General features: G+C 49.0%; 1 protein-coding gene across 7 annotated transcripts; it reads left to right on the top strand.

Moving 5' to 3' along the window:
- Positions 1–8050: 8050 nt before the first annotated feature.
- On the top strand, positions 8051–55885 carry CDK20 (cyclin dependent kinase 20). Of its 7 annotated transcripts, none has more exons than XR_003523868.2 (16): positions 8051–8378; positions 8830–8943; positions 10961–11149; positions 11371–11492; positions 11673–11735; positions 12690–12813; positions 13166–13321; positions 19747–19784; positions 27087–27250; positions 27662–27780; positions 31416–31625; positions 50630–50788; positions 51254–51464; positions 52622–52678; positions 52760–52887; positions 55527–55662. XR_003523868.2 is itself a non-coding variant. In XM_027616776.2 (16 exons), exons 1-16 carry the CDS (start codon positions 8304–8306, stop codon positions 55651–55653), a joined length of 2178 nt encoding a protein of 725 aa, XP_027472577.1. In that variant the 5' UTR covers positions 8051–8303; the 3' UTR covers positions 55654–55885. The 7 variants fall into 7 exon arrangements, 5 of the variants coding, with proteins under 5 accessions (XP_027472577.1, XP_027472578.1, XP_027472579.1 ...); XM_027616776.2 differs by having other exon boundaries at positions 52500–52678; positions 55527–55885; XR_003523870.2 differs by lacking the exon at positions 52622–52678.
- The last annotated feature ends 955 nt before the right edge of the window (positions 55886–56840 follow it).

Consider the following 56840-nt stretch of genomic DNA (forward strand, 5'->3'; position numbering starts at 1 on the left):
CACGTGAAAATGGTAAAAGCTAATAAAAGAATTTAGCAATGTTGCACTGACAATGACAAAACATCATTGAAGGAATTAAAGAAGATCTAAATAAGTAGAAAGGCATCCTATCTTCATGGATTAGAAGATTTAATATCTTTAAGATGGCAAAACTCCACAAATTATGTACAGATACACTACAATCCCTACAAAATCTAGTTCACATTTTTGTAGAAATTAATAAGCTGATCCTAAAATTCACATGAAAATGCAAGGGACCCAGAATAGCCAAAACAATCCTGAAAAATAAGGACAAAATTAAAAGATTCACATTTCCTTATTTCAAAATTTATGGCAAAGTTGCAATAATCCAGACTGGGTGATACTGGCATAAGGATAGAAAAACTAGTGGAATAGAATTGATAGTCAAGAAAAAAACCCTATATATTATGGTCAACTGATTTTTGACAAAGGTTCCAAGACAATGCAAAAAGAAAGAAATAGTCCTTTCAACAGATACTGCTAAGACAACTGTATATCCACATTAAAAATAATGAAGTTGGACCTCTGTCTCAAACCACATCAAAAGATGAACTCGAAATGTGTCAAAGACCTAAATGTAAGAGCTAACTCTATGAAACTCTTAGAAGAAAATGTAAGTCTTTGTGGTCTTGGATTAGTCAATGGTTTCTTAAATATGATGCCTATAGCAAAAGCATCATATCTTTTTTTCATTTATGCTTGAAATTTGAAATGAAATTTGTGCTTCAAAGAACACTATCAAGAAAGTGAAAAAGATGAAATTTGTGCTTCAAAGAATACTATCAAGAAAGTTAAAAAGATAACTCCCAGAATAGGAGAAAATATTTGCAAATCATATATTTGGTAAGAATGTAGCATCCAGAACACATAAAGAACTCTTTCAAGTCAACAATATAAAGACAAATATCCCAATAGATAATGGGGAAAGGACTTGAATAGACATTTCTCCAGAGAAAATATACAAGTGGCCTATAAGCACATAAATATATGCTCAACAGTATTAGTTATTGGGCGCCTGGGTGGCTCAGATGGTTAAGCGTCTGCCTTCGGCTCAGGTCATGATCCCAGGGTCCTGGGATCGAGTCCCGCATCAGGCTCCCTGCTAGGCGAGGAGCCTGCTTCTCCCTCTGCCTCTGCCTCTCTCCCTCTCTCTCTCTCTCTCTCTCTGACTTTCATGAATAAATAAATAAAACATTTAAAAAAAACAGTGTTAGTTATTAGGGAAATACAAATCAAACCACTTTAGGCTTACTAGGGTGACTGAAATAAAAAAGATGGTCAACGTGTTGACAAGGATGTGGGAAATAAGAACTCTCATACACCTCTGGTGGGAATGTAAACAGGTGCAGCCACTTTGGACAGCCATGTGGCAGCGACTCAAAGAGTTAAACATAGTTACCATATGGCCAGGCAATTCTACCCCTACATATACACCCAAGAGAACCGAAAACATAATTTCACACAAAAACTTGTACACAAATGTTCACAGCAGCACTATTTAACAAAGCCAAAAAGTGGAGCCAACCTAAATGTCCATCACCTAAGGAATGGATAAACAAAATGAGGTATGCCCATTTGATGGATATGATTTATTCATAAAAAAGGAATGAAATCCTGATACATGTTACAACATGGATGAACCTTGAAAACATGCTAAGTGAAGGAAGTCAGACACAAAATGTCACATATCATATGATTATAAGAAATGTCCAGACTAGGCAAATTCATAGAGCTAGAAAGTGGATTAGTGGTTGTCCAGGATTGGGAGAAGAGGAGAAGGGGGAATGACTGCTAATGGGGAAGGGGGTCTTTTTGGAGGGTGATGAAAATATATTCTGGTTTAGGTGGTGGTGATGGTTGCAATCTTGTGAATATTTAAAAATCTTGTGAATATATCAAACATCACCTAAGCGTACAATTTAAAGGGGGGAATTTTATGGTATGTGAATTATATTTCAATTTAGAAAACAAAACAAAACAAAAAATTTGACCATACTTTTTAGCTCTATCCCTGGACTCTCTATTCTGTTCCATCGATTTATGTATCTCTTTGCCTGCCATTACCACACTGTCTTGATTACTGTGGCTATATACAACTCCTTAAAATTGGGAAGGGTGGTTCCTCCCTCCAACTTTATTCTTCCTTTTCAACACTTTCGAAAATAGCTATTCTAGGGGCACCTGCTGGCTCAGTCAGAAGGGCATGTGACTCTTGATCTCCAGGTTGTGAGCTCAAGCCCCACACGGGTGTAGACATTGCTCAAAAACAAATAAATAAACTTTAAAAATAGCTATTCTAGTTTCTTTGCCTTCCCATATAAACCTTATAATCAGCTTGTCTACATCTACACACTCTTGGGGGTACTTGGTTGATAGTTTTGCTCAGTTCTTCTATGTCTTTGCTGATTTTCTGTCTGGTGGTTCTATCAATTACTGTGATAGAAAAGTGTTAAAAGGGCGCCTGGGTGGCTCAGATGGTTAAGCGTCTGCCTTCACCTCAGGTCATGATCCCAGCTTCCTGGGATCGAGCCCCGCATCGGGCTCCCTGCTCAGCGAGGAGCCTGCTTCTCCCTCTGCCTCTCTCTCTCTGTCTCTTCTGAATAAATAAATACAATCTTTAAAAAAAAAAAAAAAGAAAAGTGTTAAAGTCCCAAACTATAACTGAAGATACGTCCATTTCTCTTTTCAGTTCTATCAATTTTATTGCTTGGTGCATACACATTTTAGATTATATCTCAATGAATTGACACTTTTTAATCATTATAATGTTTCTCTTTGACATTGGTAGTTTTCTTTGTTCTGAAGTGGACTTTGCCTTATTTTAATATAACCACTCTGGCTGTCTTGGATTAGTGTTTATATATATATATTTTTTAAAGGAAACTTGAAAATTTTAGAATAGTTTTAGGTTTACCAAAAAACTGCAAAGATAATACATAGTTTGCATATGCCTAAAGCCCAGTTTCTCCTATTAACATTTTATATTAATATGGTACATCAATCACAATTAATAAACAATATTGAGATATTGTTATTAGCTAAAGTCCATATTTTATTCAGATTTCCTTAGTTTTAACCTAATGTGTTTTTTCTCTTCCAGGTTTCCATCCAAGATACCAAGTCACTTTTAGTTGTTACATATCCTTAGCCTCTTCTCAGCTGTGACAGTTTCTCAGACTTTCCTTGCTTTTGATGACCTTGATAGTTTCGAGGAGTACTAGTCAAGTATTTTTGTAGATTGCCCCCTAGTTGAGATTTTCCTGATGTTTTTCTCATGGTTACATGGAAGTTATGGGGTTGCTGGGGGGGTTGGTGGGAGGAGACCACAGAGGTAAGTTTCTATTCTCTATCAGTGATACGTACCATCAGCATCTATCAGTGATACGTGCCATCAGCACAACTTATGTCCTCTTTGCCAGGAAGACAAAATGTACCACCCGCTAAGGAGCGGGGAGTCATGCCGCACCTCCGAGATCAGAGTATCTACCTAAATTATTTCTCCTGCGTAAGGTACTTTCCATTATCCTCCATCTGTTTATTTATTCAATCATTTATTTATATTACTATGGACCCATGGACATTTACTTTATATTTGGGGCTATAATCCAATACCACATTATTTATTTCGTTGGTCAAACAGTTACAGCGTTGGCCTTTGGGAGCTCTTCCGGTTGGCTCCTGTGAACTATTTTTTTTTTAAGCATTTTTTCCTTTTCATTTTCAATATTGTCTGTGACTACTTTGAGAACCACTTCAAGCAATGCTATAATTTTTGCTTTCAAATATCAATTTTTAAAACCCAAGTGGAGAAGAATCTACCATATTCACCAAATATTAACCCATTCTACTCTTCTTTTTCACTCCCAACATTCCCTGCTTTCTTCTGTTACCATTTCCCTTCTGTCTCAAGGACTTCCTTTAGCAGTTCCTCTAGGTGAGGTCTGCTAACCACAAAAATCTCTGTTTTCCTTCCTTTGAGAACATCTTCATTTCCCTTTCATTTCTGATGGATTTTCTCACTGGATATGGAATTCACCTGAAAAACATGGTGCCACTTCTCTGGCCTCTGTGGCTTCTGGTGAGAAATCACAGCCACTGGGGACATTGTACTCTGGGTGGGCAATGTATCATCTCTCTGTGGATACTTTCAAGTGTTCTTTTCCCTTTAGTGTCCAGAAATTTGACTATGATGCTTCTGGGCATGGATCTCTTTGAGTTTATTCTGTTTGGGGTTCACTCAGCTTCTAAAATCTCTACATTATCTTCCCCCCAAATTTGTGAAGCTTTCTGTCATTTATTCTGCTTTTTCAGCCCTGTGCTCTTTCTCCTCTCCTAAATGTTAGAAGCACTATTATTGTCCTACAGGTCCCTCATACTCTATTTTTTTTTTTTTAAGATTTTATTTATTTGAGAGAGAAAGGGAGCATGAGGGGGGAGGCAGAGGGAGAGACAGGAGCGGACTCCCCACTGAGCAGGGAGCCCAATGTGGGGCTCGATCCCAGGACCCTGGGACCAGGACCTGAGCCGAAGGTAGATGCATAACCGACTGAGCCACCCAGGCACCCCACTCCATTCATTTCTTTTTAGATTTTTAATTTAAAAAATTTCATTGTGGAGAAAAAACAAATATACAATTTGCCATCTGAATAATTTCTTTTGTTTTTTGAACCACTTTTAAGTGTAAAGTTCAGTAGTATTAAGTATATTTATATCGCTGGGCAACCAATATCCAGAACTTTTCATTTGGCAAAATTGAAACACTATACCCGTTAAACAATAACTCCCTATTTTCCTCACCCCACTCCCTTCCAGCCCCTAGCACTGACCAGTCTACTTTCTATTTCTATGAATTCCACTATGAATATAAGTGGAATCCTACAGTATTTGTCTTTTTGTGACTGGCTTATTTCACTTAGCATAATGTCCTCAAGGTCCATCCATGCTGTAACATGTTTCAGAATTTCCTCCCTTTTTAAGGATAAATAATATTCTATTGTATATATATACCACATTTTAAAATCTATTCATCTGTTGCCATCAACACCTGGGTTGCTTCCTCCTCTTGGCTGTTGTAAATAATGCTGATATAAAAATAGGTGTACAAATATCTCTTCAAGATCCCACTTTCAATTCTTTTGGATAGATACCCAAAAGTAGATTTGCTAGATCATATGGCAATTCTATTTTTAATTTTTGAGGAACCACCGTGCTGTTTTCCACAGTGGCTACACCATTTTACATTCTTTTGTGTCTAGCTTCTTCCCTCAACATTGTGTTTATGATTCATCCATGTTGTTGCCAGTGGTGATGCTTTCTTCATTCTTATTACTGTGTAGTACTCCACTGGGGACATATTTCAGTTTATTTATCCATTCTACTGTAGACATTTGGGTTGTTTCCAGGTTAGTCTATTAACGAGTGCTGCTATGAACCTGTATGTCCTTCGGGAACACACTTATATGCACTTCTGCCAAGTTAAATTCCTAGGAATGGAATTACTAGATTATATATATATATGTGTGTGTGTATCTATCTATCATCTATCTATAAATATGTAAAATTTCCACATGAGTTTGAAAAGATAGTATCAAACAGTGTTCAAAGTGGTTGTCTGAACTTGCTCTCACATCAGCAGTGTATGAGAATTCTGGCTGCTCTACATCTTTGCCAGCATTTGGTATTGTCTATCTTTTTCATCTAAATGATTCTGGGTGGTTACAGTAAAATTATGAGTTTTTTAAAGATTTTACTTATTTATTTTTGAGAGACAGCATGAGTGGAGGGAAGGAGAGGGACAAGCAGACTCCTTGTAGAGCATGGAGTCTGATGCTGGGCTCAATCCCATGGCCTTGAGATCATGACCTGAACTGAAACTAAGAGTCAGATGTTCAACCGACTGAGCCACCCAGGCGCCCCAGTAAAATTATGGTTTTAATCTGAAATTTCCTGATGACCAGTGAAGTTAGCACAGACCTTGTCAAACATTTATTGGCTATTTGGGTATTGCCTTTTGTGAAGTGCCTACTCCAGGTTTTGCCCATTTTTCTGGTAAGGTTGTCTGCTTCTTAATTATTTTATAAAAGTTCTTTATTAGTTTTAGATAGGAGCCTTAGTCATATATATGTATTTCGGTATCTTCTCCCTTTCTGTGGCTTTCCTTTTCACTTTCTAGTGGTGTCTTTTGAAGGATAGATGTTCTTACTATATTGATAAAGTCCAATTTCTCATTTTAGTGCTTTCAGTTTCCCTTTAGTGCTTTCCATAATCTCTTTAAGAAAAATCTTACCTAACCCAAAGTCATTAAGATTCTCTGTTTTCTTCTAAAACTTCATTGTTTATCTTCCATATTTAGTTTTGCACTCCATCTGGAATCAGTTTTTGTGTATGGTGTGAGGTTTGGGTCAATACACATTTTTTCTTCATATGACCTTTCAAGTGACCCAGTACTGTTTTTTGAAGACCATCCTTTTCCCATGCCACATCCTTTTCCTCACCATTTGTAATAGCTATAAAATATTCCATTCTAAGGCACTCCCATAACTTATCTACCCATTCTTCCATGGGATATTTGGGTTATTTTCCGGCCTCTGCTATCATCAAACAGGGTGAACATCTTTGTATGGACATCAAGGCATTCTTCTGCAATTTTTTAAAACAAAGGTGGAACCTCGGTTGCCTGGGTGGCTCAGTCATTAAACGTCTGCCTTCGGCTCAGGTCATGATCCCAGGGTCCTGGGATCCAGCCCCGCATCGGGCTCCCTGCTCAGAGGGAAGCCTGCTTCTCCCTCTCCCACTCCCCCTGCTTGTGTTCCCTCTCTCGCTGTCTCTCTCTCTGTCAAATAAATAAATAAAATATTTAAAAAAACAAAGGTGGAACTTCTGAGCTAGAAAATATTTACCTTTTTGAAAAATTAATAAATGATATGATTCAAAACTCAAAGAATACAAAGGTCCGGTGAAAAGTTTACTTCCTACCCTGTCCCCAGTCATTCCAGTCCCTCATCAGGTAACTGCAATTATGAAATCTTGAGTATCTTTGCAGATATATAGTAATGGATGAATAGACATTAGATTTTTTTCTTTTCTTTACACAGCTAGGCGCACACTGTATGCTCTGTTCTGCGTCTTGCCTTTTGAACTAAACATATCTTAGAAGTCTTATTACTGCACATAAAAGAGCAGCAGTTCACATATTCCACTGGATGGGTGTACCACCATTTAGGCAGTCTTCTACTGATGGACATCTGTGGTGTTTTCAATTTTTTGCTGTTCACACAAGGCTGCAATGAGTAACTTTGCACAGGTCATCTCACATGTGTGCCATATATCTGTTGGGGTATTTCTAGAAGTGGACTTGCTGAGTCCAGGGATATGCATCTGTAACGTGTCAGCATTGCCAAGTTACACTCCCACCAGCAATGTATAAAAGCTCCTTTTTCCCCATAGCCTGGCTAATGGACTTAGATGTGGGATCGTTAGTCATTTCATAGGCGGAAAATTGTAGATTATTTTGCATTTATCTTGTGTATAAGATTGAGCATCTTTTCAGGGGTTTAAGAGCAACTTGTGTTTTTTGTCAACATCCTTTGATGGTATGCAGTTCTTCAGAATCACTCATGCAAATTCCTCCAAATGTTACCTCAAGAGAAGCCTTAGACATGCACTTCTGGTCAGAGTTTGAACTTTTTAAAAAAATGTCTCTATGTGTTGCCAACTGACCTTCCAGAAGGGAGGCCCCACTGACGCTCCCTCCACAACCTGGCCCTGGACCGGGGTCCCATCATCATTGGCTCCAGAGTGTCCTTGAAGCTGGCATGACCAGCTACAGGCGGGGAGCCTGGCCTGCTGGGACGGAGCTGCCCTCGCCTCTACAGGAGGCCCCGCCCAGACACGCAGCCCCGCCCTCCCCCCTGCGAGGCCCGCCTATCCCGGCCCCGCCCCTCCCCGCCCACCTGGCCGCGAAGCCTTACCCCAGGAAGCGCGGCCACGCCCCCCCGCTGCGTGCCCCGGCGTCGCTGGTCACGTGACGCCTGGGAGGTGCGGGGAGGGGGCACCGGGCGCCATTGTTGCGCCGCCCCGGTGCCGGCGCCCTGCGCGCACGATGGCTTCCCCCGAATGGCGTGGGCTGCGGCCTGGCCGCGGGGAACCGGCGAAGGCGTAGACGAGGCCCGGACGCTGTCCGCAGCTGCTGCCGGCCGCTCGGCCGGGCGCTGGGAGGCAGCCCGTTGCTAGGCAGCCGCGTCGGGCCGGCGGGGAGGGGCGGGGCCTGCGGCGCCGCGGGCATGGACCAGTACAGCATCCTGGGCCGCATCGGGGAGGGCGCGCACGGTATCGTCTTTAAGGCCAAGCACGTGGAGGTGAGCCCGGATGCGGGGCGGCGCGCAGGCCTGCCTTCGCTTCCAGCCGTTCCTGGTCGAGGGAAAGACCCCCCCAGCCCCGTTTTCCGTGCCCACGTCTGCATCGCCGCGCCCGCCTCCCCGCCCCGCTTCGTGGTGTGCGCCCACCACTTTGGCCCCCTTCAATGGGGGTCGTCCGGGTTGCGGTCAGATGCCCACCCACCCGCGATGCCACCGCAGTCGTCCCGCCAGTGTCCCAAGGAGCGTGGCGTCAGAGTCTCGGAGCTGTTCGCGCAGCTCTGCAACAGCTGGGTCCCAGGCTGAACCTGATTTCCCTCCAGAACGGGGTGGGGGCGCTTCCCACCCCCAAGAGGACCTCGGGCCTCTGCGTCCCCCCGATGGCGCCTGCCCCGTCGGCGCACCCCCTTCCCCAGCCCTGGACGGGTGGCAGTGTCTGAGTTCTGTCCCGCAGACTGGAGAGATCGTGGCGCTCAAGAAGGTGGCTCTGCGGCGGCTGGAGGATGGCATCCCCAACCAGGCCCTGCGGGAGATCAAGGCCCTGCAGGAGATCGAGGACAATCAGCACGTGAGTGGGGTTGGGCTCTGGGGGCCCCTTTTGGCAGCCTCCCTGTGATCCTCCGGCACGCCTCCCTTACTCCCTGTCTCCTCCACCTAGTCCCCCACTTACGTCACTCTGCACTCATTCCCTCTTATTCACCCATTTGTTTCTTCCTGTACTCATAATTCATTCATTGATTCACTGACTTCTTTTCATAAAACACTTGGTGATTTGTAATGATAATGGTAACTGCCTCTGTTGAGCTTCTGTTCTGTTCCTCAGGCTAGGTTAACTGTTGGGTTCGTTTTCATTCTGAGTTTGCTTCTCTGCAAGGGTGATTTCAGGATCTCCCCTTCTCAGGCCAGGGTGGGGAGGCTCATCCACCAGCTGTGGGCTCGCAGCTGGTCCGTGGAGGCTTTGGCTGGGGTCTGATTGAGGAGTCCAGATGTTCTAACCTGGGGTCCACCCGTAGGCCCTACCGTGGGCTGGGCATGGGCCCAGATTGGGCTTCTGATAACTTAAGTGCAGTAGGGGAGATGCACAGAGACAGCAGGGCCCACGTGGCCCTGTTCTGCTGTGATGGGGCTGGAGGCGCTGTGGGCACACGGGGAGGGACACATTCACCCTCAGCCTCAGTGCTCTTCACTGGGCTTTCTCTCATCCCCGGGGAGTGGCAGTCCTGTTGTGCTCCTGCTTGTTTGTTATCCTCTGGAGATGGCCATGATATATTGGATATATGACAAAAAAGCATGTGGTAAAACTGCTTATAAAACACGTCTAAAAATATGTCATCCTAGTTTTGTGTGCAAATGTGTGTGTGTATATATATACGATATATGTTAGTACATGCTATATCTGTTGTAAAGTCTGATAGAATGTACTCTGAGGTTGATTGTAGTTGATAGGATTTTTCTTTTGTTGATTTTTTTCTTTATAATTCTGTGTATTATCTGAATGGATGTGTGTGATCTGTGAAATGATTCTGTGCTGCTTTCAAAGTCTGAAAACCAGCAGTAAGGCTATTCACGTTTTTTTGAGGACAGTCCAGGGGCATGCAGACAGCCCACGTGTGGGAGAGGTGGAGGCCCTGTAAGAAGGCTGGTGACAGGGGCCTCAACTCGAGTCAGCAGCCCGGAAGTTTCTACCGTAAAACCCTCCAGAGTTGAGCCCCGGCCACCTTCAGCTCCGAGCAGAGCCAGTGCAGCTGCTTCCTGCCTGTGCTTCTCCCCCCACCGTCAGCCAGTGTCGATGGAATCCACTTCCCTGCTTGAAAAGCCCACTGGCTTTGCTTCACTCAGAGAATGCCAGCCCCTCTCTTTATTCATTTCACACATCTTCTGAAGTGTCTCCTGTGATACCGTCCAGGTCACAGCACAGAACCGAGCAAAGGTCCCTTCCCTAGAGGATCCTACATGCCAGTGACCAGCCTCCTTCCTGTTCCCACCGCGGGCCTTTGTGCTTGTCGCTCTGCCCTCAGCTCCTTCCCACATCCCTGCGTTTCTGACCCCACCCGTTCTATTTCCGTCCTCTTCAGAACCTGGACACGGCGGGCGGCGGGGGGCTTGCCTGCTCGTGTGTCAGGTGTGTGTGTCCCTGTGAGCTCCTTAAGGTCGTCAGGACCTGCCAGGCCTTGCTCCTGCTCATTGCTGTGCCGCCCAGTCCCTGTGACCTGTGGGCCCTCAGGAAGCATATGTGATGTGTCTCCTGATACTGGGATTTCATGGCCCCAGAGAAGACCTGTGCCGTGTGTGTGTGTGTGTGTATGAGAGTGAGAGAGAGACCCCCCCCCCCCGGTGGTTTTCCAGTTCCTGGGCTGGGTGGATGACCAGACACTGCCCTAGGTGACCTTCCTTAGATCTCCTTTTCCCTGAGTGTGAAGGCAGCGTTAGATGGGGACCTGCAAGTAGGGAACTCTGAACTCCCTTCCCAGCTCAGATCACATATCACCTTTGCCTGCCTTGTTCTTGGTCAGGGCAAGGGTTGGGGGTCCCAGAGAGGCTCTGAGCACTGTGGGTCCAGGGCTGACAGGATGCCTGCCCTGCAGGTGGTGCAGCTGAAGGCGGTGTTCCCACACGGTGCAGGCTTTGTACTGGCCTTCGAGTTTATGCTGTCAGATCTCGCTGAGGTGGTGCGCCACGCCCAGAGGCCACTGGTCCAGGCACAGGTCAAGAGCTACCTGCAGATGCTGCTCAAGGGTGTCGCATTCTGCCATGCCAACAACATCGTGCATCGGGTCAGTCTTGGCATGGGCTGCGGCGGGACCTGTGGGGCCAGCCCTTGAAGAAGGTGGGGTCTCGGAGGGGACAGGACCTATGGTGTGGCCACACCGCAGGGTGAGTGGCCCCAGAGACGGTGGGGGCCTGGGCTGACCCATGCACTTAGCCTGCCAAGCTCTCCTGTCCCAAGGTCCTCTGGGGGATCTGGAGGAACTGATGCCTCCTTTGGTGTGCTCAGGACCTGAAACCGGCCAACCTGCTCATCAGTGCCTCAGGCCAGCTCAAGATAGCGGACTTTGGCCTGGCCCGGGTCTTTTCCCCAGATGGCAGCCGCCTCTACACACACCAGGTGGCCACCAGGTAGGGAAGGCCAGTTCCCAGGCAGGGCTTGGCGATGGACAGGCCTCAACCTTCTCACTGGGGATGAGATGCTTCTGGACCTTCAGTTCAGACATAGCTTGTGGGGCTGGGGTGACCTCTCCGGGCAGCCTTCTGGCAGACCAGCGACCTGGTTGTGACTGCCCGCCCTCCTCCTCACAGGTGGTACCGAGCCCCTGAGCTCCTGTATGGCGCCCGCCAATATGACCAGGGCGTGGACCTGTGGTGAGGCCCCTGTGGGCTGGGCGTGGGGGAGTGTGGGTTATGGAGTCACCTTTTTCTCCTGGGCTTTGGGGTTGCTAAGCCATTTGTGGGGGCTGTCTTCCTGCTGTGAACTATAGGTTGCCTTGGGGGTGTCTTCCCTGGTTGGGGTATCTCTGAGGAGTTTGGAGTCAGTTTTCCTCTCTGTGACATTTTTGAGCTGAGTGGGGATTAGGTAATCAGAGTGGGAAGCTTCTGGGCTGGAGTGGGGGAGGTGGTCTGAGGCTCAAGGCATATGGGTCATCTTCATTCGTGGACAGGGGGTTGCGTATATCCCACGAGGTGAGCTGTCTAGAGGCCTGGGTCCCTGAGTGTGAAGGCTCTGAGCCTTTATTTGGGGTAGGATGGTTTGTTTGTACATGCCTAAGAGCTTGAGATGTAGGGGCTGTTTTGGATGTCTGCCCCAGAAGGTGAGGAGTGTGAGGTGGTGGTTGTGTGTCCCAGAAACTGAGACTCTGAGAAGTCTCAGAACTATTGAGGATGTTGCTTTGTTTTCTAGGGTTGAGGCCAATGAGCTCTTTGGTAGGGGAATATGTTCTATGTTCTAGGCTTGTGGTCTTTATTTACGAATCTGTATTCCTAGATATGAAACATCTGTGCTCTTTTGTGGTTCCTTGGCCCCAGTATGGGGTGTGGGTCTATGTGGGAAGATCTGTGTCCTTAGTGGGAGGTGACGGAGCTGGGAGTGGGCAGATCTGTGTCCTGGTGTGAGGCAACGGAGCTGGGGGGTGGGTGGAGATCTGTGTCCTGGTGTGAAGTGCCAGAGCTGGTATGGGGAGATCTGTGTCTTGGATGTGAAGTGACGGAGCTGGTGTGGGCAGATCTGTGTCCTGGTGTGAGGTGACGGAGCTGGGGGGTGGGGTGGAGATCTGTGTCCTGGTGTGAGATCTCTTGAGTTCTTTGCGTCTGTATCCACAGGGCTGTGGGCTGCATCCTGGGGGAATTGCTGAACGGATCCCCTCTCTTTCCTGGGGAGAACGATATTGAACAGCTTTGCTGTGTGCTTCGAATCTTGGGCACCCCCAGTCCTCAAGTCTGGCCGGTTTGTAGGGCTTCCCAGTGAGGCGGGGGTGGGGGCAGGTACCCTCCCTTCCCCCCAGTAGCCAGGACCGCCCTTTCCTGCACCTTTTCCTTGTGGCCCTACACCTCCTTGTCCTCCCAGACCACTGTCCTGGCCTCCCTCCGGGGCTTCTCCCTTTCTGCCCTGCTGGGTGCCTGAGGCCAGGTCCTGTCCCTTCCCAGCACACTTGCACTTCTCACCAAGCTGGGTATGGCGCAGGTGCCTGAGTTGGGGAGGGGATGTGGGATTTCAGGAGTGACAGCGGGAGCGGGAGCCGTGGATGAGAGTGAGCAGGTGGGTAATAGCGAGCAAGAACTGATGACAGTGGTTCTAGGAGATCACGGAGCTGCCCGACTACAACAAGATTTCCTTCAAGGAGCAGGCGCCCGTGCCCCTGGAGGAGGTGCTGCCTGACGCGTCTCCTCAAGCCTTGGACCTGCTGGGGCAGTTCCTTCTCTACCCTCCACGCCAGCGCATCTCAGCCTCCCAGGTAGCTACGGTTGACCCGCTTTCCCTGACCCTCCTCGGGCCCTGCACCCCCGAGGTTGAGGCCCCTCAGGATCTGTGGTGGGCTGGAACCAGAGCCTGGGGGGTCACGGGCAGGTCAGGGGGCCCATACCCACCTTGCAGAAGAGCACATCTGGGTTTTCAGTGACTGGCTCCTTCATCCCTTCAGCAGATATTTACTCTGCATCGGCACATGCCCAGTATCATCCTGGGCCCTGGGGGTGAGGGGGTTGGGACTGACTGTGGGGAAGTGGGGGTTTAAGCATGGGAGAAATGATGAGCAGAGGTCTGGCAGGGGGGACCTGGAAGGGTGGGTTGTGTGGCCAGGAAGGAGGAGGGAGGACCATGGGCTGCTAGCCAGTGGTGCCAGGGCCTCTATCTTGGGTGTCCCTGTGTCCCCAGCCTCACGGCCACTGTCCCCTCCCCACTCTCATCACTGGCATGCCCCCTGGGGAGTTCTTACATCATCGGCACCTCTAAAGTGGGCTGAGGTCATCTGACTGCTTCCCTCAGTCTGAGCCCCTGCACACTATCCCCCTCCACCCCCCCCCCCCGCCACTGCCTGCTTCTGCCCATTCAGTGTGTCCTCCGCCTGGCAGGCTGGCTCATACCCGCCGCAGGGCTCTCCTGTGACCCCCTCTCAGAGCAGAAGCCCAGGTCCTAGGGGCCCACGGGTATCACACACTTGGAGCCATCACCTCTGGGGCCCTGTCAGCGCCTGCCCCTTTGCTCATTCTCCCCTGGGCTCCAGGTGCATTCTGTCCTCGGGCCTCACCCCTGCACCTCTCAGCTCTCTGCTGGAGCACCGCTCTGCAGGCCTGCAGTTTCTCCAGCATCCCTCACCCCCTGTTGTCTCTGCACCCTGTATCTTCTTTATCCGGGTCACTCGCACCCCTGACTCGTGGAAGACTTCACGAGGGCAGGTTCTTTGGTCTGCCGGCCTCTGGAACAGTGCTCAGATGGTGAGCACTCAGAGATGCTGTGGGGGTGAGCCTTGGGAGGGCAGTGTTCAGATCCCCCCTCAGAGGGAAGTGAGCTGAGGTGGGGGTGGGGAGGTGACCGATTTCCTTCTGCTGTCCCTTGCTGCCCCCAGGCCCTCCTGCACCAGTACTTCTTCACGGCTCCCCTGCCTGCCCACCCCTCAGAGCTGCCGATTCCCCAGCGCCCAGGGGGACCTGCCCCCAAGGCCCACCCAGGGCCCCCCCACGTCCATGACTTCCATGTGGACCGGCCTCTCGAAGAGTCACTGTTGAACCCGGAGCTGATTCGGCCCTTCATCCCAGAGGGCTGAGACGCTGGGCCAGCCCTGCTGTCCCGCTCCCCAGAGCGCCCCAGGCTTCTTGTACTTCTGCTTAGCCTGACTCAACCGCCCATGGCCTCTACCCAGCCACACTTGTTCCACTCCATGCCTGGTCCTGCTCCCAGCCAGGTGATGAGGACGTCCAGCTCCAGCAGAGGAAACCTGCAGCTTGCTCTGTCGGCTTCCCATCTGTGTGTTGCTGACTTACCCATCAGAGCGAGACAGTGGGCTCCAGGGCTGTGCCTGCCATGGTCCTGGTTCTCCAGGCCCTGCCTTCCTGGTCAGGGATGGTCCTGGTAGAGCCATCTAGGGGAGTGCAGAGTGTAAGATGTCCACACGTTGAAACACAAGTGGGAGGGCAGGTTTGTTTTGGTTTTGTTTTCAGAGGCATTAAAAGCTAGTTCAGTTTCGAGATTTATTATGAAAAGCCCGGGTAGTCCTGCCTGGTGTCTGCCCCTCTTCCATTCCTGTTGAGGGAAATGGCATTGATTCCTGGCTTCTGCTTCTCTGTGGTCACCAGGGAAGTGGCCCCAGTCGTGGCTACTCTGGTCCTGGGGGCTTCAGACAGTGAGGTGGCAGAAGTCAAGCCCAGGGCTGGCTCAGGTTGGGGGTCTATCAGGTTTAAGTCGGTTTACCAACATCTCTACCCTCAGGATAAGGGTGAGCCAGGACCAGATGTGTCACCTCCTTACTCAGATACAGAGCAAGTGAGGAGACAGGCATTCCTGGAACTCGTGTCTTAATTTAGTAAATCCAAATACAAGCCAAAGCAGCCCTTGTTTGTTGTTTAATAAGATTTGATAAGCCTTTTCTACAGCATGTATGGAAATAAAAGGGTTAAGAGAAGGCAGCCGAAGAGGAGAAAAAGGAGGGAAGGGCTCACTCTGTTAGACCTAAGACTTACCGTAGGGCTCAGTAATTGGGACAGTGCAGCCTTAGTTCAGGAAGAATTAAAAACAGAGCAAACTTGGCAATCTTTTGTTCTTCGTGTGGATAAACTTCAGTGAGCACTGAGGACAGGTCATTTCCTTCCAAGCTCCTAGGCACATGCAAAACGAGGCAGACTCATTTGTTGCTTTCAGGGAGAAGCTGAGGTTTGAGGGATGTGTGCCTGTTTCTCCAGCTACATCTTCTGTCAGCTCGAAGCTGCAGTCTGGTTACCCTCTGGGAGCTCTGAGCTCCGAATAAATTGGAGCTTGTACCCACAGGTCTACCGCCGACTGCGGCCTTGCATGTCAAGGTCACAGTGAGGCTGGGCGTCACGGCCAGGGTGAGGTTCACTGTGAGGGTTACGGTGCCAGGGTCCGGTGAAGGTAGGGCTTCGGCTAGGGTAGATGGCAGATGCTAGCAGGGCGGAGGGGAGGGGTCAGGCCCAGGGACAGCCCGACCCTGGTAAAGGAGAGGACCTTGGCAAAGGACAGGTTGAGAGGGTAAGGGGCGGGCTGGAATGCGGGACAGGGCACGTTTACTGGCAAGGGTGAGGGCAACGGCCAGGGCTGGGGAGGTGCCCGCCCGAGGTCCCTGTCGTGAGGGTCCGTGCAGGGGTGAGGGGCAGGGGCAGGTGGAAGGTTGGGGAGAAGCGGGGCGGACTGGCTGCTGCATAAGGCGGAGAGCTGGCTGGACAGGTTGGACTCCGAACAGCGGGAACCTTGCGGGCTGGGCGTAGTCTGCGGGGCTAGGCCTGCGGGGTGGAAGCGCCGCGAGATGGGCGGGGCTTGGTTGAGTGGAGCGGAAGTGCGGCGGGCTGGGCGGGGCTTGGCCTGCGGGCCGGAAGGCCTGGAGACGGGAGGGGTTGGGCCTACGGGGCGGAAGTGAGGTGGGCGGAGCGGGGTTTGGTTGAGTGGAGCGGAAGCGCGGGGGGGCGGGCGGGGCTCGGCCTGAGGGGCGGAAGTGCTGTGGGGTGGGCGGGGTTTAGCTTTCGGGGCGGAAGCGCGGCGGAGTGGGCGGAGTTTGGCTGAGTGGAGCGGAAGCACCGTGGGATGGGTGGGGTTTAGCTGAGTGGGACGGAAGTGCGGTGGGGTAGGCAGGGTTTGGCTGAGCAGAGCGGAAGCGCGGTGGGATGGGCGGGGTTTGGCCTGCGGGGCGGAAGCGCGGTGGGATGGGCGGGGTTTGGTCTGCGGGGCGGAAGCGCGGTGGGGTGGGCGGGGTTTGGCCTGCGGGGCGGAAGCGCGGTTAGGTGGGCGGGGTTTGGGCCGCCAGGCGGGCACGCGGTAGGATCGGTGGGGGATTGGCCCGCCGGGCGGAAGCGCGGTGAGGTGGGCGGGGTTTGGCTGAGACGCGCGGAAGCGTGTGGAGAGAGCGGCCGAGGCGGCGGCGAGAGATGGAGCCGCAGCTTGGACTCCACGAGTTGCTGCACGTTTTCTCCTTCCTGGAGGCCCGAGACCTGCTCTGCGCCGCCCAGGTGGACAAGGTAGCGCGCTCTGTCCGGGGCGGAGGCAGGGCCGGCTTTTTGGCCCCTGAGTGTTCACGGCTGGCTCTGCTTTGGGTTGGGTTCCCCCTTTGGGAGGCGGCGTCAGGCGGCCCTGATGCCGTGGTTGGCGGAGCGCTCTTGGCCCCCGGGGTGGTGACCTGGGCGGCTTTTGTGGGGGCAGAGCCCAGAACCCTGCTCGGTTCGCCTGCCGCGGGCGCCCTGCCATCATCAGGCTTCAGAGTTAAGATGGGCTTGGGCACCGGTTTCCTTGCCCCTCCCACTTCGGGAATATTCTGGAACTTTCCTCTTGGGGCCTGCCTGGGAAGCCAAGATTCTCCTGTGAGTGGCACGTCTCCTGCGCTCAGGCCTCGCCACACCTGGAGCTTGGCTGTGCTTGCCCTGCGCCTGCGGAGCGCATCCGCCTGCGCCTGCGCCCCCGTATGCGCCTGCGCTGAGCTCGTCCCAGAGCTGCGCACAGCTTCACTGAGGGTAGAGCGTATTTAGTTAACGTCTGCTTTTCTCATTACCGAGAGCAAGGATTTCTGTGGTTTGCGTCATGTTGTCTCTAGCACCGGTGAATTTGTTGGCACTGAGGCTAACCTCTGTAAATACTTGCTGAGTAAATGAGTTTCGTTAAGGAACCTGAAATACGTTTGTTAACCTTGGAAATGAAACTGCCAGTTATTTTACCAGCAAAAATGTGTTTATTTGGGAATAGCAGAGAATTGCAATTTGGGACAAGCAACTTAAGAGTAAAATCATAGGTAGTCCAGAAAACAAAGGCCAGGAGGCTTTTTTATAGAGGAAGGTGGGGAAGGCTGTTGTAAACTAAACGTCCACTGGACTAAGCTGCGAGCTGGAAGTGTAGTGGCCTCTCGTTCGCTGGGCTGCTGCTGGGGCAGGAAATCTTCCCCTGGGATGGTAATGTAGTAGCTGAACTAGTGTCAGTTTGCAATGTGCATCTCTTCCTGTGGGGTCTGCCCTTGTCAAGTGCCGTGGCCTGAAGAGTTTCCCCCCTGCTGGTCTCCTAAGGTTTTCCTTATTAATTTTAACACATTATCACACCATTTTACAGAAAGGTCAATAAGCAGATTTCTTTTTAGCAGATTTTTTTTTTTTAAAGATTTTATTTATTTATTCATGAAAGACAGAGAGAGAGAGAGAGGCAGAGGGAGAAGCAGGCTCCCGCTGAGCAGGGAGCCCGATGCGGGACTCGACCCCAGGACCCTGGGATCATGACCTGAGCCGAAGGCAGACGCTTAACCATCTGAGCCACCCAGGCGCCTTCTTTTTAGCAGATTTTTACTTGAATTCTATAACTCATTTAAAATGTGTCGCGTAAAATACTGGGTTTTCATCCCTTTTTTACCAATAAGGAAACTGAGTATCACCCAGGTAATCCCATACAGGCCTGGGTTTTCCCGGCAGCAGGCTAGGCATAGTACAGGGGCAGAGGTTGAAAGGAGGGTGACTTAAAACGTTGGAAAGCACCAGCTTCGCTGGGAGATAGTTTCCCCCTTAGGAAAGATGAGGTCAGTAATTTTTGCCTCACCGTGTCATCCTGAAGGCCAGGATCTAACAGGGAGCCTCGAAGGTGGGGGAGGGGGGCATTTATCAGGTTATATTACACATTATACTTCTGTATTTGGAAAATAAGGTCTCAGTTGGGTTTTGAACCGGGAGATACAGAAAAGGAAAATGTGTAAATCTTCTTGCCTGACTTGGCTTGATTTTTGCAAAATACAAATTTTACTTTCCTTCCAAAAATACTGAAACTTTGATCTAGCAGGTGACCAAGGGCTGTGGAAGTGGGGGCCTGGGCTCAGGGGAAGGTGGTTCCTTCTGTCACGGATCAGAAAGCCAGTTTCTGGGATGGGGCCTTCAGTGGAGCTGGACCACAGACAACTCCAGAGTGGTTCCCACTGAAGCTGTGTGGGCTTCAGAATCCAGGCTGGCCTAGGCTGGAGAGGCCAGGGAGTCCCAGGATGCAGCTGTGGGCCTGATGGAGGGCAGGCATGGCACTCTGGTCCCCTCCCGGGACTGACGCTGCGCCTCTCCCAAATGCAGGGGGCAGTTTGTGAAGCAGGGCTGACTGTGTGTCGTGTCCCCCCGCCCCCAGGTGGCTGTCGGTTCCACCATCTCGGCGTCTCTGGGACATCCTCTAGGCCAGTGTAGCAGCCATTCTGGGGCCTGTTGCTTTGCCCTTGTTTCCAGTTCTGATGGCAGCTAATGATCCTCCCCCTAAAACAAGTGTAACCCTGCCACTCCTCCAGCCACAGTCCCCGAATGGCTTCACACAGTTTTTTGCCGGTAGGACTTTGGCGTTTGCATCTAAGCAGATCTCCAGCTCCTTTCCCCAGAACATTATACTCCAATTATGGCAGAATACTCATGTTTTCACACTTCAGAATCTTTGCTCAAGTAGTCTTATCTCTCCCTAGAGTGCTTCAGACACTGGGGACTTGATCAGTAGTCACCTCTGAGCCCCTTGGCTCCACTGAGTTGGGCATTCTCTCCTTTCTCACTCATTTGGTTGTTTTTATTGCCCTGTCCAAATAGGTCTCATTCCCCAGGGTGAATCTTCTTTCCTGCTGGCACCAAGTCTGATTTAGCTCTTTGCCCCTTCTATAGTGTCCGGCAAGCTAGGTGCCAACTGCACGTTGACTGACCAGACATTGTTTTCTCTGCCCTCTTCTAGGTCTGGAATGAAGTTTCAAGGACCAAGGAGCTGTGGAGGTGAGTGAAGGAAAAGCCAAGCATGGTCGGGAGAGTGTCCCATGAAGGTGAGGGGTGCACTGGATAAGTGGTCTGAGCACTGTGTTTCTGGCTTTGATGCATACACAAGAAAGGACAATCCACAGAACTTATCAGCAGGAAACCCCCCTCCCCGTTAGGCGTGTAATACTCTTTTTTTAATAGTGTATTGAAATATAAGAGTTTTATTAATTGAGTGGGAGATTGATAAACATCAGGAGTACCAAACTCAGGGGCAGATGCATACAGCTGGCTGACAAGATAAATCAACAAACTACTTTTATTTGAACTCATCTTTGGTGTAACAACATAGCTGTATAAGCACATACGATATTAAAAAAAAAAAATAACATCGGGGCACCTGTGTGGCTCAGTCAGTTAAGTGTCTACCTTTGGCTCAGGTCCTGACCTCAGAGTCGCGGAAGGGGCTGGGGCTCGGGCTCCCTGCTCCGTGGGAAGTCTGCTTCTCCCTCTCCCTCTGTCCCTCCCCCCTGCTCGTGCTGTCTCTTGTGTACGTGCTCACTCTCTCTCTCAAATGAATAAAATCTTTAAAAAAATAAAATAAAATTTGAAAATAAAAAATATTTTAATCATTAATTACATTTTTCTTTCTTATTCATTTTTCCTTTGGAACCTGACTTCTTTTGTCCCAAGAAAGGAGTGTCATCGTCTGTCTCTTGCTGAATGTAAGACAGACTGTAGCCTTGACTGTCAGCGGAGCTGTATTTAGTTTTAGCCACTACAGCTGTGCACACGTGAAGGGGCTGCCAAACATGGAGGGAATCTCTGCTTGATAGGTTTCGTTTTCAGGATAACTGTGCATTGAGATATTTGAGAATTCTAGAATGCCAGTGTTGCTGTATTTAGTGTTCAGTGTCTTATAGTATCTGTTGCTTTTCATTCACTTGTTATTGCTAATGATACTAGTTAGAAAAATTATATTATAATTAACATAATTTATAATATATATTTTAATATTAATTTTAATATTAACTAATATTAAATTCTTAATGTAAATATAAATTACATTAATTCCTGTAGTTTTGAAGAGAACTTTTGTTGGCTTTCTGTCTTTATCTATAGTTTGGGGGAATATACTCCAGATAGAACATTCAGTTCTGGAAATTGATTTCTCTTTAGGGAGTGGACAAGATTATGTCTTGCCAAATATGATGCTCAGTGACTTTGTGTCGTGGGAAATAAATGAACTGACTCATGGGTTGGTGCGAGTATTTGTGGGAAGACCTAGCAGAGCAATATTCACGTGTTGGAATAGAGAGGTAGGATGCCAGCCGCAACCCTGGTCTTCATAGCTGATAGGCTAGGAGAGGAATTTTTGTTTGAGTGACAGGAGTAAGTTTCTTTCAGCCGTTCAAAAAATACCTTCAGTGGCTTATCACCTAACCTCCACACAGATGTCACATGTTACCACGTGGTGCTTCTGATTCCCCAGGTAGTTGGTTTGGCTTCTACAAGCCAGGTCACGAACGGGTTTCAGTTCATTACTATTTCATACTGTTTGGTGCTAAATGTTTTTAGCATAAAGTCATTCCTCAGCATTGTATCCTTGAACTGTGTTTTTATAAAAACAGTGGGTTTGTTTCTGGAGCTGGGACAACAGCATTTCAGGAGCATCGTCATCTGTGGTCAGATGCATGTATCATTTCTGATGCTGTGTCTGTCATGGGTACCAGGCCCCAAAGTTCTCCGGGCCCACTAGAAATTCTTATGGACACAGCAAATGAATGTAGTTAATTGGTCATATATTTTTAATGTATACTGTATAATTTTAATTGAGAATGCTGCAAGTTCCTTTTTTTAATGCCTCATGACCTTTTAATTTCTACCTTCAACACACTAAACATTAACTTTTGGTTAGAAGTAAAGTTGCAAATATTTGCTTTTGTTTAAGGTACATAATTTCTATTGTGTACTGCAGATCATTTGTTATTAATTGCTATCTGAAAAGTTTTGGTATCACAGTATTTTTTCACTTGATACATTGAAATTCAGAGGCATATCACATACTTTATTCATAGTCATACTTAAACCTTTTTGATGGTCTGCCTTTGTTTGTTTGTTTTTAAAGTAGGCTCCACATCCGGCGTGGAGCCTAACGTGGGGCTTGAACTCACGATCCTGAGATCAAGACCTGAGCTGAGATCAAGAGTCAGCTGCTTGACTGACTGAGCCACCAGGGGCCCCAGTCTGCCTTTGTTTTTGTCAAATCATTTGTTTTTTCATTTCTTCTAAATATTGGTCATGGGTCCTACTTAAGGTTTGTATAATGATGTGTAATGGCCTTAAATACTAGACTTTACTTCCACTAAGAAATGTGCCTTCTCTTATTCTTAAGCCACATTATCTTCTTGGTCTAGCTTTCATTTTCACACTCTTCAGATTGAGATATGGGTACAAGAAATTTCTCTTCTTATTTCAACTGAAAACCAACAACATAAGGAATGGTGATATGAGGTAATTGACACTCGGTCTCACCATCCAGAAGATAAAAAAAAAGAGATGGTGAAGCTGAGAGCTCGTTCTTATCTAAAGGGTACAGGCTTATGCAGCTCCAGACAGATTTTGTCAGGTGGGAATTTGGGTTCAGTATAGCCAGACCACTTGCCTTTTCCTGACTTTTATGTGAAAACTTAAGATTTTTAAGTGTGGCAGCTAGTCCATGTAGGCTAATCCTATGCAAGCCAAGCAAAATAATCTGGGGGTCCGTTTGGTGCATAGGCATCCAGTATACTGCTTTTTTTTTTTAAGTTGATTTTTTTTTTTTTTTTAAGATTTTATTTATTATTTGAGAGAGGTTGAGAGCATGAGTGGGAGGAGGGGAAGAAGGAGAAGCAGACTCCCGTGGAGCAGGGAGCCCCATGTGGGACTGGATCCCAGGACCCTGGGATCATGACCTGAGCCACCCAGGCTCCCCAGTATACTACACAGAAGGACCAGAGTTCCAGTAAGCACAGTAAAACCTTCATCCAGCATGGGTGCTGGATCTTTCGCAGTGTGTTAGAAGGTTCCTAGAGCCTAGAGCCAGGGACTGACATGGAGGTGCTCAGTGAATGGAGAAGCTATGATGACTGTGTTGTACTCGTTGAGGCCATGGGCTGTGAGCCACGTATTTCCCACCTAACCTCATCTGTGTTCTCTGTGAGTTAGGAGTGCTAGGCTGGAGCCACACAATGCCACATCAGCTCTGTGGACTGTAAAATGCTGGTAGCCTCTGCCCATGAAGCCTCCCTAGCCCTCTCCCAGCCAGAAGTCCACTCTCTTTGTGCTCAGGTCCCATATCACATGTTGCCTCTTCTGAAATGTCACGTTTCTCCCATGAACTTTTATTTTGCTTATTCTCCTAACCACTGGCTGAGAGTGCCCTGTGGTAAGAGCCATGTCTCACTCACTCTGGTGCCCAAAGACTAGATGAAGAGTCCGTAGTTCTCTACAGTATGGATGAGCTAACATTTTTATTCTCAAAAACTCGATGAGAGAGGTGCTATCAGAATTGAGAGCAGTCACATGGAAGCTCAGAATGCAGGATCTTGGAAAATGGTGGATTTGAAAATTTTCTCCTCTATAAAAGCAATGAGAAAACTGACACAAATTGTCAAAATCAACTTTTTCAGAACTCTGGAAATTAACCAGAGACTTATAGTAGTCTAGGAAGTGTTCGTTCAAGAAAAAATACTTGAATCTTAGAACAGCAAGTTTTCTTGCCCTGTTCCTATAAACCTCTCCAGTTCTGTGTTAGCCTTGAATATCAGCAGCTCACGATCACAGTGAAACCAGGAGCCTGGCAGTCACTGGAGGGGGAAGAATGGGATTGGAGTCTCATTACCAGAGAATTGTCATTATTTGACCTGCTGGTATTTCTTGGGAGACCCCATGGGCATACTGTTTTTATTTGGTCTGACTTGGAGTTCAGTCAGTGTGAAAGTTTTTACTTTGGGACCTTTGTCAAAACAGTAACTGACAGTTGATTAACTTTGTGGCCTGTCAGAGCTGATGGACAGCAATTGAGCAAATAGTAGGCTAACCAAAAAGCTTGAAAACCTGAGAATGTGATGTCTTTAGGGGCTTGAGCTTTGAAAAGCCCAGACACTTTCCTAGGAATGTAAAAGCCCAGGCACATGTAACACATGTTGTGTGTGCACAAAATCAGGGAAGACCTAGGAAGGCTCTAAACTCACTTGTTTGGCTAACCCTGAGGTTCTATGCAAGTAGGAAGCGAAGGCTTGGGTATAGTTGTCAACTGCCTTACTGAGTGTCGAATGCATTCCCCTGACATGCACAGGAGCCTTTTGGTGATGACCAGAAGACTTAGTAGTTCCAGGTATTTGGGATATCCATGGCCAGTCTTAGTAAGCTCTAGTTTAAGCAGAGACTTCAGTGGCCATATGTAATAAAGAATGCAGGCTTTTCAGAATTTGTTCATAAATGTTACTAAACAAACAATAACAGTAAACAGCTGAAACAACAAACCCGGGGGGCGGTTCAGATTTCCAGAACTCCACATTATTTAAAATGTTCAGTTTTCAACAGAAGTTATGAGTCATGCAAAGGAATAAGAAATGTGTAGCTTATACGCAGGAAATAAAGCAAACAACAGAAACTTTGAGAAAGCCCAGGCATTGGACTGACTTGGTAAAAAATTCAAATTAGCTATTTTCATTATGTGCAAACAACTACAGGAAACCATGTGCAAAGAACTAAAGGGAAGGAGGACAGTGTCTCATCCAATAGATAATATCAGTAAAGAGTATTTATAAGAATAACTAAATAGAAGTTACAGAGTAGAAAATTATACTGTCAAATTAAAAACTCAAGATTTGAGCACAGACGGTAGAATTGGTGAATTTGAAGATAAGCCAAGGGAGATTATCCAGTCTGAAGAATAGAGTGAATATGAAGGAAGAAAAATCAACAGTGCCTAAGAGACCTGTGGGACACCATCAAGCCTGCCAACATTGCATAACCGGAGTCCCAGAATGAGAAGGGAAAGGGAGAAGGAACAAAATATTTAAAGAAATAAGGGCTGGAAACTTGCCAAATTTGATAAAGGATGTTCATTTACACATGCAAAAGCTCAACGAACTGCAAGTAGGATAAATTCAGAGAGTTCCACATCACCAGTGTCATCTTAGTGCGCTAGGCAGCACGTCAGTCTCACAGAGAGTTCCACATCACCAGTGTCATCTTAGTGCGCTAGGCAGCACGTCAGTCTCACAGAGAGTTCCACATCACCAGTGTCATCTTAGTGCGCTAGGCAGCACGTCAGTCTCACAGAGAGTTCCACATCACCAGTGTCACCTTAGTGCGCTAGGCAGCACGTCAGTCTCACAGAGAGTTCCACATCACCAGTGTCACCTTAGTGCACTAGGCAGCACGTCAGTCTCACAGAGAGTTCCACATCACCAGTGTCATCTTAGTGCACTAGGCAGCACGTCAGTCTCACAGAGAGTTCCACATCAGGACACATTGTAGGGACACCTGGCCGGCTCAGTCGGTAGAGCATGCAACTCTTGATCTTGGGGTCATGAGTTCAAGCCCCACATTGGGTGTAGAGATTACTTAAATAAAATATTTAAGAAGACCATTTTAATCAAACTTGAAAGCTGAAGATAGAGAATCTTGAAAGCAGTAAGAAACAACTCCTCATATACGAGGAAACCCTGATGAAATTTAACAGTTGATTTCTCACTAAAAAACATGGAACCCAGAAGGTAGTGGGATGACATTGGAAATGTTGAAAGAAAAGATTATTAAGAGTTGAATGTCTAGAAAAATAAAGGAGAAAATGAAGACCTTTTAAGATTAGCAAAAGCTGAGAGGGTTTGTTGCTATACACTTGCCCTACAAGAAACCCTAAGGGAGTCTTTCAGGTTGAAGTGAAAGGACACTAGGTAGTAAGTTGAATCCACATGAAAATAACACTAGGGAAGTAACTCTATAGGTGTATATAAAAGGCAGTATATATTTATTTGTAAGTTTTTTCTCTTTAAAGATTTAAATGACAGCTGCATAAAACAATATAGCTCTCTGTTGATGCATATATAATGTATAAAACGTAATTTGTAGGTGTAGCAGCACAATTGGAGAGGGGCAGGAAATGGTGCTACATAGGAGCAAAGTTTTTGAATACTGTTGAAATTAAGTTGATATTAATCAAAACTAGATTAATCCCCAAGGCAACCATTTAAGAACTCAAAAAATATGGCAGAAGAAACGACAAGGGAATTAGTACATTGGAAATTATTCAACACAAAAGAAGACAGTAACAGAAGACTAGAGGGGAAAAAGCTTAAAACCTAGAAATAAGTAGCAAGATGACATGTAAATCATGCCTTGTCATTAATTATGTGAAATGTATTAAGTGTACACTTCAATAAAAAAGAGGTTGTCAGAAGGGATAAACAATATCCAAGTTTCTCCTGTCTACAGGAGACATACTTTAGATTCAAAGACTTAGATAAGTTGAAATTTGAAGAATGCAAACAGATATACCATGCAAACAGTAACCAAAGGAAAGGTGAAACGGCCATGCTAATATCAAAGTCGACTGTAAGACAAAAAGCATTACTAGAGACAAAGAAGGCTATTTTATGATAACTGAATCCATGAAGATCTAAAAATTATAAATACATATGCACCTAATAACAGCAAAATACATGAACGGTTGACAGAACTAAAGGGAGAAATAGACAATTCAGCAATAAGAGTTGGAGACTTCAAGAAATACTTTTTTTTTTTTTTTTTTTAAGATTTTATTTGTCAGAGAGAGTGAGCACAAACGGGGAGTGGCAGGCAGAGGGAGAAGCAGGCTCCCCGCTGAGCAGGGAGCCCCATGTGGGACTCGATCCCAGGACCCTGGGATCATGACCTGAGCCGAAGCAGATGCTTAACTGACTGAGCCACCCAGGCGCCCCAAGAAATAGTCTTGAATTACAATTGCATGACCGAAGCTGCATGCCCTTGGCCTTGGGCCAGTTAAAGCCCCGGTCATGTACAAGGGGGTCAGGACCTACTTCACGGGGGTGTCAGGAAAACTGGCGGAGTACCCAAGAAGCACTGATGCCTGGTGGTGGTGAGCACTTGTTCAGTGTCATCTCATCATCACCCCCATTTAACGGTGGAGGCAGTTGAGGCCTCAGTAGGCAGAGTGCATTGTCCACGCTACTAGATGGTAAAGCCAGGAATCATAACTAGACCTGTGGATATCATAGTACCTTCTTCTAACACCTGCCCTGTCCTGCCTGGGATCATGGGTCTGTTTTCCAGGCAGCTGTGTCTGAGACGCTGGTCATCATGTAAAGCCTCCCAGATGACCTTGGGCACACAAACATGGAAACAGTACTATCTCTGCCGATCTGAGCTGGAGTTCCGAATGGAATCTGGGCGGCCAGAGAAGGACTTCATCTGCAAAGCCATTGCTGGGCACAATGGTATGGCTGCGAGCTTTCCTGCTGCTCACTTGCCCAGGTCGAGTGCCCTGGGATTTGGTGTTTAGCCAGGGAGTGGGAAGGGGCTGCTTGATGAGGACTTGCCCTGCTGGGTTCTGTATTTGGCTATGTCACTTGGTGCTCAAAGTAGCCCTGTGAAGAAGGAATTGTTACATTTATTTCAGAGTAGAGAGAAACAGAAGGCAAGAGAGTAGGGAGTTGTTGTGGCCACGTGGCTGGTGGGAGGGGCAGCCCTGGGTGTGAAGCCCTATGGCCACAGCTGCCCCCTAAGGAGCGCCTGTGTGCTCCCAAGAGAGGAGGAGGAAGGGGTGTTCCGCTGGTCCTTCCCCAGTCTGCGGGTCCGCATCCCAGACATACGGTGTGCGTTCAAGGCCAGTCTCTGCTCTCTTCCAGGAGGCATAGACGAGCTGGCCTACATATCAACCAACGAGTGCCGGTTTGATGGGCAGGAGAAGTCGGTGGTGTGCACCGTGTCCTCGGACGGCACAGTGCGTGCCTGGGATGTGCAGGAGGTGAGCCGAGTGGAGGGGCCAGGGTGCAACTCACGGGGTCCTGGTGAGGTTCTTCCCCTTCACTAGCTCGTTCAGCCCCGGGGGCAGCTACCGGGTGGTGGGATCCCCATGGTATAGACAAGATCTCTGAGCTGCAACAGGCCGGGTTGCACTTAGAACTCCGGTCTGATCACAGATGGAGCCAGATCTGCCCTTGACTCTGAGCGGCCTGCCTCGGGGAGGTGGGCGCCTGTGGCAGCGGCCACACAGCCAACACCTGCCCCCGGTCCCGCGGTGTCCACATTGGAGCTAATGCCCAGTCTGGGGTGCTTTGCCCAAACAATTGCCCCTTCTAGTTACCCCCATATACCAGCTAAGTGTTGAGACTTTGATAACTGGTATTTCACACTTGGTTGTCACTATTGTTAAAAAGCTTTGCAGTCCATTTCCTCATTGATTCTCACCGCAGCTGAGCAAAGCATGCATTATCATCACCCTGATTTTATGGACGATCAGTCTGAGACAGAGAGGGAAGTGTCTCTGAGTCCTGAACTGTGTGGTTTCCTGTAAATCCAAGGGCTCTGCACACATAGAACCCAACCTCCTCTGTAGGACTTTTTCCTGGAAACTACAGATTACCTCATGTTTTTGAGAGCCCTGGACAAGCAAAGGCACCTGTGGGTCCTTGCTACGTTAAGTGGGGAGCCTCCTCGTGTCGCTGTTGGCCAGCTCTGCTGGAAGTGCCCAGTTCGCGCAGAGAGCGGAGGGGGCTCCCCAGATTTCCCTGGCCGCTTTGAACAGGGCACCCTGGCTCTCAGCACATTGACCGAGACCTGGGCCTTCCTCGCTAGTGTGCGAGGGAAGCAGGCTGCTGGGAGCTGCGTCCTGCCACCCCCGTGCCAGCTGTGGGGTCACTGCTCTGCCCGGACGTCCCGTAGAGTCTGGGAGAGGGCGGGTGTGTGCTCCGTTTGGTCACGCGGGGGCACTTGAGAGGCCACCTGAGGCCATTGCTGGGCACGGAGGTGCTGATGGAGTCTTGAAAGTCCCAGCCGGGCTGCAGCCTCGGGCGTGAGGGGCCCAGGAGCCGGGGCAGGGGCTCGGAGTGGGAGGAGGGGGCACCGGGCGGGGGCACGTGAGGGATGCACTGCGGTTAGTTACGATTTATTTTGCTTTTGAGTCATGAAAGTGGAACACTGTTGAGGGTTTTGGAAACTAGGACTGGGAGATATTTCATGAGTGAAAGAATTCTCCCCTGCCTGCTCTCCCCAGCGGTTCTTCCCAGAGGCGACCCCTATTGCGTCCTGTCCAGTCTTCGTCTTCCTGGCGGCTGTCGATTCATCCGTCTTTACGTTAGTGGAGTCTGCTCCATCCGCATGCCTCAGAGAGTCTGTGTTGTCTGCCTGCTTTGCAGAAACTTCCTTTGTTACCAGGAGCCCGTTCTTACCCCCATGCTCTTTTGTTTAAAGGGTACAAAGTTGTTTGCATCGTTTCTCTCTACTCTGTGGCCAAGTTTTCGGTTGTTGATGCTAGTTTCCTCTTCTTAAGCTTGGTTTTCCTCCTACGAGGCAGTATTTGAGGGTCATTTCACAGGAAGGTCTTGTTGCTGGGGTGGGAGGCTGCCCGCCTTCCTGTGGCCTCTCTGTAGGACCTGCATCGGCTGCGGACACCTGGCCACGTGGGCTCAGGGTGGGGGCTTGGCAGAAGAAGACATGACGCCTGGGAGGCCCTCGAGTTGCCCAGATGATCAGGTCTCGACTTGAACGGGGAGAGCAGTTGGGTACAGGCTCGGCAGACGTTTCCCGTCAAGGGCCCTGTGGTCCCTGTGTCACCCCCCAGCTCTGTGGGCTCGATGCAGGAGCAGAAAGCAAACAGGAGAGTGGCCTGTTCTGACAGAGCTAGCGACTCACGCTGACATGTGAGGTGCACATATTTTCATGTGCTGTGAAATCATCTTTTGATTTTTTTTTTTTTTAAACTACAAATGGCAGTGGGCTGGGTTTGGCTGAAGGCCGTGATTTGCTGAGCTCTACTTCCGTGTGGTCTGTTTTGCCAGCATGAGCCTCTTTCAGAGTCCAGAGCCACCTGCACACACCGTGCCTGGCTGCACAACCTTAGTACTCTTCACAAGCAAACCTCCCGTAGGAAACGACCCCCCCTTTCCTCCTTCCACGTCCACACAGAGCAGTCTCCTGTCCCCAAAGAGTTATCTGTATGGTTAGTAGTACTGTGATTGTGTGAGTGCTTTTCACACTGAGCTATGAGGCAAACTAACATTTGGCTTTTCCTAAAGTTAATAAATATTCCTTTTTTTTTTTAAAGATTTATTTATTCATTTTAGAGAAAGCGTGCGCATGCGAGCAGGAGGGACAGAGAGGGAGAGAATCTCAGGCAGACTCCCTGCTGAGTGTGGAGCTTATTGTGGGGCTCGAACCCACGACCCATGAGATCACGACCTGAGCCAAAACCAGGAGTCAGACACTCAGCGGACTGCACCACCCAGATGCCCCGATAAATCCTCCTTTTCAAAAATGATCTTAGTTTCCACTTACAGTATTTAAGACCATGCTTTTGACTGGTTATATTTGTTTCCAGTCTGGCTTTCCATGCCACGTGTCATCCACCGTCCCTGGAGATTCTAGGGTTTGAGTTCGTCTGTTTCTGGCATCAGAGTCCTGGTGCCACCACAGCCCACTTCCTTCTTGCGGCAGGCGTGTTGCCCAGCAGTCACTGGTCAGTGTGTTCTGTGCTCTGACCCCCGACCTCCGCTTCCACTCCGAAACCAGGAGGGAGTCTCACGCCTCCTTCACTAACCCTGGTGAATGTGCTCTGTTCCCCGAGACTCCTTGCCATCCCTCTGCATCACCTGGCTGCTCGAGCAACAGAAATCAACTGAGAAAGGATCTCATAGAGGAATCCTGAGTATCTTGGTTGGAAAAAGAGATCCAGAGCATGGTAAAATGAACACATGATAGAAAAAGGGTCATAGTGACCCAGAATGGGAACGGATGCCCAGGTGGCGGCTTTGGGAGACTGGGAACGGAACGTCACGGATGGTTCTCTGGTGTCCCGCCTTCAGGTGCCCTTAGCCCACCGGCATCGGCTCTTTCCCACCTGTTCCAGTTTTTACACTCCTGGGAAAGACCATGGAATCGCCCAGCTCGGGCCTTGGCTAGGGCCTCTCCCAGGAAAGGGGGTGTTTTAAGCAGGACAACATGGACATGCCACGTGAACTGTTCTTACCCACAAGCCTGAGTTAGCTAATCTGTAAAATGGGGTTGCCGGGGCCTGAGGGAGATGCTGCACGTGTAAGTTCTTTGTATGCAGCGTGTGGCCCAGGCCCCAGCTCCCTGCCCAGCCTGCCTTGGTGGAGCTGGGGGCAACCACTGTGTGCACACTGCCGCGGCCCCCCCCCCCCCCCCCCGTGCAGTCCTGGTGGTGCCAGCGCTTGGGAATTTCCGTACACCCCCAGTTCTGCCACTGCTGTGCCCCAAAACACCACTTCCGTGTCGTGCTCCACAGCACACTGTGGCTCCCGTGAGCGTGGGGTGTGTGCCTTTTCCACCCGTGCGTCCTCCGTGTGCGCCAGGCGATGGTCATATGGTTATGAAATGAATGGCCCCCGTATAAGTTGTTATTTTCCTTTTGTCGCTGCACAGGGCACAGAGATCTGGTCAAGCCCCCTGCAGCCTGCTGCTCTGGTGAATTTGGTGACCTACCCTCGGCTGCAGCTGGTCGTCACTGTGGACAAGCTGGGCCTGATCAAGGCGTGGAAAGCGGAGAACGGGAGGGAGCGGGCCTCCTTCCCCCTGCCTACTTACTCCTCTGCGTTGCAGGCCTGTGACCATCCAGAGGGCCCCTTCCTGCTGGTGAGTGGCTGGCTCTTGGGAATCTCTGCAGGTCCTGGCTATCTCCCGGGGTCACGGACACTCTGGTGCTGTGACCACTGTGATGGGTGGCGGCTGGAGCCGGGTGCTCCGTGTGGCAGAACAAGCCGTCATTCTGTGGCCCGGTCCCCTGGCTCCTCCTCTCCAGCTCAGCTGCCTGCAACAGTCTGGCTCCCTAGCCCCGTCTCTGCGCCTCCCGAACCATCACTGAGACCCAGCCACGGGCTGCCTGCGGGTTCAGTTCGTGTGCCCCTGCTCTCCTGTTCCCTGAGCTTGCTGGCAGTCTCTCTCCTCCCTGCAATTCCTTCTCTCGTCTGCATTCTTACCCTTCCTTACCTTGTTTCAAGTCCCAGCTAAGGCCCAACTCAGGAGAAACTGAGGCACGTTTGACAAACATGAGCACTTGCCCGGGACACCAAAAGCCTCTGTTACCAGAATGTCCATCTAGAAGTGACTCTTGGGCGTTGGAGGGTTTGGCCGGGAGAAACGAGGAAAGTGGGTGTAAGGTGGCAGGTGTGGGAAGTGGCTCTCAGCTGGAGGCAGTGTCCCCACCTGTGGGGAAGGAGACCTTGGGAAGGCTGGGCAGGCTGGCGTCCCGGGGTTCAGGAGGAGCAGACGTCCGTGCGCACAGAACTGACTGGAAAGGAACTAAGCTCAGCAAACAAAATAACATCTGATGAAACAGTTTTCACATAAACCACGGTGCAGCTGTTGAAGAAGACTTCTGAATAAGTGTAATTGGCATCCCCAGATCCATTTGAGAATCCGTTGCGTAGATGAAGAGGCCACTGAGGTTCTCTCTGGGAGCGGTAGACCATGTGCTTCCCTTTCTTTGCGAAGGATAGTAAAGGTAGGAGGCGTACATCTGCTGGATAACCCCAGAGAGGAGACAGAACAAAAATGTCTAGACCGAGATTCAGGAGATTTAGCCGGAATCAGATGGAGTCGCCGATACTGTGGCAACTTTGCCCTGGAGACCCTTCCCCCAAGGCAGCTGAGAGGCTGTAGGCCTTTGACGGCCCAGGGAGGAGTCGGAGTGCCGGGCCGGCGAGAGCGGAGCCCTGGGCCTCCCCTTACACTGGGCAGGGTGTCGGGGGTTGCAGCCCAAACTGGGGTCTGCAGGCCCGCCGTGCTCCACCTGCCTGCAGCCCGGCACCCCGGCCACCTGGGAGGAGTAAAGGAGAGTCCTTCCTGGGAAAGATAACGGCACCCGGGGCCGCATGTTATTTCTGCTTTGAAATGCAGTGTCCAGCACACGCTTAGAGCCAACTAGGTGCGGGAGAGATGAGAGAGCGCGTGCTCCAGATACTGCAGCCCTTACACGCTGAAACCCCTGTAGGTTAGGGAGAGGGCTTCAGAGCTCAAAGCTATGAAAAATGATGGAACCGATTTGGAAAAGAACCAAGTAGAAATTCCAGAATAGAAACACTGAGCACAAAGGTTAACGCGGTGGGTGGGTTTCATAGCAGGATGGACAGTGGAATCACCCCGGAATAGGGGGTGGAGGGGAGCCTGTGGGGCTCTGGCAACATCCCACTTCTTAACTTGGGTGGCAGCGTGAATATTTGCTTTGTAATGATGCACTGAGCCTTGGGTTTGTGTTTTGTGCACTTTTCTGTATGGTGTTTTCTGCATCAGTGAGAAAGTTAAGAGGTTACCTGGAATGAAATGCAGATATTGAGTGAGGTAAATGGAAAGAGAGGGTACAAGATGTAGGCCAGTCCTTCTCAGGCTTTAATGGCGTGTGAACCACTGGGGATGTTGTTTAAATGTAGATTCCAATTTGTTGGGTCCCTGGGGATGCCTCGATTCTAACTTTTTTTTTCTTTTGTGAGAGAGGGAGAGTACACAAGCAGGGAGGGGGGAGCGAGAATCTCAAGCAGACGCCCTGCTGAGTGTGGAGCCCGCCATGGGGCTCTGTCACGACCCTGAGATCGTGATCTGAGCCGAAATCAAGAGTCGGACACTTAACCGAGTGAGCCACCCAGGCGCCCCCTGGATTCTGACTTTTTAAAAGCTGCCTGGTGGTATCGGTCCTGTCGGTGTTAGAGGACACTCTGAGTAGCAAGGCCATAAAGGATCCATGGAAAAATTCTAGTATTTGGTATCAGGAGTCGGTGAGGGAGTGAATGGGCCAAAAGCAACATTTGAAGAGATAATGGCAGATATTTCTCCAAAATAGACTAATGAGGGCGCCTGGGTGGCTCAGTCGGTTAAGCGACTGCCTTCGGCTCAGGTCATGATCCTGGAGTCCCGGAATCGAGTCCTGCATCGGGCTCCCTGCTCAGCAGGGAGTCTGCTTCTCCCTCGGACCCTCTTCCCTCTCGTGCTCTCTCTCTCTCATTCTCTCTCTCTCAAATAAAATCTTAAAAAAAAAAACAGACTAAGGACATTGATCCATGGAATCAAGAAGGCCTACAAGCCCCAAGTGGGATAAACAAAACTGAATCTGCATCCGGGCCCATCAGAGTGAACTGAGATTACCTGAGGACCAAGGAAGCCTGTCTGGTAGCAGCCAGGGTTCACTACGGGCAGCCGTGGATCTCCAGGATCCTAGAATGTGGGATCTTGAAAGAAAGAACTGCCAGCGGGAAATCCGTAACAGAAAGTGACCCCCAGGAGTGAAGGGGAGTGAAGGCATCTCAGGTGACATGGAGGCTTAGCAGCAGCCACAGCACTGCTGAGGACACGCGTGGGACCCGGAGCGGAAGGCCGATGAGCCGCGCTGGGGACGAGGAGATCTGAGGGCGTCGACTGTAAAACAGCAGGAACCGCGTCTTGTGGCTTTTAAACTACACGCAGAGGAGAAACGGCGTTAGCATTTACGTTAGGAGAAGGTTATGAGGAACTAAACAGCCCAGGCTCCTTGAATTGTTGGGACCATTTACGTAGTGATGGGCAGTGACGTCTACAAGGAGGAACCTCTCCCCTCACTCCCAGAAGAGAAATGAAAGAGCATACAGCCTCGAAGTCCTAAGAGCAAAGGGGCAGGGTCAACCCTGACCCCAAATTTGGCTTGATTATCACGAGTGATGAAGCCACATGAGCCCTGAGAAGGCAATTTGTCACGTCACCAGGCTTTCAGGACGGAGGCTCCCAGGAGGCGGGTCGGAAGGGCCAGGGGCAGCAGGGGGAGTGAGTGGCCGGCTCTTCCCGTGGTTGGGGGGGATGGAGGGAGGGCTCCTGCGTGGGCCGGGTTGCTGTGCTTTGAATTCTCCGTGGGTGGCCTTTCTCCGCTTGCCCGCATGTGGAACGGAGGGTGAGATGGGCAGGCCAGAAAGCTGTCCGTCACCAAACATCAAAGACAGAGTCGGACTCCAGTAAGCTTCCCTCCTGGTGACTTTGCTGTAATTCTGCCTTCAGGCTGATGGCTGAAATGTGCACGTTTTATGTCCTCGAGCGCGGGCTTGTGTAAGGCAGCCAGACGTGTGGTGCTCTGGGGGCCGCCTGCTAAGGCTGGAACCTGAGGGCGAGTTCTCTTGTCTGGCTCATTCGGGAGCTCCGCGGCGTGTATTCAAGAAGTGAAGTGAGTGCCCGGTCACTGTCGGTATGTGTGGGTCTCCAAAGGGGATGGGGTGTCTGATATGTGCAGAGACATGTATGATTGCCATTTGTGTCTTGGGGGTTCTGGGAGGCAAGCCTTCCTGAGTCTTCACCAAGAGGGAGAATTTGGGATGAGAAGCTTTGTTTCTGGCCCCGTGGCTGCAGCACCGGCAGTGGCCCGAGAGCATCAGCGGGCGTCTGCTGCTGGTCCTTAGCGGGCACTTCCAGGGCCCTTTGCACCAACCGTGGGGTCCACCCCTGAGCAGGGATGTTCCAGTTGGCGGAGGGGCCACAGCAGTGGGCTCCACTGCGTGTGATGGTACCTGTGTAGCACGGGAACTCCTTTCCTGGTTGCTCAGAGGGTGCCCTTCTCCAGCGTCCTTGCACGTGGCAAGGGTCTGAGGACAACGGGAAGCTACTTCCTCCCACAGAGGGAAAGCCCGCCATGGCCCAAGCCTGCCTGGATTCTGAAGATGCCATTTTTATGTCAGCAGGGAGGCTTCGGTGGCTGGGCAGAGGCTGCAAGGTGCGCCTCCACATCCCGAGGCTTGATGCCTACGTGGGAAGTCCAGGGGCTCAGGACCTCTGAGCATCAACCTCAGCACAAGGGCGCAGACGCTGCTGGCATCCTTCACCCTAGTGGAGTGTTCTGTGACCAGAGGACAGCAGGTTTTGCCAGAAGCACTCATTTTCTTGGTGTTGCCCTGTAGGGCAATGGAGCAGGATCAACCCCCTACCAAGGTTGAACTCAGATTTGGAGATCTCTAGCTCTGTACGTACACCAGTAGGGTATGGAATAGGCTACCCTCTCCGCCCCCTCCCCCTGCCAGTTCACATCTACCCAGAGCCTCAGATTGTGACCTTATTTAGAAATGGTATCCGGTTAAGGATTTCAGGTAAAATCATCCTGGATTTAGACTGGGCCCTCTGTCCAATGAGTAGTGTCCTCTTAAGAGGAGGAGAAAACACAGATATACAGAGAAGGCCAGGTGCACACGGGGGCAGACAAGTCAAGGAAAACTCTAGAGCCTTCAGAGGGAGAGGGCCCTGCTGGCACCTGAGTTTGGGCTTCTAGCCTCTGAAATTGTGAGAGAATAAATTTTTAGTTTTTTAAGCCACCCAATTTGTTACTGCAGCCCTAAAAATTAAGACCCTAAAACAGAACACTTGGGGCACCTGGCTGGTTTAGTGGGTAGAGTGTGCAACTCTTGATCTGAGGGTTGTAGGTTCGAGCCCCACATTGGGTGTAGAGATTACTTAAAAATAAAATCTTAAAAAAAACCCAAAACCCAGAACACTTAAGGAAGTTTGGAATGAAAAGGACGGAAAATGATGCCCTGGAGATGCTAACTAAAAGCAAGCTGATAAGCTATTAACGTTAGACCAGAAGACTTTGAGATGAAAGTCATCACTAGATATCAGGGGGGAACTTTGTAATAATAATTTGATTAGCCTCCAAGGAAGATAGAGCAAGGCTAAAATTGGCCTAAACACATATAGAACAAAATTTGTGGAATTTCAAGGAGAAATGGTCAAATCTACAAGCATTATGAGAAGTTTGTTACACAGCTAAAGAGAAATGATCTCGGTGGACACACTGTGAGTGCTTTGAAGGCAGTGAGTCCTCTCTGGCTGGACGCCGAAGTCAGAGACTGGAGGCCTGGGGGGCACTCACGTGGACCCCCCACTGGCTGTCCTGTTGTGGGGGGCCTGGGAACTGGGAACACCCCACCGCCCACCACAGGGGAAACCTCAGTTTTGCCTGCAGCCACAGGGGCTGAGCTGCCAACAATCCCACTGGGTGTCCGGGTAAAAACCTGGCGCCTCAGCTCAGCTTCATGTGACTTCTCTCACCCAGGGATTATTTGGAGATGCTACATGTAGATCATTTAAAGTTAAATTATATGTGTGTGCAAGGTCAGCATCGAGGTTCATTTTTATTTACAAATGGGTTTCCAGAATTTGTAGGAAAGGCCATCCTTTCTTCACTGAATTACATCAGCACCTTTGTCAGAATACCAACATGATGTGTGAGTCCATTTCCACTCTAAGGACAGACACAGGCTCTCATGGGCTGTAGACTTGTAAGTCATGACCTCAGCATTTTCTTATTTCAAAAACAGATGGATTTCTTTAAAAAAAATTTTTTTTGTCCAGTTAGTCAACATAGAGTGTACATCATGAGTTTTTGATGTAGTGTTCAACGATTCATTAGTTGCGTATAAATAGCCAGTGCTCATCACAACACGCTTGTCAATTTCTTTAAAACTACCTACTGGAATTTTGATGACATTGAATCTATAGATTGATTTGGAGACAACTGACATCCAACGATGTAGTCTTCTAAGCCACAGACATGGCAAATATGTCTCCATTTAGATGGGCCTTCACTTATATCTCTCAACAAAGTTTTATGGTTTTAAGTGAACTGGGCTTGCATATATTTTGTTAAAATTAGTCATTTGTATATTATATATTTTAAATGTTTGAAAATTTAATTTCTGATTTTTCATTGCTAGTATTTGGCATATACAGAAATGTGTAAATAATATATAAATGTGTATTCCTGTATTTATAAGGAAGTTGCTATACATACTATACATAGCACACATAGAAGCTACTTCTGTATATATATGTGTGTATAAGAATACATTTGAATTTTGTGTATTTATCTCATAATCTAGCAGCCTCGCTAAATCGCTTACTGATTTTAGTAGTTTATTTTTTGGTAGACTAGAATATTTTCGTAGGTAGGTAAAGATTTCTTAGGACACAAAAAACACTACAAGAAAGAAATAGATTATTGGATGTCATCAAATTCAGAAATTTTGCATTTTTAAAGCACTGTTCAGCAAAAGAAAAGGCAAACCTTAGGCTGGAAGAAAATATTTATAATAATGCAACTTCGTTTCAGGACTTTGTCCACAATATGTGAAGAACTATTATCACTCAGTAGGTAAGAGACAGCCCAACTTTTAAATTCGGTGGAAGATTTGAATGCTTCACAGAAGAATATAGAGTGGTAGCCATTAGCACATAGAGAAGCTCCACACCGCCAGTCATCAGTGAAATGCAGTTTAGAACCACGGTGAGATACGGCACCATGTTGATCTGAAAAGCTGAAATTAAACAAATGTTTACACAGATGTGACACAATTGTTTGGCAGTTATTTTAATATTAAAAAACACTTAACCGTATTATCCAGCAGTTTCTCTTTTAGCTGTTTACCAATGAGATATGAAAATCTTCACACAAAAAGATTGGTACACAAATGTTTGTAGGAGCTTTAGTAATAATGGCCACCTTGGATACAACCCAAGTGCTTATCAACAGGTGGATTTATAAAAATGGTGTATGCACGCGATGGAATATACTCCTCAGCATGGAAAAGGAACAAGGCTATGGATCTGTGCAACAACATGCATGAACCTCAGAAACATGCTGAGCAAAAGAAGCCGGACACAGCAGAGTATGTGTATATTATATGATTCCGTTTCTGGGAAATTCCAGTCTCGACAGAACAGATCTGCACTGTCGGCAGACCGGCGGTCCTTAGGGATGGAGGGGACTCTGCTGAGGGACACAGAAACTTTGGAGATGATGGAGATGTTCTAGAACCGGATTATGGTTGTGATATCTAGTAAGTCTGACTTCCCTAACTCTTATTTTTTCAAGTTTCCTTAGCTACTTTCATGTTTATTTTTCCATATGAACTTTGGAATCAAAATTTCTGTGTCCTGGAAAGAAAAGGGTATTTTCATTGATACCACGTTCAGTTTAAATACTAACATGGAGAAAATGGACGTCTTCATGATGCCGAGTCAGTCTGTTCAAGAATAAATGATGTATTTCCATTGGTTCAGGTTTGCTTTTTATGTCCTTCAGAAGTGATTTACGTTTTTCCTCAGATAAATTTTGCACATTTCTTGTTGTTAACAGTATTCCAAAGTATTTTATCATTTGTGCCTATTCCATTGATATGGGAAAGTATTTTCTGTTCCATTGTTTTCTAACTGGGTGTTTGTTTAAATGAAAACTGTTGTTGTGTTTTATATTCTGTCAGCTTACTGAATTCTTCTATTTGCATTTATTTTATAATTGATTCTCTTAATTTTTTTAGGTAAACACTTTATCATCCATAGCTAGAGATATTTATTTTTCAAGCCTTAGGCATCCAGTTGCTTTCTGTTCTCTGGCTTCTCCGGCCAATACTTCCAGTACAATATTAATCAGCGGTGGCATTGGTGGCCATTTCTCCTTGAGGCTGACTGTGGTGGGATGACCTGAAGCTTCATTGGTGGGGGTTGGGGTTCTGGCTTCAGGAATGATGTTAATGAAAGATCCATCAGTGACCATTTTACTATTAGTTTTCAAAAATCATGATTAAGTGTAGAATTTTGTGAAAGGCCTTTTCAGTATGCAGATATAATTACAGGATTTTTCTCCTTAGGTTTGTTATGGTGATTTATTGGATTTTTAAAATATAAATCATCCATGCATTTCTTTTTAATGTGCTGATGCATTCTAAATGCTGGCATTTTACCAGGATTTGGATCTGTCTATGGGAGATTGGTTGATAGTTTTTTGTTTTTTTTTTTTTTAAAGATTTATTTATTTATTTGAGAGAGAGAGAATGAGAGCGATAGAGAGCACGAGAGGGAAGAGGGTCAGAGGGAGAGGCAGACTCCCTGCCGAGCAGGGAGCCCGATGTGGGACTCGATCCCGGGACTCCAGGATCATGACCTGAGCCGAAGGCAGTTGCTTAACCAACTGAGCCACCCAGGCACCCGGTTGATAGTTTTTTTGGTCTTCCTTTATCAGGTTTACATATAAATGCTATGCTTCAAGAATGTGAATATTTTTCTGCTTTTTTAATGCCCTGGAACAATTCAAGTCACATTGGGATTATCTGGTTTTTCAGTCTGGTAGAATTTACTTTTGATGTTATTGGGTGCTGGGTGCTTTTTTTGTGGTGGAGTTTTAAAACCGTTTTCTCAGTGTTTTCTATGGAAATTGGCCTGCTCAAGCTTTTCTTTTGTCTGCTAGGATCAATTTTAATACATTGTGTTTTCCTAGGAAATGACCCACTGTATCTAGACTTTCACTTTTTTATGAATACAATTGTCTAGAATACTCTTTTGAGATTTTTTTTTGTTTAAATTTCCTCTATTTGAATATTTGTTTCTGCCCTGTCATTTAAAAAATTTTTAATTTAAATTCAATTTAGTTAACATATAATGTATTATTAGTTTCAAGAGTAATATTTAGTGATTCATCAGTTGCATATAACACCCAGTGCTCATTATGTCAAGTGCCTGCCTTAATGCCCATCACCCAGTTACCCCATCCCCCTACCCACCTCCCCTCCAGCAACCCTGTTTTGTTTCCTAGAGTTAAGAGTCTCTTATGGTTTGTCTCCCTCTCTGTTTTTATCTTAATTTTATTTTCCCCTCCCTTCCCCTATGTTCATCTGTTTTGTTTCTTAAATTCCACATACAAGTGACATTGTATGGTATTTGTCTTTCTCTGGCTGACTTACTTTGCTTAGCATAATACCCTCTAGTTCCAGTCACGTCATTGCAAATGGCAAGATTTCATTCTTTTTGATGGCTGAGTAATAGTCCACTATATATAAATACCACATCTTTATTGCTCTGCCATTTCTTTTGGTGTATATGTGCTTTCTCCCATTTTTTCGTGATTATATTAGCTAGTGCCTTGTCTGTTTTATTTAATATTTCTATTGATTTCCAGTTTCATTTCATTTTATTTCATTGTGATTGTTACGGAACCTGGACTGGATCTCCCGATGGAAGAACCAGGCAGCACCCGGAGATCTTGGAGGATAGGAGGTTTATTTAACGCCAGTGGGCTCAGAGGAGGGTGGTCTCCAAAGGTCTGAGCCCCGAGCACAAACAAAGGGGGAAATTTATACACTTCTCCTTCTGCATACTTGGCACTTTTGGTGCATGCGCGAAGCGGGGCAGGGAGAAGAACCTGGATTGGTGGGCGCAGGAAGCAGAGCAGGGAGAAGAACCCGGAAGAGCCCCAGGGCAAGGACTGGAACTCGCTCTGGCTCAGTCAGCCATCTTAGGACACAGGTTTTCCTTATCATTCCCCCCTTTGATGCCCCTTTAAACACCTAGTTTTGAGGGCATCGTCTTCATCTTCTAAGGGGCAATAGTGAATAAGGAGTAACTGGAGTCTGATTTTAGCAGTTTGAGTAGTAATAAATCCAATAAGGGCATTAAGAATACAAGGACCAAATGCCACTATGAGGAGAAGCAACAGGAGGGGGCCGAACCAAGGGAACCACTGTGAGAGGGTATCCCACCAAGTTGTCTGCTGGAGTGTTTCCCACCGATGATGTACTCGTTCCCGTAATTGGGTCAGAGCTTCTTGGGCCACCCCTGACTCATGAGCATAGAAACAACATTCCTCCTGTAAGAAGAGGCAGAGCCCCCCTTGCGCGGCCATGAGCAGGTCTAGCCTGCGCCTGTTGTGGAGGACCACTGAGGCCAGTGAATCGAGTTGGTGCTGCAGGGCCAGGGCCGACTGAGTGAGGGTGGAAAAATCCGCCGTGAATTGTTGAGTTAAACCCTGGTACTGAACCTGAGACATACTGACGCCAGTGGCGCTGAGGGCAACGCCTGATGCAGCCGGCAGGCTCATAATCAGAGGGACGGCTGCAGGGGAGCGTCGAGGGCGGCTAGGAGGTCTCCATAGGAGTGGGGCATCGCTCCGGGGAGGACTGAAAATCGGGTACGAGACTGGCAGGCGTGCGTGATTGATCGCGCGGGGTGGTGCAGATGCGTACACCGTGATCTCAGGCCAGAAGTGGTGTTAGGTGCACAGACCCGACTGTGGCCTGTGACGGGAGAGGAAGAGTTGCCATACAGCGGTACCGGACACAGAAGGGGATAATCCGAGGTCCCCAGTGCCGGGGTGGGAGGTGACATGGTAGATTGGTTGAGGATAACACCTAGGTATTGGATGGGACCCGGGCTTCATACAGATCCAGCAGGTCAGACACTAGGGGTGGATTTGAGTGGTTAAGCACTTGGTGGGAGGCGTTAATCATACCTAACAGTTGCAGTATAGATGCTTGCTGCATGTGGATGGGGGACCCAGGGATGAGCCAGGGCGAGTTATTTTCTGTCTGACTCTAGGGGTTGACTGTAAGGCTTGGAGTGAACATGGACTTAATCATAAATTTGGCCATGGGGGGGGCGCCTGGGTGGCTCAGTTGGTTAAGTGACTGCCTTCAGCTCAGGTCATGATCCTGGAGTCCTGGGACCGAGTCCCACATCGGGCTTCCTGCTCAGCAGGGAGTCTGCTTCTCCCTCTGACCCTCTTCCCTCTCATGCTTTCTATCTCTCATTCTCTCTCTCTCTCAAATAAATAAATAAAATCTTAAAAAAAAAAATTTGGCCATGGGGTCGGTCCACATGGGGTGATATTGGCCCAACAGGAGAATGATTCCTGTAGCCCATGAGGTGGCATTGGGTTCTAAGACTTGAGAGGGTGAGCGGTATACAGTGTGGAGTCTCCAGGTGATGTTGAGAGATTTAGTCAAGACCTGTACAATGTCTGCCACAAATGTGGGTCCATTGTCACTATGGATTGTTAATGGCAGGCCAACCCGGGGCACGATCTCCCGCAAGAGGACTTCAGCTACTTCCCAGCTTTGCTCAGTCGTACAGAAGGCTTCGACCCTCCCAGAGTATGTGCATACTATTACTAGGAGATACCTGAACCCCCTGCTCGGCTGCACATCTGTGAAGTCTACCTCTAGATCTTCAAAGGGGGTTGCTCCCATCCTCTGGACACCTGGTGGGGGCCGTGGTGCAGACCGAGCATCTACTTGTTCCTCGGCATAGTGCTGGCAGCTGACTGATGTAATAGTGCTTTATTTTTGAGAAGGGCCTCTGATGGTTTTTCTCAGATGAGCGAGTTGGTGGTACTCCTTGACTAGATGCCCTCCAGTTGCTGTTGGAGCAAAGATGCGCCTGTCTGGCATCATCCACCATCCCTTTTCAGTCAGGGTGGCTCCCTCAGCCACGGTCCATTCATTTTCCTTTTTAGTGCAACTGGGTGGAGGGACTTCTTCCGGGGGTGTTAGGGCCATGGTGAGGGAAGGGGCTCTGTCCCTGTCCTCACTGGCTGCGGTCTTGGCTGCCTCATATGCCAGGCGATTTCCCTGCGCTATAGGGTCGTCTCCTTTCTGGTGTCCCTTTCAGTGCGGGATTTCTACTTCCTTTGGAAGCCAGATGGCTTTGAGGAGTCTCAGTGTCTCCTCCTTGTTCTTGATAGCTTTTCCTGCTGCGGTTAGGAGGCCCCTTTCCTTGTAGACGGCTCCATGTATATGTACAGTAGCAAAGGCATACTGAGAGTCAGTATAGATGTTGACTTGTTTGCCGTCACCGAGGGTGAGGGCTCGGACTAAGGCGTATAATTCAGCCTGTTGAGCTGACCATCCAGCTGGTAATGCCTTAGCTTCTAGGACTTCAGAGGTTGTGGTTACTACATAACCCACCTTCCGGGCACCCTCTTGTAGGTAACTGCTTCCATCACTGAACAGCGTGAGCTCTGGGTCCTTTATGGCTTGGTCCCACAGATCTGGACGGCTCACATAGGCTTCATCAGTCACTTTGGAGCAGTCATGGTCTGGTTTCTCCTCTTCTGTGGGGAGAAGGGTTGCTGGATTTAATGTCCTTACTGTTTTGAGTGTGACCTGCGGGTTTTCCCAGAGGAGCCCTTGGTGCTGTGCTAGCCGAGAGTTGGGAAGGAAGCGGGGTCCCTGTGCGTTCATGAGGGACCTTGACGTTAAGTTCCTGCCCCAGGGTAAGTCTGTCCGCCTCCTTGATGAGTAGGGCTGTGGCTGCCAGCGCCCTGGGGCACAGCGGCCATCCCACTGCCCCAGGGTCCAGCTTCTTTGACAGGTAAGCAGTTGGCCGGTGCCAGGGCCCAACAGTCTGGGTGAGTACCCCGAGCACTATTTTTTCCTTTTCATGCACAAAGAGATTGAAGTGTTTTTCTACATTTGGTGGACCCAGGGCTGGAGCCCACCCCAGGGCGATCTTTATCTCTGTGAAATCGGCTTCTGCTTCCTCAGTCCAGGCAGGGGGTTCTCAGTCTGGTCCCCCTAAGAGATCATAGATGGGTCTTGCTATTGCCGAGAACCCAGGCATCCAGGTGCGGCAGAATCCTGCAGCCCCCGGGAATTCTCGTAGGCCCCTTGTCTGGGGCTGTGGCAGGGAGGTGATGACTTTCTCTCTCCCCGGCCCTAGTTCTCTTTTCTCTTGGGTGAGGAGGAAACCGAGGTATCGGACCTCTTGGCAGATTTGTGCCTTCTTCCGTGAGGCCCGGTACCCCGAGTCTGACGGGAGCTGTAGGAGGGCCTTTGTGCCTTTTGTGCAGTCTTCGTGTGTGTCAGTGGTGAGGAGGAGGTCATCCACATACTGGAGGAGGGTGCATCGTGTGGCCTCTTGGGAACCTGGCGAGGTCTTCGGCCAGTGCTTCCCCAAAGAGGGTTGGTGAGTTTTTAAACCCCTGCGGGAGGCGCGTCCAAGTCAGTTGCATCTGGCGCCCTGTATCAGGTTCAGGGCATTCAAAGGCAAATAGTGGCTGGCTCTGGGGAGCTAAGCGGAGGCAGAAGGCATCCTTCAAATCTAGGCAAGTGAACCATCTGGCCGAACCTGGGATTTGGCCAAGGAGGGTGTATGGATTTGGGACCACTGGGTGCCGAGAGATGGGCACCTTGTTGATGGCCCGCAGGTCTTGACCTGGTCGGTATCCCCCGCCTGGCGGGGGTAGGTCGGTATCCTTGACTGACGGGAGTAGGCGAGTCTGAACCCCAGCGGGCTGCTCGGTTGGGCCTGGGCACAGAATAGCCTCCATTCTTCTTCCGTCAGCGTGGTACTTGCTAGTGGTAATTGCCTTGGGTTCAGTCGGAGGCTAGTGTGTCCAGCGGGCTCAAAGGTTATCTGAGCCCTAAGTTTGGAGAGTATGTCTCGGCCCAGGAGGGGGATGGAGCAGTCAGGCAGATAAGGAATTCATGTCACACCTTGTGGCCCCCGAGTCCGCACTGGCGAGCCTGGCACAAGGGCTGTTGCATCGCCTGTGCCCCAGTGGCGCCGAGGACGGTCGCAGTCCTTTTGCTGAAGGGTGCCACTGGGGAGGGACGACAGAGTGCTCGGCCCCAGTATCAACCATGAAAGTCACTGACTGGCCCCCCACCTTCATTCTGACGGTGGGCTCATGGGGGCCAAGGAGGAAAGAGCCCGGTCCCCCTCAGCCTGAGTCCGTTCCCACAAGGCCTGTGAGGGCCTCCCCCCGGGGTTCTTCCCGGTAGCGGCTGGGCTTCCGAGCCTTTCCCCGGTTAGGACATTCGTTTTTCCAACGCCCTTTCTGTTTACAGTAGGCACATTGATCCCTCGCCCAGGGGGTTCTGGGCTCCCCCCCTTCCGGAGGTCAGGATCTCCCTGCCTTTGTGTTGTCGTTTTCTTTCAGGGTGGCGGCGAGGAGGCTGACTTTCTTTTTCATGTTTTTGTCGGCTTCCCGTTCGGCTGCGACCTCCCTGTTCATGTAGACCTTACTGGCAATCTCTGTTAGTTGGGTGATGTTCATCCCGGCAAAACCCTCTAGTTTCTGAAGTTTTTTCCTGATGTCTGGGGCGGCCTGAGCCACGAAGGAGGTGTTTGCCGTCTGTTGGCTTTCCTGTGCCTCGGGGTCAAGTGGAGTGTATATCCTGTAGGCTTCACGTAGTCCTTCGTAGAAGTCCCCGGGGGCCTCCCCTGGTCGCTGAGTGACCGAGGCTACGTTAGTCACGTTCATGGGTTTCTTAGCTCCTGCCCGGATTCCCCGGAGGAGGGCCTCCTGGTACCGGTGGGTGTGGGCCTGTCCCTCGGTTGTGGTGAAGTCCCGTGCTGGGCGCTCTTCGGGTGCAGCCACCTTAGCCCAGGCGGCAGGGTCGATGACTCCAGCTGGTGCCTGCTCTTCCAGGTGCTGCCGTGCACCTTGCGCTATTCTCCTCCTTTCCTCTGTGTTCAACAGGGTGCGGAGTAACTGTTGGCAGTCTCCCCAGGTTGGCCGATGAGTCCAGCTGACGAGGTCGGTGGTGGAGAAGGGCTGATAAGACATCATGGAATGGCCCAGGTTGGACTGTCCCGTCTTCATCGTGCCTCTCGGGTCCCCGCGTCCCTCATACCGGCATTTGAAGGGTGCTTGTGCCCAGTGTGGGGCGCAGCCTGGCTGCTGGTCCTGGAGAAAGTGGATCTTTTGGGCCTGGGGGCTCTGGTGAAACCGATGGCGGTGGAGTGTCTGGAGCTGAAGGGCCAGGTGTAGACGGTCTTGGGGGTAAGCGATTAAGACCCTGGCCTGTCCCTGCCAATTGAAAACGAATCGCACCCAGGGGGGAAGAGTCTGAGCAGTTCCTAGCCAGGAGTCAGTGTATGGAAACTGGTCAGGGTGTCCTGGTTCTCCTGTTAGGACTCGCCATACTCGACGAATCGTTGGGACATCGAATGTCCCTTCTGAAGGCCACCTGACATCAAAGGTGGGCCATTCCATTTCACATAGGATTCTTAACTTGCCGGGGTTCATCCTGACTCCGTAGTCTCCTGAAAACCCCTTCTTGAAATTTTGGATCATGGTCTCTAGAACCATAGGTTTACTCTGCCCTGACCCCATGGTGATGTCCCCGTGTGCAGTGGCGCAGAGACAGACAAGGCGTGGGGTGCCTCCTGAGGTGAGGAGACCAATCAGATGCCCGTCTGGCCGTGCCCCGAAGGAGCTTGGGTGAGGCTTAGCTGTAGCGGTCTCAGCGTTGTGACTTACGATCGGAAACTGTTCTGATACCGCCATAGACTGTATGCCATTCACCACAGAATTGCAGACGGGCCCACTCAAGACTCCGTAGACTTCTGGGGACCTGAAGGGTGCCCCCCCGTGGAGCTACAGAATCAGTGCAAGCTCGGACGGCACATTCACTCCCACATTCACACTCCAGAAGTTATTACATTCCCTCCCTGGGAGTCCTGACCTGTGAGACCTCCAGGAGGGCTCTGGGAGGTGATCGGGCTCCCGTTCCGCCCCAGTGGGGGAGGGCCTGTCTGGGTCCTGGGGCCCCAGGCCTTAACTGGAATCCGATGTTGGGACCAGGTCCTCACCTGCCAAGTTTCCTCGAGTTGGGTGGGAACAGCAAAGAGGGGCCAGCCTGAGGTGGCGGGGGCGGGAGACTGCCAAAAATTAGGCAGGGTACACCTTCTCCATTATGATCCCGCGTTCCATCAGTGCCCCCGCTGTTGCCCCCAAACCGGTGGCAACAATGGGCCAGCACGGTTGGGTTTCCTGGTCAGGGAACCAAATGTTACAGAACCTGGACTGGATCGCCTGACAGAAGAACCAAGTGGCACCCGGAGATCTTGGAGCATAGGAGGTTTATTTAATGCTGGCGGGCTCAGAGGAGAGTGCTTTCCAAAGGTCTGAGCCCCGAGCACAAAGGGGGCAATTTATACACTTCTACTTCCGCATACGTGGCACTTTTGGTGTGTGTGTGAAGCGAGGCAGGGAGAAGAACCCGAATTGGTGGGTGCGGGAAGCAGAGCAGGGAGAAGAACCTGGAAGAGCCCCCGGGGCAAGGACTGGAATTCTCTCACTGGCTTGGTCAGCCATCTTAGGACACAGATTTTCCTTATCATGACCAGAGAATGTTGTATTACTTTACAATATAGAATTTACTGAGGTTTCTTTGTGACTGTTCCATTTTTGTGAAAGTTTATGTGTGCTTGCAAGGAAGGTGTATTCTCCATTATTGGGATACAAATACCCAAATATAGTCATTATTATTACTGTTAAGTCTTGTTATTAGAGCACGAGCAGGGGGAGGAGCAGAGAGGGAGGGAGGGGGAAAGAATCTCAAGCCGACTCCGCACTGAGCGTGGAGCCTGACATGCGGCTCGATCTCACAACCCCAAGATAATGATCTGAGCTGAAACCAAGATTCCAACTCTCAACCGATTGAGCCACCCAGGTGCCTCAATTATATTGTTGGGTCTTAACGTTTATTTACTTTTTGTCTACTTCGCCTTAGACTGAGAGCATTATTATTGTTTATTTTTATATAATATGTTTAACTCATAAATATTTGAATATTAACTGTGTTTCACCTTGTTTCTTTTTGTGTCTGCTTTGTGAGGGTGATTGGGGTGTTTCTTTGATAAGTATCAGAGGTTTTATTTCTTCATTGTGAATTACAGCCTTTAGTGTTGTTAACCTAAAAAAAAAAAAAAAAGCTGCCAGTTATTTTATTAGCAAAAATGGGTTTGTGTGGAAATAGCAGAGAATTAATTCAGGACACGCTAGCTGTGGCAAAACCATAGAGAAATCCAAAAAACAAAGAATAGAAAGGTTCTTTTAGAGAGGGGAAGGGGTGTAGGGAGGGGATGAACTGGGAGCTGGAAGTGTAGTGGCTTCTGGTTGGCCGAGCTGTGACTGCCTCTCGTTGGCCGAGCTGTGACTGCCTCTCGTTGGCCGAGCTGTTGCTGGGACGGAAGAAACCTTCCTCCTCCTGCTGGGATTTTAAGGAGCATCCTCCAGGAGGTGCCTCTCTTCCTCTTCGGTCCACAATTGACAACCAGTGCTTTGGCGTGAGAGCCCCCCCGCCAGCCTCTGAACTCCATTCTAGACAAGGTTTCCTTTTAGTAATTTTCACAGGGATAGGAAGTGTCTGTTGGATTTCCTGCTTTGGCCGGAGGCCTCCCTTTTCTGATATTAGGACCACGTCGCCTCCTTCCGCGGATTTGTGTGTGCCTGGCACACCTTTACTGTTCCGTCATGGTTAACTTTTCTGTTTTGATTGAGCTTCTTGAATATACAGTCAGGTTTTCTTTTGTACATCAGTGTGATCATCTTTTTTAGTGAGTTAAGCCATTTACATTGAATGACGTCTGTGCCTGATCTCAAGTGTTGTTTTATGTCACATTTATGGTGTGATGTGGCACATTACTGAGCTCCTTTCTTCAAATATGTTTTCCCTTTTTAATGTGTATCTTTTTGGGTAAAGGTGCTATCTTTTGTTATTTAGGAAGGCTTGTATTTATTTTTCCTGTGGCGTCGTTTCCTTTGTCTTCATGCTTCCCGTCTCCGTTTTCCCTGTTCAGGCCCACGCACTGTTTTGTTTGCCGGCATCACCTGCTAGCCCTTCTCTCCCGTGGGGGCCGGTGAACCTCCTCTACTTCGATCCTTGCCCCTCCTCTTCCTGCCTTTGAAGAGCACTATTTCCACCTTTCTGAGAATATGCAACATTTACACATTCTTTTTCCTTGTCTCCCCCCCCCCCACCCTTTTTTTCCCAAACTTTGACCTACAGTGTGTACTGTACGTGGTAGTCACACCAGTTCTGGTGACGTTCTCCTGTGTCTTGTGGTCTGGTGGGGCCCGTCCTCTAGGAGATCCCCGAGGAGGTCCATCGAATCCATCCATCCTGCAGGTCTGACGCTGCTTCCCGCAGCCTGGCCGCCTGAAGAATGGCCTGGCTGGGCGCCAAATCCCTGACTCATATTTGTCTTGAATTTTGTGAAAATATTATTTCACTGTGTTTTTGTTGAGAAGTCTATTCCCACTTTGACTTACTTTCCTTGTTATACACTTGGACTTGTAAATCAAAGGCTTGAAGGATTTCTGAAATACTTAAAAGTCTGGTAGTTTTGTTGTGAGGTGTCTGTGCTGGCCATCCTGGATTGACTTTTCCAGGAGCATATGTACCCTTTTGATGTATGGATTCAGGTTTTCTTTTATTTTCAGAAAGTTTCATTGCATGTGAGCTTTAAGTATTAGTCTCTTAACTGCTTGCTTTTCCTCTGCGGGAGCTTCACTCGTATGTTTACTAGATCTTCTCTGCCCGTCCTCCGGGACACCTGCTCTCGGATTCGTCTTCGTTCTTTATTCCATCTTTGTTCTCTGGCCTGTTTTCCTTCTTCTTCAGGGTCCTTATTGGCCCAGTGGAATATATTCTCTCCTAGGTCTATTGCTGGTCTTTAAGATAACTTTTTCTTCAGTATCTTTCCCGAATTAATTTAACTCTGATTCCACATCTTGGCTCTCTGTCCATTTTGGTTTGAGTGTTGAGTTTCTAATTCAGGGTGTTGCTTCATGTCTGCACGTGCTTGTTCTATTTCCTTATGGTTTACCAGCAGGGGGTCTCTCAGAGGAAATACTGGAATCGGTGTGTGGAGCTTCTCTGCAGGGGCACTCAGTGCTGCAGTGACAAGATCTGTGAACACATTAAATTTCCATCAGAGTGAGAGGAAGTAAAAAGTTGTGGGAAATGTCTGGCAAGAAATATTTCCAAGGAGCGTTAGCCAGCAAGGAGGCAGTCAAGCGGTTGCCCTTCGCCCTGGGGGAGGCCATGTGTTGACCACGGCCTTTGCTGTCTGTGCAGGTGGCCTCTGCCGAGGGCGTCCTGTACGCGCTGACCGTGCCCCAGCTGCAGCTGCTCTCCAGGACCAGTGTGTTTCCGAGCAGCCCCACCAGTCTCCTCTGCTCTCCTGACTGCCAGTGGGTGTTGGCTTCGACCCAGGACTCAGACTTGGGCCCAAAGGTCAGTGGCTTTGTGCACACAAGGCGGTGAGTTCTGTGCCCAGGCTTGTGGATGGGTCTGGGAGGGTGGCTTCCAGTGCAGGACCAAGCCTCGCAGAAGCACCTGCAGACAGGACGGTCCAGGGACAGAGGAGTCATCTGGAGCAGACTTCCAAGTGGTAGGACAGGAATACAGAGCAAGACGTTGGAGGCAAAAGCATGCCAGTGGCGTACACTGCTCAAAACCACAAGAGCCCTTAAAAAACACAAGAGCCATTGATTTGGTTGTCCTATCACACCGACCAACCCAGGACTGGTGTGCAAGATGTTTCCAGCAGGGCCCGACCGGCTAGTCCGAGCAGTCGGGAGAGCAGGGCGCACAGGGGCACCGGCAACCCTGTAAGACACAGTGAGGTCACTGGGTGTGGGTCTGCGGCCCTCCTGGGTGCTTCTCAGCAGCATGGACCACGTGGCGGTGTTCCCCCAGGTGTTCTACACTCGCTCCCTACTCTGTCTGGTAGAGGATGAACCTCCTGTCTCCACCACTCTCCCCATCTGGCTGACTTCTAGAGCCTGCTGGGCCCCTGATGAGGCAGCCAGGCTGATGGTGATGCACAGAAACAATGATAGCGGGCAGCTGGCCATCACCACCTACGAGCTGGGGGCCAAGCAGTCCCAGGAAGGAGTGGACGTTGTGGGTAAGGGTCCCCGTGCCAGGACTGTCACTGTTGCACTGTGGTGCCTCAAGCACAGATTCCTCGTGTTTCCTTTGGGGCACTTTTCTTCCCTCTCAGTGAATATAGTGGCCCAACAAATGTCTTGTTGTTTGTGATTGTACTGGCTGAGTGGTTGAGCGCTTGCCGCATTCCGGGCCTTCTGTGTGGCCCTGGGATCCAGACACGAACCACTGACTACGTACAGTCTCGCCTCTCCTCACTGTCTTGTCACAACTGTGGCAGACACACTCTTCTTGGTGCTAAGTGTGCACAGAGATGAGTAAAAGCCACAACCATTTCTTCCCCAGGGAGCTCCCCAGCCAGCAGGAAAATAAGACCCATAGCCGTGTTTTTTTCTGCCTCCTCTCTCCCCCAAACTGGATGTCACTGTGACTGGCCTGCCCTGTGGCCCTTAGAATTTTTTCTTTTGTATATATTCATTTGTTTTCATGTCATCATTTGACCATAAACTTTACTTTGAGCTTCCTAGCAGCCAAGGAGAAAAGGGAAACGGGATGTGTATTCTAATCCCTTGTTTGGTATGAGCATGAATTCTTCGAAAGGTAATTTTTTTCCTTGCTGGTAAACCATAAGGAAATGATCCAGTTAATTAAAAACAAAAACAAAAAACAAGGAATGCTATACAGTATAAAAGACAGTATCATCATCATAGTTTTTGGCAGATGTTATAAATGTCATAGTTCTCATGGCGCCATGTCTTACATCACCCTGCCGTAGCTGGGGAGGGGCAGGGGGCCTATCCCCTGGAAGGTACATGTGCCAGATACTGTCACTTCCACATGCATTTTTGCCTTGAATCTTTACAGTCCCCTTAAGTAGGGCACCGTCATCCGTATTGGGAGAGCGGATGACCGGGAGGATTCAGGGAGTAATTGCAGGTGTGACCACAAAGATGTTGGTCTTGTCAGTGTACCATGTCATCTGAGGTGAGGCACGTGTGCCCCACACCCCCAGCTGCTATTGAGAGATGACAATCTGTGTTTTTATTTGAAAAAGTACAACAGATTGCAAGTTTCCTTCTGCCAGACACCATGACACCTCCTCACCTCATGAAGGGCCACGGCTCTCAGGTGATCCTGCTGGTGTCGGGGTCGGAGCTAGTGCTCTTCACCATCCAGGGCCTGCAGCTGGCAGCCTTCCAGGACCACCAGAGGCCTGTCACATCCCTGTGGGTGGTGAGTGTGGGCCCGCCTGCCTGCATCATGGCCCCGCCTCCGGAGCCTGTGGCTCCGCCTCACTTGGCTTCTCATTTCAAGGACCAGAGCCGAGTCCTCACTGCTTCCTTCGACCTCTCCCTGCGGGTCTACGTGTGGAACAAGGAAAATAAGTTTCCTGTCCTCAAGAGCTGCTATCACCTGCTCGGGGGCTCCCACAGATGGGCCAGGTAACTGCTTCCAGTTCCCTTTGCTTGACCCGTGAAGTGGCCTCACCTGGCCTGCCGGCGGCAGCTGTTAAGGCATGTGGCTGGGACTTGGGTCTCAGCCCGGCCTATTTGCACTCTCTGGGGACCTGAGATAAGTCGCTGCTCAGATACCATTTCCTGCTCTGCTTGAAAGCAAAGATGCTAAGCAGCATCTACATTATCTCCTCTAATGTACAAAACTGTCACCTACAGTTGGTACCACCCACTCTCCCAGATCAGAGGCTCTGAGATGTGGCTCTTTTGCCCACAGTCCCACAGGGACGCACAGTGACACCCAGGTGGGCCCGGCATGGACTGCAGCCCCGCTCTCACCTCCCGCCCTGAGCCACACGATTCCAAAACCATTTCCCAAACGCAGATGGTGGTGGAGTCAGTGGGGTGGGGTGGGAAAAGTCCCAAAGAATGCAGTTTTGCTTTGGTTCTTTAATTAGTATTTTGGAATCACTTGTTTCTTCTTGCCAGACTGAGTTCTGCAAACGGACAGGGTGGGCAGACCTGCCCCGGGCCGCTCATGGTGAGATGGCTGACCGCCATCACTTAACTGGTATGAGGTCGGAGGTAATTGCAGCCTCCTGTGGCAGACATTTTACTGTCATAAATGAAAAAATACCAAGCCCCAAACCAAATATTTAAAAAAAACTAGATTTCTGTAACAAACCTACCTCATTTCTGAGTTTTCAGTCAGTTGTCATTTGAAGATAATTATTAAAGCAAACTAATTAATACAGAAAAACTTCATTCCTTTTAGTAAACAAACTCAACTTTCTGGTAAGAAAGAAGTAGAGATTCAGCTTAAATCTTATGATAACTGGTAGGTTTTAACACTCTCTTAACTTGCTAAACAAAGCATAGAGGACAGCCTGATGCTCCCGTTCTAAGAAGGACTTGCATCAGTTGCTTCTTCACTCAGGATTCCTCCTCAAATTCCTTTGAAGTTTGAGGCCATGTTTGCATCTGCTTTGCTGTATCTTTGCTAGTTAACACCCTTATACGCTTGCCCCTTCATGCCGCTGCCCTTCAGGGGCGGGGGCATCGTGGCTTCACGATGCTGAGTCTGCCTGTGACCAGGGGCCGGCGTTTGTGACATACCTCTCTGGCGGGAGAGGTCCCGCTTAGACGCCGCAACCACTCGGACCGTCGTGATGCCTCCTCCTCCAGAGGCAGGAAGCCTCTCTCTGCTGAGGGACACACAGTGCAGACATTTGTTCTCATGGTCGCTGGAAAGTGAGGGGATTATGCTCCCATGTTGGCCTCAAAATACACTTTTCCCGTTTCTTTTCTATGTGTGTCTTTAAAGAATTCTCTACATCATTCCTGAGTGATTAGAGCATCCTTTCACTGAAATAACACTTTTTCAACTAAGCAAGCAAGTGGCACTTTTAGAAACTTCTTTTTTACATGTCTTTTGAAACACTGCCCTGCATGCACTACACAACGGAACCCTCGTGCTGAGCAGGTAGCACTGTGAGACTCTTGAACACGTGTTTTTACATGCTGAATTACATGGATGTAGAATGGAAAACATCTTTCACTGAAATGACATCATTCTCAACGTGATAAATAAGTAGCACACTTACTTAGAAATATCTTTTCAAAAGTGTGCTTTAATCAGGACCCCAGAAGGGATCATGATTTTCAATTATGCCCCTTTCCTAATTCAGAAGAGATTCCTTCAGAAATCCTTAGTTGAGTGGTAATTTCTTTTGGGAGCTTCCTTTGGCAACAATAAACTCGGCACTCTTGCTCCATGCTGTTCCCCGGAAGGTTTTTCCAGCACCTTTTTGAATGCCTCAAGACATAACCAGTACTTTCTGAGAGCTTTTCAGTTTCCTAAAATGTTATCATCTGTGAATACATAATGCGTAAATAATTCTCTAAAGAAAACAGGGAACATGGGTGTGTTAAATATAACTTTGCCAGAAACCTAGCCATATACCCCCAGGTATCTACCCAAGAGAAATGTTACATCCAAACAAGGACTTGTACATGAACGTTCTTAGCAGCTTTATTTTGTCTTGTTCTATTTTTAGTGTGGAGTTTCTTCTAAGCTAAAAGGTAGTTCATGAAAGCCAAAGTGGCAATATTTTAGAAGCAATCTATGGCCAAAACCAGCTTCTGCTGGAAACTCAGGTCCCTTTTGTGGTTTGGCTGGTATGGTTCCGTCCCCACCTGCTCACTCTCTGTCATACCTCAGAGCAGCATTGTCTTTCTAGGCAAAGACAGCATCATGGAGAATGACGGCTCCTGTCGGTGTCTTTCACTGAGACTGGCTGGGAATTGATGGCCTGATTCTCGGTTCTGGGGAAATGACTCTACCCTGTCGAGATTGGATTAGGTGCCTGTTCTCTACTGGGAATTTCTAGACTTGCTGAAATCAAAATTCAGACAGCTACCATCAGGAGGGCCCAAAGCTGATACTCCCACTCCAGAATGTGAGCATATTTGCTAATTGGTAGGAATGAATGCAGGTCTCCACACGGATGGGGTGCACTAGGGCGGAGAAGGTCCAGAGGTTGTGTTCCATCTTCATGTAAAGGCTTAGCTACTTAAATATGTGTCTTCCTCAAGTTTAACATGCAGCCTGTCCCTTCCTTTTGCAGTGGATTCACGCATGTGGAAAGTGACAGTATGAGCATTGTAGGTGTGGAAGCCAGAAGCATCGGGACGAGTATTCTGAGGTCGTATTGCTTCAACATGCAGCGTGGCTCAGATGATTGTGTCGATTGAAGATAATCTCATTTTGGTGAAAAGCTTGTCTACATACAAACTAAATGATTTTTTTTTTTTTATCAACACTGGAAAAGGAATGAGCAATTCTCAAATGCCTCTTACGGGCCAGGCACTGTGCAATGTGACTTTTTTTTTTTTTTTAAGATTTTATTAACTTATTTGACAGAGAGAGACACAGCGAGAGAGGAACACAAGCAGGGGGAGTGGGAGAGGGAGAAGCAGGCCTCCCACTGAGCAAGGAGCCCGATGCGGGACTCAATCCCAGGACCCTGGGATCATGACCTGAGCCGAAGGCAGACGCCTAATGACTGAGCCACCCAGGCGCCCTGTGACTTTCTTTTTAAATCCTCACAACAAGTCAATGAAGGACATATGATGTCTCTATTTTTCAGACAAGGAGCATGACCAGTAACAGAGACCCATTATTGGCCTGTTGTCTGGCTGCCATGCCACCTGCCCAAGCTTATTCAGATAGTAAGTGGGAGAGAGGAGTGGATGTAAGAAGGCCCATGTTGAAGGTACTAGACTTGTATCCTGATTGTTTTGTTGTTCAGATATGTAGTGAAGTAAGGAAATGTCCTATTCTGTTACATGCTTTAGACACACATTAATAAATAGTTGTGTGGTGCCACACTGCAGAACTCTAGGGACACCATTTTGTACTCTGTGCAAGTGGCATCCCCGGCGTTGGTCCACAGGGAGGTCCCAGCTGCTTTGGTGGGCGTATCATTAGCGTTCTCAACTGTAAGCGATGGGATAGAAAGCAAGAAAGGAATTTACTGGAAGGAAATAGAGCAGTGCACCAGGTCAGTGGGAAGGCTGGAGGAACAGACGTGGAACTACAGGAAGCAGGGCAGCGGGCAGCAGCCAGGGCCCGTTCCAGCAAGGTCTGGCCTGCCGTCGTTCTCCCCGAGCGCTCCCATGGTGCTGCCGCTGTCTGAAAACGTCCCAGCTGCCCCGACGCTCAGAACACCAGGATGTGTGTGCGACCTTCTGGCTTCACCACATGCCCACACCACCTGGGCCAGGATGCGGGAGAGCGACCCCTTCAGCTTCAGTTGAGCGGCTCCCAGTCGACTTGCACTGTGAAAAATTCTTCAAAAATAGGAAGCATTCTTGAGAAACAGACAATGAGGATGAAAAACTCTCTACTACAACCTGTGGCTTCGGCTGTCCAGTACCAC

The sequence above is a fragment of the Zalophus californianus genome, chromosome 13, assembly GCF_009762305.2.
Source record: "Zalophus californianus isolate mZalCal1 chromosome 13, mZalCal1.pri.v2, whole genome shotgun sequence".
Taxonomy (NCBI): domain Eukaryota; kingdom Metazoa; phylum Chordata; class Mammalia; order Carnivora; family Otariidae; genus Zalophus; species Zalophus californianus.

Bases quoted from the DNA above. Each gene is read 5' to 3' on its own strand.
- CDK20 (XM_027616776.2), top strand. From the start codon at position 8,304: ATGGACCAGTACAGCATCCTGGGCCGCATCGGGGAGGGCGCGCACGGT. The intron at 13,322-19,746 runs GTAGCTACGGTT...GCCCTCTTCTAG, and splicing joins AGCGCATCTCAGCCTCCCAG to GTCTGGAATGAAGTTTCAAG. The intron at 27,781-31,415 runs GTGAGCCGAGTG...GTCGCTGCACAG, and splicing joins GTGCCTGGGATGTGCAGGAG to GGCACAGAGATCTGGTCAAG.